General features: G+C 39.7%; 2 long non-coding RNA genes across 2 annotated transcripts; one reads left to right on the top strand and one right to left on the bottom strand.

Moving 5' to 3' along the window:
- Positions 1 to 32,367: 32,367 nt before the first annotated feature.
- LOC134297931 (uncharacterized) lies at positions 32,368 to 37,327 on the top strand. Its single transcript, XR_010004905.1, has 3 exons — positions 32,368 to 32,738; positions 33,381 to 34,034; positions 36,156 to 37,327. It is a non-coding gene; the product is annotated as an uncharacterized LOC134297931 (long non-coding RNA).
- Positions 33,796 to 71,861, bottom strand: LOC134297930 (uncharacterized). The gene is made up of 4 exons (XR_010004903.1): positions 71,743 to 71,861; positions 60,408 to 60,493; positions 37,653 to 37,796; positions 33,796 to 33,934 (listed from the first exon to the last, which is right to left on the bottom strand). It is a non-coding gene; the product is annotated as an uncharacterized LOC134297930 (long non-coding RNA).
- Between the last annotated feature and the right edge of the window lie 228 nt (positions 71,862 to 72,089).

Here is a 72,089-nt window from a genome sequence, read left to right as displayed (position 1 = left end):
ACAGAATGGGGGACTCCTGGCTCGACAGCAGTACGTGTGGACAAGATCTTGGAGTCCTCGTGGACAACAAGTTAAATATGAGCCTACAATGTGATGCGGCTGCTTAAAAAGCCAACAGGATTCTGGCCTGCATAAATAGGGGTATAGCGTCTAGATCCAGGGAAGTCATGCTCCCCCTCTATTCTGCCTTGGTCAGACCACACCTGGAATACTGTGTCCAATTCTCGGCACCGCAATTGAAGAGAGATGTTGACAAGCTGGAAAGCGTCCAGAGGAGGGCAACTAAAATGATCAAAGGTCTGGAGAACAAGCCCTATGAGAAGCAGCTTAAAGAATTGGGCATGTTTAGCCTGCAAAAGAGAAGGCTGAGAGGAGACATGATAGCCATGTACAAATATGTGAAGGGAAGTCATAGGGAGGAGGGAGCAAGCTTGTTTTCTGCTGCCCTGCAAACTAGGAAGCGGAACAATGGTTTCAAACTACAGGAAAGGATATTCCACCTGAACATTAGGAGGAACTTCCTCACTGTGAGAGCTGTTCGGCAATGGAAGTCTCTCCCCCGGAGTGTGGTGGAGGCTCCTTCTTTGGAGGCTTTTAAGCAGAGGCTGGATGGCCATCTGTCGGTGCTTTGAATGCGATTTCCTGCTTCTTGGCAGGGGGTTGGACTGGATGGCCCATGAGGTCTCTTCCAACTCTACTATTCTATGATTCTATGATATGAGAACAGAACAAGTAAGGAGATATCATGAAGGCAGTTCCATGGCTGGACTCCACAAAGTGACACAGTTGTGTGACACTATCATAATTCACCACATAATTGTCTCCACCTCGTAATAGTTGCACCCTCTTTTTTGCCCCTCAAATCAGTATTTTTCCTCTCTCCATGAGCATTAGAGCTGTCTGGATCTGGGTCTCTTCCTTCTGCCTCCTTGGAAGTATGAGAGGGAAAGCATCAGACCCAGCTGACTCCGCACATTTATTTCCACATTATGGTTGCATCCCACATTTTTCCTGAAGGGGAAAAGGATAAAAAGTGTAACCATTATGCAGTGAATTACAACATTACTTTTTAAAGTAAATGCAGTACATGGTATCTTGTACATCTTTCATGTATTTTCAATTGCTAAAATGTGACCACATAGGCTTTAGTGGTGGTGGTGGGGGGTTGCCCAGGCTATGTTTCTACAGACAGCTACACAAAGGGCAAAATTATCTTTGTGACACATCCTCATTTTAAACATATGACAAATGAGGCTTCCTTCCATTCTGTGAAATACCCTCTAGCTACTGCCAAGCCCTGTGTGGGTGCCATTTTGGGACAGATGGAAGGGAGGGGAAGGGAGGGGAAGGGAGGGAGACAACTGAACTGTGGGGACTGGGGTTGCCAGGTCTGTACTATCTTAGCTCTAAGACACCAGGGTCCAGATCTGAGATCAAAGGAACTTCCCTTTATGATGTCATAGAAATTGGTCCTGGTGTTGTCAGTAGTTATGATACATTAAGCAGTATCCATAATTACACAAAGTGCACACACACTTTTCAAGGTGTTACTCTGACATTCATGCCCCCCACCTGAGGACCAGACAAGAGAGATTGTATGTTGTGGAAAGTGACAATGACTTTTGGAATTTTTTCTTCTCCCTATGGCTACTTGTAGCTACCCTCCCCAAATTTTCTTTCAAGGAGTTAACATACCCACAAATCAAGATGCTTTGTGAGTAGTAAGCATCTACAAGAGAATCAGCATAGGCAACATGAAGAGTTATATTAACTTCCCTTTGGTTACTGAATTGTTTGTTGTGCTAACCAAGTAGAATTAAGTGTACTTTTTTCTAAATTGCTCATCTTTTCCACTTTTCACTTTCACAAGAGCCACTACACAAATTTACTAATGTTGTCCTATGTATGTCTGTTCTGAAGTTAAATCTAGCTGAGTTCCATTGGGGTTACATCCAGGTGTGTGCTTAAAAGACAGAAGCAGCCTAAGCACGCGCCCCCTCCCCTTCGCCCCATCTACATGCTGTAAAATCCAGAATAATGTGGCTAGAAAATGTACACTCCTAATGCATTGCACATCCATATGGAAAACAAGTGTTTAAAAAGGTCAGAGAAAAGTGCAACATTGGCGATAAAATGCTCTGCAGCTGATCAGTGTATAGATGCTACAGAGCAGAAATTCAGGAGCCCTCATGTAAACAGCACCATCACTGGAAAATTTGGATAAATGGACTGAGTATGATGCTCTCAGAAAAGTAAACAAACATGGAAAATAAGCTCCATTGTTGATTCTCATCCAATGGGCTGCTGAAGTTAAGAACATTTCTCCAAATAGAGTAAGTTAAAAATCATGTTGTTGGATTGATTCAGCATGAGGGAAGCTTTGTGGACAAATCAGGAGGTTTTTCACAATTCGGGAAGGGGGGGAGTGTAGACTTTCTGTAGTGGAAATTGATTTCTTTAATCCACATTCTGATCTGGATCATGTAGCTGTGTAGAAGCAGCCTAAGACAACAAAATTCAGGGCACAGAAATTTCAGAGATACAATGACAATAATGAGTTGGTGATGGTTGATGTGTGCATTCAAGTATTTACTGACTTATGCTGATTGTAAGATGAACTCATCATGAGCTTTTCTTGGCAGGATTTGTTCATAGGAAAGTTGCCTTTGCCTTCTTCTGAGGATGCATCCAGACAGCACCTAAAGTGTGCACCCTCCCACATTTTCCCCTGGGGTGTCCAAATGACACCTCAGGTAAAAACAAATTCCTTCAGCACAAAGCAGGAAAACCCTACTTTGTGTTGAAGTAATTTGACAACTAGAAAGACCAGGGTTTGTTCAGGTGCTGGTGTAGTGAAATGGGAACTGGGGATTGCACCGCGTGACTTCCGGTGCCTATCCACACAGCTGTCTCTGGTTTCTTAGTCTGCTGGAGACCAACCAACCCAAGACAGCCCCACCCCCTCCCAAAGCCCCCCAGAAAAGGCTTTAAAAATAGGGTTGTTGTATGTCTTTCGGGCTGTGTGGCCATGTTCCAGAAGCATTCTCTCCTGACGTTTCGCCCACATCTATGGCAGGCATCCTCAGAGGTTGTGAGGTATGGAGAAAACTAAGCAAAAATAAAATAACTTATCAGGCTGCTCCTGGCCCCCCTTTCTCCTGGCACATCATTTCTACGCACCAGAAGAGCTCAGCAGAAGGGGGAATGGCGGCAGCATAAGTTGTTTTCTTTTTTTTAAGGCTTTTCTAGGGTGGTTTGTTCTATGTTTGGGTGCCCTGCCGGAAGGCCCAGCAGAGCATCTGGACACACACACCCCTCCCCAGGAAAGTGCAGGTGTTGGTGGGAGGTGTCTGGACTTCAACCCGGGCTCAATCACATTTAAGAAACCTGATTGTGCTCAGGTTAAAGTTCTATTCTATGTGGAGCGTGTGTGACTTGGCCAAGGTCTCTCAGTTAGTTTCCATGACTGAGCTGGGATTTGAACCTTGATCTCCAGAATCATTGTCCAAATGTTTTCAAAACAATATACCATGCCAGCTCTCAATAATGCTATTTGCTCAGCATGCAGGATCATTTTGTATCATCCTTGCTTCCTTACATATTCTGCTCTCTTGTACTACACTGGAATACCTAAGAAGCAAATGCCATTTATTCTTAAGTTTTCCTGTGCTCCATTTTTTCTTATTATTAATGTGTGTCATTTGAAATCCTGATATGTTATTGCCTCCAGAAAACAACAGGTGTCCCATCACATAGCTGATTTCAGTGTTTGGAAACGGAAATTGACAGGCTAATGCATAATCACCTCTTTGGCATTCGGAAAACAGTGAAATGCAAATGTAGTGAACTAAACTAAACGTTCATATTAAATATTTTACTGCTCTAGGGATCCCTTTTAGCTTTTTCCCAGCAAGGTGTGGAATGTGAACTTAAAACTAATCCTGAGAACTGCTTCAGAAAATCTCTCTTCTATTGGTTCATCAACTTGTATTAAAATCAAACCTAATATCTCAGTTACTTTATTCTCAAAAAATACTATTTATACCAAATATAAATGTCTATAAAATTATCAGTACATCATTAAAACTTGTAATAAGTTTATTTGAATTCTGAAGAACCAGTCTGCAGATCTGACCCTACACTGGAAAAAGAGTGGATTTTGAAAAGCTCCATTTAGCCAGCATGATGTGTTATGAGTGTTGGAATATGACTTATCCACTGGGTCACCTTGGGCAAGTCACACATTCGCAGCCCCAGAAAATCAGAAACAACTTGAACGTATGCAACAACAAACAAACAAATCTAATTGGATGAATGTTGTGAGTAAGAGATGCAACTTTCATTCATTCATTCGTTCTCTGATTAATAGAAATACTATATTTACTCAAATCTACAACCTCATCAGATGAGGTACTTTTCAGGAGAATATGCTGGTTCATCTTCCCTTTTGTGATAGAGCCTGCCAGCTCCCACCCCATGACATAGAGCGACTTCTGGCAAAGCCCTGTCACAAAAGGGAAAGTGAACCACGGAATCTCACCACCGTGACAACATGGGAGGCTTCCTGTGTTACATGGAGATCAACGGAGGGAAGCCAGGCAGCAGACGCTTCCTGCCATGAGATGAAGTAGGGGGAAAACTTCAAACTTCCCCATGCCCCATGCTAGGCACCTCCAGGTTCGCCACAATGTGTGGTGATTCCGGTGGCCAGTATGATGAGGTCCTTAATGGTAATCTTTTTTCACTAAATTACATACCCAAAAGTGAGGTGGGCATTAGATTCAATAACACATTAGAATCACACACTTAAACCTGCCTGTGCCCCTCCATCAGCCATGGCCTGACAGAGGGGTGTGGCTTCCCAACTGGTCTCGTTCATGAGACATTAAAAACCTTCCCCTTGGTTTTGAAGGACTTTAGTTGGGAAGCTGCTGCCTGCCTGTCAGGCTGAGGCTGGCGAGTTTGCCAGCCTAGGCCTGATGGAGGGGCATGGCTTCTTCTGGCCTGTTGGCAATTCTGAGGCAGGCAACGGAATAGCTGACAGGCAAGGGGAAACTGCACATTATATTCAACAACAAATATATATATTTGCAATATGAACCTTCAAAATTTAGGTGTGTATTACAATCAATGGCACATTATACTTGAGTAAATCGGATATGTAAATAATTGCAAGCTTTCTTAACTGTTTGCTAGAAATTCATTAAAAACCAGAACAAGCCTGGTGTTTTTTAGGAATGGGGTTTTATCTACACTGCTATATAATCCAGTTTCAGAATCTAAATTATCTGCTTTGAATTGGATTATATGGCAATGTAGACTCATTTAATCCAGTTTAAAGCAGATAATTTGGATTCAAGAACTGAATTTTATGGTAGTGCAGATCCAGCCTGAGTTCCACAAACAAAGTGCTGTTGCAGATAGTTGTTTCATGCATAAACTTACTACTTCAGGTGTTCAGAATGGTAGGATGGACCTCTTCAGAGAATTTCAGATTCTGGACAGGATCACATTTGAGAGGATTGTGAGTAGTCTTTATGGAAAGCCAGCAAAACTGTAGTAACTGGGCTTCATATGTGTCATACAGATTCATTATAATACAGATAGATGTGTGTATGTGTATGCTGATATCTACAGAGTCCAAAGGAAAGCAGATACCAAATAGATTTCCCTAGAGCTAGAATTCCATAATCTAGGACTCATCCCAGAAAAGATTCTGTTCTTAGTGATCATATGCTACCAGCAGCATATAAGAGTTTAGTATGAAGCACAGACACAAACAAATAAGCATTACAGGATGCAATGTTGCCCCAGCGATAGTATGCTAACATTATAGGTTAATCTTCTCATCAAGTACATATGGTATGATCTAATCTACAAGGATAAAAAAAACAGTGCTGGCTCCAAGTTTTGGAACACAGCATCCTCTCCCTCATTGAAGCTATTTTCTCAACAGAGCTGTTGCTTTGTTGCTGTTGCTGCTGCAGCTTCAACTCCTGGCTTTCATTTTACTACCATCTTCAACTTTGCCAGGTAAGGAACCAATGTGAAAACAAACAATAGCATCTACTGATCCTCCTTCACACCACTACTACTGCCTGATCCAAACAGAAAGGTTGATTTAAAAACAGATTGCATTATGATAAAGAAATGCAATATGCACCATGGTACATATATATCAAAGTATTTGGATTGTTGAGTGTCCCCTATTGTAAGAGGTATCCTTTATTTGTGGTCTGGAAAGCTTACATCTTACAGGATTGGTAGATGTCACTTTTTATAAACCCCCTATTTGGGGGTTTGAAAGCTTTTCCTTGTATATAGACAGAACAAAGTGCAAAAATATTATCATATTTGAAAGTGTGGGCCTTTCATAAAGTCAGAAATGTGTGCACAATGCAATTTATGAATGCGAACAATGTGTTGATTTTATAGAGAAATGCTTTACTGTGTTGACAGAAATCAGTGAATTCATTTGGTATTTTGGTAGAACACAAACTTGTTAACAGCTACTTCCTGATTGTCAGCGCTGCATGTCAAAAATTTTGACTGTGCCTATTTTGAAAATTTGGCAGCGCTAAACAGTACAAATAGTGAAACTATACAGTATGTACCAGGTTTATATTCAATATGTATCAAAGTTATATGCTTTAGTTACATCCCATTTAGATTATGACAGTAGACTCTAGATGACCCAAGGGGTTGCGATGAGGTTGTTAACTGGGGCTCATTACAGGCAGCAAACAATTCCCATATCGCAATAGCACAGTTCAAAATGCTGATCATGAGCAATAAAGTTCTATTATGACTCTGATCCAGGCTCTGTGAAGGTCTTTGTCATCCTTATATGAGTCTTCCTAGGTGCTAAGATCTTCATAGGGTTTTCTTGGCAAAATTTATTCAAATCTTTATGCTTTTGCCTTTCTTTGAGGCTGAGAGAGTGTGACTTGAAGAAGGTCATCCAGTAATTTCCTGGCTAAGAGGGAAATCTGGTTTTCAATGTCCAACTCTCAAACCACAGGGTCTAAAGCTATGTACTTGAACCATGTAATTATAAGGAACTAGTTACACAAAATAGAAGCATTGTCTCTTAAGTTACATTTATAATGTAATTGCTCTTTCATTACTGAAAAAGAAAATAAGTACAAAGAGCTAGTTGTCTTCAAATTATTTCCTTAATAATTTGATGTAGTGCCTGTGCATATGCAAGCACATATGCATGCGCCTAAGCGGTCAGCAAAAATAAGGAATTAATTATTCCTGCTGATTATTCCCTCACATCAGGATATTATAAAGTGGGTCAAATCCTTGGGAGCCATGATATAACAAGAAAATCCCAGTTCAGTCCTAAGGTAAATATAGCATTGTTACCCAGTAGAAGACATAATTTATCATAGATATGTAGAATTTATATTATCCACCCAAAATTTGGCACTGATAACTTGGTTCTTTGTGCCTAGGGCAGAACAGCAGTTATAACAACCTTAAAATAAGCACTCACTTTGGTTTGCATAAAATCTGCTTTTTCTAAAGTTACACCAGCTTCAAGCTGTGGGAGGGCGGGTGGGTGGCTTGAGTGACACATTAAGTGGGAAGTCTTCCCCCTCTTTCAGAGAGACATGAAGAAATCAGGAATGTGTCATTTGGGAAAGTGACAGACAGTTCATGTTGCTGTGTTTCTGATGAAAGGGGGAACTCTAGCTGTCAGCGCCCTGAATTCAGAACTGTACTGTCATGGATAAGGTGAGCAGGACTTGGCTAACTTCCTCCAATGCTGTGGCTCCTTTAATTTCAGGTTGGCAATTGAGAGCACCTTTCAAAGCTTGCCTTTCAACTCCTAGCGTCCAATCAAATTAGATCTAACAATAAAGTACTAAGGAGGTACATCCTTCATCTTTATTTAGTATGGGGAATTTGTCCCTCCTCCAACCCTGCACTCAAGGTCTCCCAATTATCTCCTTTACCTGCCAGATGAAAAAGGAAAGTCTCAGAGTTGTCAGGGAGCCTGAGTCTGAGGACATGCCACGGTGGCACTGCCATGACATTAAAACAGATGGAAAACTTCTCAGGAACAAAATGTGCGCACAAAATGGGTCCCGGCTTTGAAGTGTATATTCATGGTGGGTGCTTTCATGTCTTTTGAAAAGCCCTCGCTGCAATCTGACCTACTTAGGCAACATTCTTATTTATGTCTCAGGCTGTGAGGAGCTGTATATTTAGCAAATGAGGGGAAATAGTCTTCCTGTCGTGTTTATAGATGGGAGCAAAGTCTTACTGTTTAATTCTCCAACAGTTTTTTTTTGTCTCTACAAAAGTGAGGAGAAATTTAAACACTGCTTTTCTTAAAATAAAACAATGAATTCTAGGTTAAGCCAAATCGCAATTTCATGTTAAAATTTATGTATGGGTAATAAAATTGGAGTTGTTGACTGGAAACAACAGTTAACATTCATGTTTAAATGATGGAGATGCCCTTTTGCTTAGAGCAAAGGAAGAGTAAAATGATGCACTCTGTGGATGAATCACTGGAACCTGCTTGAGTAGGTCATTCCCAGGACTGGCAGTGAAAATTGGAAAGAGTCGATATCCATGTCCTCCAGGGTTTATTTAAATCACTATTTAAAATGTGCCTTCTGCCTTTCATCATTTTTGATGTTACGATAGTGTGCATCTCCTCCAATGTTTAAAATGATGATGCAATCACCAGGCAGACACAAATAACTGCTTATATCCTTCATCTCTCACTGTCTTCTTGAAACAGCTTTCAAACTTGATATCGTAGAACCATTGAATTAGAAGAAGCCACAAGTACCACTTAGTCCAACCCCGTCATGCAGGGACACATGAACAAAGCATTCCCAGCAGATGGCATTACTACCAGTAGTAGTATTTATATCCCACTTCTCTTCTCCCACAGGAGACCTGTATGACCTTGTCACGTGGCCCAGCTGGGCCATTCCATCTTGCTGGCTTTAGCCGGTGAAAGGGAAGGTACAAGGAGCAACTCATGGCGCCCCGTGCACATACTATTCTGCCATGTGATGGGGTGTGTGAAAGGATGCCAGTGCACCCTTTCCTGCCCTACATGTATGATGAGGGGAGGAAGGAAGGCGCATAGGCCGTCACGAGTTGCCCCATGCACCTTCCTTTTCACCAGCGAAAGCCAGCAAGATGGAACGGCCCAGCTGGGCCATGTTACAAAGTCATAGAGGTCTCCTGTGAAGAGAAGAAGTAGGATATAAATACTACTACTGGTACTAATGCCATCTGTTGGGAATGCTTTATTCATGTGTCTCTGCATGACAAGGGGTTGGACTGAATGGTACTTGTGGCCTCTTCCAATTCGATGGTTCTGTGATATCAAGTTTGATAGCCACCACCCTTTCTGCCATCACATGGGCTTTTGGGGGCAAAAGTGCAGGTAGCTCTATTGGAGCTACTCACATGATGCCTTTCTCCCCATAGTGTTTCAGGAGGAAAGTGGGTGCATGTGTGATGGCGCATGGCAGGCCCCATCAAAGCTGCATATGAAGGCGGCAAAACAGGGCATTTTTGTGAAGGGGCCCCTAAAGCAGCATTCAGCCTTGGCTTAAAAATCTCCAGAAAATGAGATACCACCACACTCCAAGGCAAAATATTCCACTGTCAATAGCCTTTACCTTCAGGAATTTTTTCCTAATGTATAAGTGGAGTCTTTTTTCTTGCAATTTGAATTCTTTGCTCTGTGTCCTGGTCTCTAGAGCTTCCCCTTCCTCAATATGATGTCCTTTCAAACATTTAAACATGGCATTCATTATCTGGTTCTCTTCTCCAGGATAAACATATTCAGTTCCTCATGCTTCCAAATATTTTACCATTTCAGCCATCAGCTTATCCTTGGGGGACCGAAAAATGGCAAAATGGCAAAAACCTACAAGTCACATAACAGCCATGTAGGAACGATGCCAATCACAAAATGGCAGCAAGTGACAGTAGTTGGGCATAATGAGCAAGTATTACTCATGATAATTGATAATGACATCAAATCTTGCTCTGAAATTTTTCAGAATTCATTGCTACAGCAGTTTTCTTGTAGCATATTGTTTATTATTATAAAATTGTAATGGGAAGCTACAGAAACATATTCAAATAGCAAATGAAAACTGGTTTATTTCTGTTTGCATGGTTTTTAAAAAACATAATGTTTCCAGAGAGCTTGAATTGATGTGAGCCTGAGGATTGCTCACTGCCAATATGCAGCTGGTTCTGGAGTGGAATATAGCAGCTGCTAAAGCTTATCAGCCAAAGCTACACCACTGAGTTAAGAAATGAATCTCTTATCCAAAATCAGAAGCAAGGGGATTTTTAATCTGCAGAACTCAGAGAACTAGCCTGAAATGTTGCCAGAACAGGGTTATAGCCACCACTACCTCCTTGCCAATAGTTCTTTGGGACCTCTAATGAAGACTAAGGGGATAGTTATATGAATTTTAATTTTCATCATCAACTGAAAACACCGTTTGGGGAGCTTTTGGGTAAGAAAGACTGATATCTACTGAATGAGCTTCACTAGCCAAAATTCTCACGGTTCAAAGCCTCTCATCAAAACAGGGCTGTAACCTAGCCACTCCAGTTTTATCCCACAAGTTGTTGTCCTTTAACATTCTATCTCCCTCAAAGTGTGGGTTGCAAAACAATGTACCTAAATCTGCAAACAAAGCTAAAATCATTTATAACTGTTTTAAAAAATTAAAAACAAGTCAATAAACAATAATTAAAGACAACATTGAATGGACATATTAAAAGCATAGCACAATCCATTAGAAAGTCTTCCCTAACAAGCAGTTAATAACTACGGCTCTGTCTAAATTTTTTAAAGTCTTTGTCTGACAGAAAAAAAATGGAGAAGGAGCTGGTATAGCATTCTGTAGATGAGATCAGCTACCAAAAACCCTCTCTCGTGCCTTATGAAACATGCATTTGGCAACATGGAACAAAGAGGAAAAACATATCCTGAAGATCTCAAAATATGTGTACATTCACATGAAGAGATACAGATATCAGATATGCTGGACTCAGACAATATAGGACTTTATAGATAATAACAAATATTTATTTATTTATTTATTTATTTAGAGCATTTCTACCCTGCCTTTCTCACCCGAGGGGACTCAAGACAGCTTACAAAATCTGGCAAAATTCAATGCCAATAACACAATACAATAAAATAGAACATAGCACATTTAAAACAATTGGACATTAGTCAATAAAAACAGTATAGAAAGCTTAAAACATATAAAGTGCTTAAATCCATTCATCCAGGAACCTTGCGCAAAATCCTTAGTTTAGACCGTGTCTTTGAACTTTGTCTTCAAAACAGGGCAGTTGGCCAGCAAAACTGTTAGAACATGGAATATTTTTCCATAGGAATTTTCAATTAGATATTGCTTTTACTCTAAGAATAAATTGGATTAATAATTATAAGAGCTATAGCGAATCAATCAAGGGTTATTAAGCAATGTTTGAATAATATCGATAAAATAAGGAAACCCAAACAATATGATCATAATCCATATCTATGCTTCAACTACAGAGAAAAAAGAGGAAGAAATGTAAAGATTTTGTGTTGGCATCCAAGATATTGATCACACACCAAAACAAGACATGTAGATAATCAAAGACAATGAAATAAAAGAAAACTAAACTTTTGTCAGGCAATTTAGCTTATGATCAAAGAAATGAAGTAGAGAAGTGGCTAACTGAATTTTTTTGATGCCATTCACTGCAAACACATGAATGCCACTAGATGGCCAATATATAAATCAAATAGATTACATAATTGAAAGCAGGAGATGAAGAAACTTCATTGTCTTTGAAAAAACAAGATCAGGAGTAGATTACAGAACAGATCATGAATTGATAATTTGACAAGTAGCAGTGTCAAAGAAATACATCAAATTGAACACATTGCCAAAATACAATCTAAAGGGCTTCCCTGTAAAATTTATAAACCATTTAAAGAACAGATTTGTACTATTAAGCATCATCATCAAATGGAGGTTTACCTCCATTTCTACAGACTTCAAAGATGGAATCCCATGGATCCAATCAAAGATGCACAGCCCATTCCATGGGTTGCTTGTGGGATGCTGTCTGCGCAATGTGTAAAAATTGGAGGATTTGAAAGACAAGAAGAGGTTGACTCCCTCCCCTGTCTGCATGTAAAAATGCTTAAAAAATGGTATTTCTCCTTGGGATGGGAATTGGTGGGTTTATCTGTTTACCAGAGCCGGCCCTAGGTATTTTTCAAGTGTAGGCGAACAGAATTTTGGCACCACCCCCCCCCCCCCCAAACCAATAACTGAAAAATAAAGGCATTGGATAAGCGAAAATGCTGGATAATAAAGAGGGATTAAGGAAAAGCCTATTGAACATCAAATTACATTAAGATTTTACAAATTAAGCACCAAAACATCATGTTTTACAAGAAATCAACAGAAAAAGCAGTTCAATACATGGTAATGTTTTGTAGGAATTACTATATTTGCGAATTTAGCACCAAACATTGAACAGGGATATAGGGCAGTGTGGACTTAGATAACCCAGATAGCCCCCGGTATTTAAAAAAACCTCAAAAATCAGGACAATAAATAAAGAACAACACTCTGAAAACAGGAGAAATCCAGACATTCGTTCTCACCAGGAAGGCGTTCGGGGCTTTGGGGAGCAGAGGAGCAGTGCTTCTCTGCTCCCCAAACCGCCAAACGCCTTCCTGGCGAAAACGAAGATGTTTGGGGCTTTGAGGAGCTTCTCTACTCCCCAAAGTGGCGACCTCGGCTCCTTCCTTGTGGAGGGAGGAGTGGAGGCAGAGGCAGGTCACAGGAGACAGGAGTTGCCTCAATGGCGCCCCCAACAAGATGGCGCCACAGGCAACTGCCTAGTTGGCCTGGTGGTTGAACCGCCTCTGCTGTTTACTTTCCATTTTGTGATGTTTCAGTGTGGGGGTTCATGTGCATGGTCTGCTAATGCCCCTCAATTCTCTTTCTGTCACCATTAGTGATTTAAAGACTGTGTGGTCCCATTGAAAGAAGTGGTTGAAACAGTGTTCTGATCTCCTTGAAAGCAGGGGTGTAAAAAGGATGGAATAGATCTCATTGAATAGGTGGTTTAAAAGTGTGCTGATCTGTCTCTTTGAAATGGGAGAAAACAGCACCCACCCGTGTGATGGTAAATGAAGTGGACGGTTGAGCTAGAAATGAAAGGAGGCAGTCCTGTGTGATGGGGGTGAGCAAATTCTCCATCTTCTTTTAAAACCATGTGAAGAAGATGATTCCCCCCTTCTTTGGGTGATGAGGTCCTAAGTCCAATTGATTAGGTGCAAAAATGTTGGAACTCTTCTTCCATATCATCTAATTCATATACTGTAATAATAAACATATTAAATAAAGGCATTATCTAATGGAAAGCATTAAATACAACATAGACTGGATCTACACTGCCATATAATGCAGTTTCAGAATACAGATTAACTACATTGAACTGCATTGTATAGCAGTGTAGACTCACCAGATTAAGATTGTGGAGACCAAGGTGTGCATTCCTTTTCAACCATGGAAGCCCACTTGGAAAAGTCACATTCTCCCTGTAATAGGTTTCCATTAGTTTGAAATGACTTGAAAGTACACAACAACAAGCCTATAACACTTACTTGAGAATAAGACCCACTAAACTCAGTGGGACTTACTTTTGAATAGACATGAATTGCATTGCACAGAAGGAAAACAGTGAAATCTTTTATTCAACATCCAGTGCATATTTGCATAATGTCATGCTGACACAAACTTAAAGGGAAAGGTATTTGGACGGTATCATTCAAGTTGTTTGAATGTTCAGAGCACATCGACACAGAAGCCTGACTCCTTTTTTCCAGGTGGAAAAATAAGTCAAGTTAATTAGCATATAGTAGATACTTATTGTTAAGCGAGAGTGCTTGTCCCCTCCTGCCGGGATTGGAGTTAAACAGGATGATTGATAAATTGTTATATTCACACAGTGTCATTCATTGATATAATCATGCCTTTTGTAAATATTTAGTCAAGAGAGCCATCCAGTTGTTCTCAGCTAGGTTTCATCTTCTGTCAGCCAGCACTGATTTATTTCTTGTGCTTCTTAAGCCTTGAATAAGATCACATTTTTATGAACCTCTAAATAGCTATAATAATAAATAGCATAGTTAGCACAGATAGCTATAGTTGTAGCAGCAGAAGTAATTGCTTGGGCGTATATCCAGAATAAGAGGGTCCAAAAAGGAAGAATATACAACTTAATCAGTTATCATTTGTATAGCAATAGTGTCTAATAGGTATATGGAGGCTTCTTTCACGCTACACAATTATAGCATTTTGGTACTACTTCAGTTGCCAAGGTTGCATCCTAGAGAACCCTGGGGTTTGTAGTGTGGTAAAGCACATTCTGACTGAGAATACTAAATACCCCACAAAACTACAAATTACAGGATTCCATAGGTTGGAACCATAGCACTTAAAAGGCTATGAAAATTATATATTTGCATAGTGTGAAAGGGACCTTTGGATCTTATCAGACACAGTCTTCTCTCCGTTTCTCCACACTGTCAAAATGGAGTCCCACGGAGCCCTCACATGACGTAGGGCAACTTCCAGTGGGACTCTGTGGGGCTCCATTTCAGCAACATGGAGAAACTGAGCCCAAAGTGCCTTTGGAGGAGTCAGCTGTTACCCAACTCCTAATGGCACAAAACAGAAAATGCAGGGGAAAGACGGACCTGAAGGGGGAAAGGATCTGAGATGGCAGCAGATGGACCTCCATGGGAGGGAACAGAGTAAGACGTTTCCCTCCGCTGTCCCCCTGCCTGTCTGATGAGGTCTTTAGACACATTTGTCAGTTAAAGTGGTATGAAAGTGCTATAATTGCATAGTGTGAAAAGGATCTTACATTTGTCACCTAAAAGATTGTCATTCAACTAAGCTGTGACGTATAGCTGCCTGATTTTTCTCTCTCTCTCTCTCCTTATGTTGCACAAGCAGGCAAACTGACTCATCCATTGCATGCTGTAAGGTTATGCACTCATATTTGGCAAATTAATGGGGATAGTGCACTACATAGATGTTGCATTCCTGACAAACACTTTAGAGGAAAAGACACATTTGCCATGTAAGTAGTGAAGTCCAGACCTGAGGGACTGGGGATGCCCAAACATAAATGTGAACTGGCTCTTTGCAAGACAGAGTCTAGGAAATAAAAATCTCTCTGTGGACTATAACTCTCCAGATCCACTAGTAAATTGGTTAAGGACTATAGCTAGAATCCTGTTAGTGCATTACATTGGCATAACTATGCCTGTGTAGACAGTAGAAACAGGAAGAATAAAGTATGGGTATAGCAGCCATGGAAAAATTGAAGCACCAGAGAAATAGTGTTTGGGACCAGCATTTGTGAGCATACTAGAGCAGGCTGTGCTTGCCAACAACTCCCTGAATTCCCTAACAGGCATGGCTTTTTGGTCATGCTCATAGGGAAGGCCTAGGAATGATCACATGCACCCAGAGGCGGTTCAACCACCAGGCCAACTAGGCAGTTGCCTGTGGCGCCACCTTGTTGGGGGCGCCATCGAGGCAACTCCTGTCTCCTGCGGCCTGCCTCCGCAAGGTATTGAAATGCTTTTTTCTGTTGATTTGTTGTAAAACATGATGTTTTAGTGCTTAATTTGTAAAATCTTAATGTAATTTGATGTTTAATAGGCTTTTCCTTAATCCCTCCTTATTATCAAACATTTTCACTTATCCAACACTTTTATTTTTCAGTAATTGGTTTGGGGGGGGGAGGGGTGTCAAAATTCTGTTCGCCTACACTTGAAAAATACCTAGGGCCGGCTCTGCATGCACCCCACCCACCCAAGTAACTATACAAAAATGAACATATTTTGATTTACAAGTTTTTTTTACAGTACTGGCAACCTTAGGGAAATATTGGGGAAAACATAAGAAAGAGCCCCACACCTCAAAAATGCTAGGAAATGGTCAATATCAATTCGCAAAGGTACAAACTTTGGAGGAGATCTTGGGGATCATGTGTACTTTTTGCCATCCTTCAAATAATGAGTTCATTCTCAAAATTCCAGGAGATTTCTCTGTGTTTTAGAAAAGGATACCTTTTCAAATGTGTCTTATTTTCTCATGATAGACAGAAATTCTTCCCTGATGTGGAGGAGGTTAAGAAAGTACGTAAATTTGATTTGCATTGCATTTTATGATTAGCAGTCCTAAGAGAGAGTTGATGACTTCAAATTCTGACTCATTCACAGGAAGGAGTCACCACAGTGACCTAAGCACATAGCTCTCGTTAGATAAAGAAGCAAATTTATCATTTTTCTTCATCTTTAACTTCCCGTTTTCTTTTGTACTCTGGCTAATTTTCATATTTTTGAACTTCTAGTAATCAGCAGCATACAAATATTAGTTTTTATTTTGCCAGGAAGATCAATAATTTGCAGAAAGAATTGGACACCATGAAAGAGCATCAGAAATTGTTGAACAGTTTTTTTCTAGACTGACTCACACTGGCAGTGTCTTCACATTAATTAGTCTAAAGAGAACTGAGTGAGGGATAGTTTAATGTGAATTTATTGACCTTATTCCTTTGTTAAGTATCTTCAAATTCATACCTTTCAGAGAGGACTATGTAGATTCCACTCCCTTTTTGTTACAGTACAATTGACTTAGAGGGTAAATTGTATTGTAAGACTAGTAAGGTGAATTTCAGTGTTACGAGTGAATATTTTTCAGAGATGCATTGAAGTAGATCCTAAAATACCTTTTGCAAGTCTGTATTTTGGGCATGTTTACAGTGCCAAATTTATTTCTCTAAATGGGTCATATCAAAGCGGATGTCAAAATGCATAGGCCCTAAAGTTGCCATATTCTAGTTCTCTAAATCTGGCAGTCTATTTTGCATGCCATGCTGATTATGAACATTAATTGTAGTACTACTATTGCCCCTTAGTTTCTTCCACCTCTAGAGTACTGATATAATAAAAAATTGCTTTGTAACTACCGAAATAATGTGATGAATCGGGAACAAGGAAACATCCGTTCTGATCACTAAGCTTACTTCGGAACCTTTTACCAGACTCTAGTTCTCAGTCAGACCTACATTACAATGTTGGTGTGATGATAAATGAAAGCAAGATAACTGGATACACTGACCATGCATGCTGCTGGTGCAATATACAGTTGCCCTAATTCTGATAGCATATATCACGTTATGCCGGAAATTCGTGCTCTTAAAGATCTTCATTGAACTGTGGAAAGTCTGATATATTTTATAACGGTATTGTATACTATATAACTACACCTGAAAGGTGTTCCTTTGTGCAAGGAAAGAAAATACATATTTCAAACTAAATGCTAGTACAGTGTGACAGACATGATGTTGGCCTCTTATCACCACCTTCACATATTTCCCTTTTTCTTGTAAATCTTTTTTATACCCACCACCCCAATGCTGCTGTTCTAACTGCATTCCCTACTGCCATGTAATGCATGAAAGGGAAGCCACGTAAGTCAGTGAGGAATGGTATTTCTTTACATAAAATATGCACGTGTACACACACACACACACACACACACACACACACACAAATCACACAGTGTTACATAAATAAAAAGGATCATTGAACTTGGTAGGACATATATCTGAGCATGGATTTCTAACCTATGTACTAGGGATGGGAATCACGTTTTGTTGTTGCTGTTGTTATATCTTCAAATAATTTCTGATCTTTTGTCTTTCTCTGAGGCCGAGAGTGTGACTAGCACAAGAGGACTCATGAGTTTCCATAGCCAAGTGGGGATTCAAACCCTGATCTCAGAATACCCTAACATTCAAACCACTACACCAGCCTGGCTCTTGGCAATCATGTGGCAGCTCTGAGCTTTCATCATGATTGGCAGTGCTGGAAAGAGCTGCTAAGAGCTGCAGGGTCTATCTATGCAACTCTCATGAGCTGTATGCTAGCAAAAAGGGAGTGTCATAATGGTAAGGAAGCCAAACTCGATCTTAGGGGGCATTACACTGTAGAATTAATGCAGTGTGACACCTCTTTAACTGCTATGGCACAATGTTTGCCTTAGGTTTGCCAATCAAGAATGACTTAAGGCACAAAAACAACAGCAGCAAACATTTTAAAAAGCTACGTATCTTAAACACACTTGCTGGGAATTCAGACCTATTGAGCCCAAGGAGATTTCTGACTCAACATGCCTAGAGTTTTACTTCAGATGATGCCAAATCATAAACCACCATATAAATTGTTTTAAAGCAGGTGCATCATTGGACAGGCAGGCGGGCGGGCGAGGGGAAGGGTGAGTGAGTCAAGTGGGCGGGTGGGTCTTTGGGCAGGTGGATGAATGGGTGGGTGAGTGAGTGGGCAGCGGATAGATGGATGTCTGAGTGGATGAGTGGGTGAAGTGGGAAGGTGGATCTTTGGGTGGGCAGATGAGTGAGCAGATGGTCATTTAGAGCAGAGAAGCTGCCTACCAGTAAATTAAGGGTGCGACTATTATGCACAGAGTTTGAAAATACTGAAACCAGGATACAAAAATGGGGGTGCGACTATTATGCAATGGCAACTATTATATGATGAAATACAGTCGCTTTCCACGATGACTGAAACTATCAGCATCTTTCACCAGTGGCTACGGCTGAGGGGAGCTACAGTCCAATATATGGAAGACCACACATCTCTAATATACTGGACCACAGGCAGCCCACATTAAACAAAACACAAAGTTTAAAGTTTTTGTATCAATAACTAAATAACATTTCTTCCATTTGTGGATGTTGTTTCCTGGGGGGAGTATTCCAAATGAGAAGGGGAAAATGGGGAGGGAACTTACTGAAGTCTTGTTGCTGTTTGGAATTGCAATTTGCTTAGCATGGTTATTATAAGTGAAATTCCCTCTCTGTTTCCTACATAGTGAGAAGAACCTGCATAATAATTACATTTCAGCTTTTGAATTCCATCGGCGACCAAAGGGTATATTTCACCTTCTTCCTATCGAGTCTTAGAAATCAGTAGGACACAGCAATGGGAGCCCAGAATTCGGACACCCTTCCAGAAGCCCTTGATGACTGAGACAATCCCAGCAAGTGCTCTCTTCAAAATCACAGGGGGGAAAGACATTACGATAAATTTAGTTTCCTTTGAAGTTAATAACCTTCTACAAAGGTTTTTGGTAAAACACAGACACCTTAACATTTTTTCCATTTCAAACACTTTTCCCCCTCTACCTTTTACCTCAGATAGTAGTAAAAGAATCTGAGGAATCCTGACTCTTCAGAAGTGGCTGCTTTGTGAGAATGACATCAGCACATCACGAGGTTACCACTGGCAAGCGGGCACCCTGAGGGGGTAAAATGAGAGCTCTTTATCATTCATGTATCCCTTCGTCTTTCCTGAACTCGGTATCTTTTATAATATGCAAAGCAGAGGGAATGTTTTGCTCACCTTCATTTTTGTACCTTTTCCCTCCAGAGACAGAAAAGAAAGTACATATGACTTTTCCCCTGGGACAATATGAAAGCACATATGACGGGTTTCTCTAAAGTCCTGACACTGCTGGATAGATAAGCTGTTTCTTGCTCTGCTCTGCTCAAAAAAGAAAAGGAAATGAACTCATCATTTACAGGTATATATCTACTCAGATGCCAGTCTCATTAAATTCAGCAGGGCTTATATCCAGACAGTGCATGTGTGTATAGGACCACAACCTAAAAGACTCATTACAAAGCACCCAGTCCCCAAATCTTCCTTTTTCTTGAGGTACAGATTCATATCATCTTAAAAGGTACAAGGCTTGTCTCTACTGGCGGCAGTGGGGGGGGGGGGTGTAAGTGTATGGCTGTGAAAACAAAAAGGTTGGCTTCCTCCAGTGCATCTGCAGCAGTGCTGTGCATCATATTTGCCAACTCAGATAAGTAGTTGTCTTACCTGGTCACCAAGACAGACAGTGTATGTGTTTTACCTTATCAAATCTGGTTTGAGTAGATATTCAAAAAGGACAACTAACACATTGTTGTTTCCATTTCCAGCTAAGTGACAGCCCAAAGAGAAGAGTGGAGGCTCTCCATGTGATTCAGAACCCACATTTTTAATATAATGTGGAGAGACTCTACAGACAGCGGAGTCTTACAATTCTTGCCCTGTATGCTCCCAGGATAATAACATGAGAGATTGGGGGGAGGGGGGGAATAATATGCTCCTCTTCTTTGACTTGGGTTAGATATAAAACCTATTCAGGATTGTCTAACTAACCATAATCAATATGTATGGGGGATGAATGTGGTAGTCTACCCTCTGTACCTGGAATGCAACTCTCAGAAGGACAGAGACTATATCCATATTAGTTATCCATACAATCAGGAATCTTGATGTTAATTCAAAGTTAATTCAAAGTTAATTCAGGAATCTTGATTATAATTCAAAGTCCAGATGAAAGTAATGTGCTTAAATGCTCCTCTCCATTAGTGTTTATTCATGCACATATCCCATATAATCTTGTCAAGATCTGTTCCATAGGCTCTTTTTGAGTGTCTACTATTTGATTGATTAGGTTGGTAAGAGCCAAATTATGGAACTTCATTATTTATAAATTGCTTGACTACTTAATAAAATTAATGAATAAAAATTCTAGCTGGAAAGGAAAGGATTTCTAGCCCAACTCCGCCCATCTACGAACAAGAATTTGTATTTATACGAAAAATTACGAAATAATTTAAGCATATACAGATACCACTTCCCTAGGAGCTAAGCCAACAAATCACTTTGGTAAGCAACTAATGTAAATATGTGAATGAGTATTTGAATATTCACCATCATAGATACAGACTCACACAACCACTAAGAACTACCACAGAGTGTAAGAGCATTGAGCTGCAATATGAAGTGAAGGAGTATAAATGTGTCAAGGAAATCCCTGGTTATCCAAGAGGGAATAGAAATAGATTTGCAAGCAGCAGGAACAAGCAAGAATAATTTTACTTCAAGTTGAAATTATATAGAAGGACTTTTGCTATCATGCCACAAATCAAAACAAATTAAATCAATCCTGACCATTATTACAGCACCCTCACTTGACACATCTTAAGCCTGAGAACCCAAGGAATATCTCATGAAAGCCAGAGCAGCTTAAGACAGAGCAAGCATGACTAGAAATGAGCTCGTGTTTAAGAGCTGAAAATCTTGGCATACTACAGACTGAAAACAGTATCAGAATTCATGTCTGTATAGCAAACAAAAATAAGCCATGATGTGCTACCAAAACTCATATATTTTTATTGTTGTTGTGTGCTTTCAAGTAGTTTCTGACCTGTGGCAGTCATAAAGTGAAGCTATCATGGAGTTTCCTCAGGATAAACATGTATGGCTCATCTAAGGTTTCCATAGCTGAGCAGGGAATCAACCTCTGGTCTCCAGTCATATCCCAAGACTCAAACCACTATAGTGCTAGCTCTTTCTTACATTGTAGAAAAGTCTTACAAGGGAGCTCCCAGACTTCAACAAAGAGAAGATGTTTGGTTCTTTAAAAATTCTTTGATCTTGTCACATAAAGAACAAAGTTAAACCCATGAACTCAGCAATGAAGGATAAGAAGTCTGATCACCTCTTGCTCCACTTCTGCCTCTCAGTTTCCTACACATACACATATAAACATGAGCTATATGGAAGCCATATTTCAGTCACTTTATGAAACATGGCTGTCATACATAGCTCAATCTAACAGCTATGTAAGTTAAGCTAATTACATGGATCTTCTGTTGCTAAATAATAAATGACAAGTAATATGGATGATGATCAGATGGTATCAGATGAAAAAAATGTATATCTATTTATTTAATATTTATATCCTATCCTAGATGTAAAGAACATAGAGCAGTGTACAACAAAATCAACAACACCAAATAGGCTATAAAAGCATATCAAATAATTTGGCAAGTTAAAATGAGGGGATTTAAAACTAGTTGAACCTAGTTATGCAGTATGCGCATGTGAAAGTTTATATAAAACCTCTTAGCTCCCAAAGACTTTATTTTACTTGCATCAAGTACATGATTATTATAATGACAATTATTGTAATGACAGTGATGATGGCGAGGGTCATGAGAATGGTCATGAAAATATGATTATCATTATGTTATCTATAGTCCATCTTTTCCTAACATTGGGACTTACGGTGGCTTAACAAAAAAATAAACTGTTTAGTTCCAGAACCACCACCACTCCATGGATACCAACATTTATGGATACTCAAGTCCTATTAATTGCAATGGCATAGAAAAATGACATTTCTTATATAAAGTGGCAAAATCGAGGTTTGCATTTTGGATTTTTAAAAATAGTTTCAACCATGGATGGTGGAATCTATGGATATAAAATCTGTTAATATGAGAGAAGAGTTTGATGGTACCAGTAAAAGACATATCAGTAAAAGCATACAAGGAGTTAAATGCAATTAAATCATTAATAGAATTAAAAGCAATTTAAACAATTTGGTTTTTCCTACTCCCCATAAACTAACCCCTGTACAGCCAATGTAAAATCAATCCGTTTCAACCATTCTGATGTTTATAGAGGCTGGAACTGCACTATCACATTAAATTCTGCATGTAAATGATGAGGTTTTATTACATCAGACATGCAATAAACAAGTAAAACTTCACCTTAACATTAGAAACTGAATGAAATTTGAAAGAGGGCAAAAAATTAGATTTGTCTCCACTGGGATACAGAAATCTCTTCCAAGTTGTCTAAAACCTTTCCCAGATAATAAGTCACCATTTCCAATTTCATCTCAGTGCTCACATCTGTTAATACTGAAATCATATACACAATACTGCATATAACCATAGACGGGATATTTTTATATTTACATATGATGCAATTACATTTTCAGTATGACTCATTTTTACTATTCTTTGCTTTACTTTATTCTTTACTTACTTTATGTAGAAAAATATATCCAGATATGACAGATATAGAATAAATTATCTTGCAAGGAAGGATAAGAAAGAAAATGTGAAACTCTTAAGCCCAAATTCTTCTTTGGGACAAACCTTTATTATAAGATATGAAATGTGGAGACAAATAATGAAGGAAGCCATGTAGGCATGGCAATGTACCCTGTTGTCCTGTAATGGAAAGACACTTAAAAATGAGAGAATTTGCAGATGGATGCAACTTTAGCAACTCATTGTGATTATAAAAGAATGGAAATGGAAAAGTGACCAAGTTTATTACTTCATTCATTGTGTATTTAAAATTATTAGAAACACGAAACCATTGAATCAGTTATCATTTTGTGGGTGGCATTGCAACATCACTGACTCCTTTTTTATTTCTAAAATTTTGAGGAGGAAGCCAAAATCTGTGCTGCCTATTAATTTCAGTAAAGTATGTCTCTATTAACATGTCTACTGGTACAACATACTTGCATGAAAAACCCCCAAGTAGGCACGCTTTTGAATAATTTCTTTTCATTCATGCCTAACTGTGAAGATGGCTCAAAGTCAAAGCTCCACAGACCTTTTAATTTTAATATGTTACATTTACAGCTGGTACTAAATGCATTTGCTCAGATGTTGGAATTGTCAGCATAAGGAGACTGAACATCAAAGACTAATTTTCCCTTGATTGCCTATTGTTGGCGGGACAATATAGGGGCAATTCGCAACAGAAATCCAGTATGGTCACTGAATAGCCCCCTTAGGCAAATAAGTGTCCAACACCAAGCCAAGGAGTTTAATTGTGTGTGTGTGTATCACTTGTCCTAAAGTGAATTCAAGTGTTGAGTGCCAACAGAAATGGAACCAAAATAACACCAGTAAGAAGAATGATGGCAGTATCACTCAGCTTAAGGAATCCCAAATTTTGAAAAAGTTAAGCGATATTTTGATATTTCGAAAGGATTCACCCTAAAGAAATAACTCAACAAATATACTTAGTGGAATTTTAAGACAAGACACAAAAACAAGACACAAAAAAGGAAACAGAGATGCTCTCTGCTTCACCTGCAAAATGGTGTGTGTGTGTGTAATGTATTACATGTTAAATATATTGTCAGCATTTCATTTCATTCTCCTAACACTTCATCATGACTTCTGATGTTTCTGCATTACAGAAGTGAAGAATTCCAGGGCTCTGGATGATTTGTGCTCAGTTTAAACTTACTTTAGTCAACGCATACCACAGTCAGACAGGTTGAGCAGCCTTAATTTAACCCACCACAGGAGTGTAGATAAAAAACTTCCTGGATATTGTAGTTTCCCAATGATTCTATGACCACCTCACATTAAGAAATACTCTATTTCAATCACTATGCATCCCATAGTTTTTTATGACTGCATGCATACTCTTTTCAGAGAGGATGCATACTGACCCCATCACACCTAACTACTGTGATTCTTACTTTGAGTCATCATACCATGGAAGGCTGGCTCCTCCCAATCTATTTAAATGCCTCCCTATGTCTCTCCATGACCTTTTAAGAAAAGATTATAAGATTGTTTAATGACGTAGTCTCGAGGTCCCAAAGTACCACCTTATGTGAGATTTGAAAAGGATCTTGCATCTGCGCAGTAATAGATTTGTCTGATCCTGATGTTGCTTCATTTAGTAATTTGATTTTATGAGGCCAAACTTGAGATGATTCAAAGGCAACAGCAGCTTCTATCAAGGCTGCTTATCCTTTTGAGAATGTTACTTTAAAGTGTTCATTGGTTATGTGGCTGATGCTAACAGTGCCCTTACATGGGAAAGGACCACCCCAGAGTCAAGGAAATGCTAGCTGAGGAAGAACTTTAGAAAGTTTTTGTAGCAGTATAGTGAATTAAGAAAAGGAAGCAATGAAATCTGTATCAAAACATTTTATTACATTGCCAAGATTTTCTGTGATATAAAAAGACAAGTGAAGTACACCTGAAGTACTCTTTTACTACTTTTGATTAAATTTATTTTACACATTAACATTCCATTATACATACGGACACAATGGAGGGAAGAACTTGTTCAGGTCAATACTGTGGGACTTTTGAATCCTGACTGACAAAGTTTTGGAACACAACACACCAGACCTAATAGTAATAGTAATGAGGTAATGTAGTAATTACCAATTTCAGTAATCCTAGAGATCTTTCCCCTTCAATGTCCAAAACAGAAATGTCAGCTACTCCCATCACAAACAGTCTGGGTCATTAAAAGATCAGAATTTGATTCATAGGGGTTGGTTTTAATTAAATATATTTTAGAGAGTGACAAGGGAAAACAATCCAACTTTGTTGGTCAGGAATTTTGGATGTGACATTTGTTTACTGGTTGACTCATACATTTATGGCAAAGGAAATGATACTTGTTCAGGTCTTAGTGATGGGGTTATGTGTTTGTAAAATGTTCATTATTTTGTATTCAGTTTACATTATATATTGTTAATGTATGTAAATACCAATTTAAATATCTATCTATATATATATATATATATATACAGTAGAGTCTCACTTATCCAACTTAAACGGGCCGGCAGAATGTTAGATAAGTGAATATGTTGGATAATAAGGAGAGATTAAGGAGAAGCCTATTAAACATCAAATTAGGTTATGATTTTACAAATTAAGCACCAAAACATCATGTTATACAACAAATTTGACAGAAAAAGTAGTTCAATATGCAGTAATGCTATGTAGTAATTACTGTATTTATGAATTTAGCACCAAAATATCACGATGTATTGAAAACATTCACTACAAAAATGTGTTGGATAATCCAGAACGTTGGATAAGTGAGTGTTGGATAAGTGAAACTCTACTGTATGTAGATATATATATATATATATATATATATATATATATATATATATATATATAAATATAAAAACAATCTGGGTAATGAGACTCCGCCCCTTGACCCACCCTTGAATGACCCATCATATAGTTCCTGACAGGATGCATACAGATTTTCCAATCACATGCAAAAACAACACCTCAGCAATGGAAAAATTTATAGTATTTTAAAAAAACATGATTAGAATTAGGTGCTTGGAGAGGCGAGGGCCACTACCTGTATCCTAGACCCCTGCCCATCCTGGCTGGTGAGAGAAGCCAGAGGGGGATTAGCCGAGTGGGTGAAGGTGGTGGTGAATGCCTCCCTTAGGGACGGCATTTTTCCAGCGAGCTTCAAATTGGCTGTGATAAAACCGCTGTTGAAAAAGCCATCACTGGACCCCACTCAATTGGATAACTATCGGCCGTTTTCCAATCTCCCCTTTTTGGGCAAGCTCGTGGAACGGGTGGTGGCAGCACAACTCCAGGCATTCTTGGTAGATGCTGATATTCTAGATCCGGCACAGTTTGGCTTCAGGCTGGGGCATGGCACCGAGACAGCCTTGGTCGCCTTAGTCGATGATCTTCGCCGGGAACTGGACAAGGGGAGTGTGTCCTTGCTGGTTCTGCTGGACCTCTCAGCGGCCTTCGATACCGTTGACCACGGTATCCTTCTGGGACGACTCGCCGGGTTGGGCATTGGAGGCACTGTTCTGCAGTGGATCCGGTTCTTCCTGGAGGGACGATCCCAGATGGTGTCACTGGGGGACACCTGCTCGGCTCCACAGCCATTGTCCTGTGAGGTCCCGCAGGGGTTGATATTGTCCCCCATGTTGTTTAACATCTACATGAAGCCGCTGGGAGAGTTTCGGGGTAAGATGTCATCTGTACGCAGATGATGTCCAGCTCTGTCACTCCTTTCCACCTGTCACTAAGGAGGCTGTCCAGGTCCTGAACCGGTGTCTGGCCGCTATGTCGGACTGGATGAGGGCCAATAAATTGAAATTGAATCCAGACAAGACGGAGGTCCTCCTGGTTAGTCGCAAGGCTGAACAGGGAATAGGGTTACAGCCTGTGTTGGACGGGGTCGCACTCCCCCTAAAGACGCAAGTTCGCAGTCTGGGGGTGATCCTGGACTCATCGCTGAGCCTGGAGCCTCAGGTTTCAGCGGTGGCCGGGAGAGCCTTCGCACAACTCCGCCTCGTGCGCCAGCTGCGCCTGTTCCTTGGGAGGTCTGACTTGGCCATGGTGGTCCACGCTCTGGTCACATCCCGGCTGGATTACTGCAACGCACTCTACGTGGGCCTGCCTTTGAAGACGGCCCGGAAGCTCCAGCTGGTGCAGCGGGCGGCAGCCAGGTTAATAACGGGAGCGGCTTACAGGGAGCGTACAACCCCCCTGGTAAGCCAGCTCCACTGGTTGCCGATATGCTACCGAGCCCAATTCAAAGTGCTGGTTTTGACCTACAAAGCCCTAAACGGTTCTGGTCCTGCCTATCTATCCGAACGTATCTCCTCCTATGAGCCCGTTAGAACCTTAAGATCTTCCGGGGAGGCCCTGCTCTCGATCTCACCTGCCTCGCAGGGCGGCTGGTGGGGAGGAGGGACAGGGCCTTCTCGGTGGTGGCTCCCTGGCTGTGGAACTCCCTCCCCAGCGATATCCGGCAAACCCCTTCCCTCCTGGGATTTAGAAGAAAACTAAAAACTTGGCTCTGCGCCCAGGCATTCAGTGAATAAGCTCATTGGCTGTTGTAATCGGGTCGCAAATCTGTAATTGTAGCAGTATTGAATGACTGAGGATGGTGCAATATTGCTGCTTTGCAGCGTTTTAATTTTTGTATACTTTTTATCATGTTTTTATCATGTTTTTATGTTTTAATTGTTTTGTTTTTATAGTATATTTGTTGCTGGCCCTCGTGGCAGAATGTAAGCCGCTCTGAGTCTCCTCGGGGAGAAGGGCGGGGTATAAATGCATGTAATAAATAAATAATAAATCCCGTGTGCCAATAATCTGTTTCTGCCAGACATCTTCACAGGAACACCTGGTGGAATACAGGAACTTCTTGGTGGCTGTTCTTAAGGTACATCAGCATTGTAGAGTTAATGCAGTTTGACAGCACTTTAACTGCCATGGCTCAATGCTATGGAATACTGGGAGTTGTAGTTTGATACAATTTTTAGCCTTCTTTGGCAAACTGCTAGTAGTGTGCCACCAAGCTACAACTACCATGATTCTGTAGCATTTAGTGGTGTGAAACCACATTAATCCTTCAGAACCGCTAGAATGCTCTCTCCTCCTCTGTCAGCAAGTGATGATTTCAGCGGGCCTTTGAGAACCAAACTTTTTAAAAGAATGTTTTGAGGAGGATGCTCCATTGCCTTCAATTATACTGCTGAAAATGCTTTCAAGCATTTTAATTTTCTGTTTTATGTTGTTTTAAGACTATTGACTGTTTAATTATATTTGAATGTTAACCTTTAGTGTGTTTTAGTAATTAAAAAAATAATAATTGTAAGGACCTTGCATCTTAATTTTGAGGGAAAAGATATGTTTAGTTACCCTTATTTATGCATTCCTAAAGGTGGTCCCTGAAGAATTAAGAAACAAAGTAAGTATTAGATTCCAGCCTTTAAGGCACTGGACCTTTCCATGTTTTTGTGCAGTGCTGCAGAACACCATTTTCATACTCACAGTTCTCTTTTGCTATGGCTATTTACAGCCTGCTTGTATCCATCACGTTGACAGTGCTGTCTTCTTCTTTTTTAGATGGGTTAGATAGTATCCTTCATCACATGTAGTTCTCTGCATATTTTTATTTCAAATGTGATATGCTTAAATATTCATCACTTGAATGCTTGAGAGCATCTCACTGTCTAATGTTTCAAATGACAACCCAAAGCAAGCATGTCAAAGTTTGCAGCTAAGATCAGGCTCAAATGAACTGATTCAACACAGCCTAAATTGTACCACCATTTTTATGGACCCATTTCAAATCAGACCTCCATGTAGCCAAGAAACAGAACCCAAAATAGGAGACAGAAATAGAATTAATTCTAAATAACTGGGTCACCAGAAGCAGTCGTGCAGTACCTGCCAATTGATTAACATCTGCATGAGCAAAGCAGCATGAAACTGTGAAGAATAAATAAGGTGAATAAATATAAAGTATATAAAAATAAAATTTATAAATTAAAATTAAAATAAATGCCTTCATATTCATACATCATGGTTACTCACACCTCACTGGTGAGAACATGGGAAAGGACTTTGTCAGCATCTGCTACCAGACCCTGGAAATCCCTTCCCAGAGAAAGACTGACACATCCTCCTTACTACTATAGTTTTCTACTGGCAGGTGAAGACCTATTTGTTCCAACAGATCATTGAGAATTGATATTTAGGGAAAACACTCTTGTATAATGTGCTAGTTCTTGGATTTGTTGTAGTTTTGTAATGGTTATGTTTTAAATTAAAATTATGGATAGTTTAATTACTTTTAAACTTTTATACTCTGTGAATTTGGGAACAAAGTGTGGGAAGAAAGGAGGAGTGAGAAAGGAAGGGTAAATGACTTCTTAGCTTTCCCACCAGTGAAATCACGAGACAACACAACATTGTGGGTTACCTATAGGCAACTTTATTATATGTTACCAATCAATCTCTATGTGATCTGCCAACCAAATTTAAGAGCATGAACTGAACTTGAACTTGCCTGTGAACTTGAACTTATACTTGAATTTGATATGTAATAAAATGAGGTACTGGCCCTCCAATACCAACTCACCCCCTAACAATGACGAGACACCATGGTCCCCCAATGCTCCCAAGGGGACCCACCAGGTAAATCAGTGGAGAATTTTAGCCTCAACTTATGAAGGTCCATTTTACCGCCACCTATTAGGGACAAGCATCTGCTTAGTCGCTATCTCCCACTAAGCTCCTCAAAGCCTCCCAAATACCTGCCTGAAGATCACACAGAATCTGGTTGTTACCGGCGTCCAACAGGTGAATGCCATTTGCTCGGTAGAAATCATGTTTGGTGCGAGTGATTCCGGGGTGCCTAATGAAAAATCAAAGCCCACTGCTGAAAGCCTTCAGCATCGATCGGTTGACCCTTCTTTGAGCTCCCTCAATTTGTTTAACAGTACCACCTCCCAGCCATGTATGACAGGGTACGATTGTGGGCCAAATCAGTCTTGTCCGAGGCTATGCCTCTCTTATTTTCCAGAAATCAACCAGCACTTGCTCACTGAGCGCTTTTCCTTTCAATAGTCCAAGGTCGGGAGCAAAGTGTTTCCCCGCCCTCATGCTGAGGGCTGGAAAGGAATTCTCTCTTTCTCTCTGCTTCCAACCCCCAAAAATGTAACTATAACAAGGTATACACAAATCATATTTTTCATTTTCTATTGCTTTATACATAAGGCCATCATTTAAAACATCATAAAATAATATATTATTGCTTTCATTTATAATGTTTGCCAGACATAAACTAGCTATTGATTTCCGTTTCAGAGGGTACCTTTGGAAAGTGCTAGGCTTTTATACTGATGCCACTACCATGAAAGCAGGGAGATGGCATTATAATCTTATCAAGCTGATTTTTCCCCCAGCAGCCATGCATCATAGAACTTGTTTCCCATCTCGATTCTAGCATTTGGCCTTAATATGAGCAACTAATCTGCACATTGAAGCATACAGATGTGGTGAATTTCTGAATAACTACAAAGCTAATTTCCACTAATTACCAGGGTAAGCTCAACTGGAGGGAGAACAAAAGAATAGTACTCTAGACATGCAATTCCAACAATAAATATTACCTAGGCTTTGTCCTCAGGCATATGACCAAAATGTCCCTGGCATTCTTGCTTTAAAATCTCAGCCTTAACCAGAATAAAATGCTTATGAATTGAAGAGTTTATCTTTTCTACCTCTTTGGTTTTATAAGTGACCAGAATTTAAATGTTATCAATGATCTATGCGTAGAGTCTGATGCAAATAAAATGGTTGCTATGTGTGCATACACTTCCAGCTGTGCCCTTCGCCTTGCGCTGAGTATTTCATGTGCAGTAGCTTACCAGGCAGGTCAGAGGGTTGGAAGATATTCCCCAGTTCACCTGATGAGCCACCACACATGAATGGCTTGCCATCGCAGGGGACATATAAAGCAGCCTTCCATGTGGCAGTCCTTTCATGAGCGCTGACTCTAAAAAGCCACTAAGTAAGGCATCAATAGCTCGGCATTTCTAGTCTCCACTGTTCTCTGCAGCCAACCTTTTATCATTATTAAGGATTATCCCAGTGACAGACAATACTTGGAACGCTGGTGATAAAAGCTTCTTGCCCTGATTTAGGCAGTAAATGGCAGACCTGTAGAGTCCAGATTTGCTGGAGAAATGATGAGCAATCTAAACCAGACCAATAGCTAAGCAGGGCTATGTGCAGGAAGCAGAACTGCATAGAAAATATATAGAGCATATCAAAAGTAATAATATGCAACAGCCACTGTTAATAATCAGCATTTTTATCCAGGTCATGTGGCCCTTTTTCAAAGGGATTTAAAAGAAAATTTCCATGTGTTGTCTATGGATCCTTCTACACTTACCATATAATAAGATTTGAAGATGATACAAGGTTACGATGGCCACAAAATACACACCAGCAACACTTGTTGCAGTGTGCATCTAAAAATATTAGGGTAAAGGTAAAGGTTTTCCCCTGACATTAAGTTTAGTAGTGTCTGACTCTGGGGGTTGGTGCTCATCTCCACTTCTAAGCCAAAGAGACAACGTTATCCTTACACACATCCAAGGTCATGTGGCCAGCATGACTGCATGGAGAGCCGTTACCTTCCCAACAGAGTGGTACCTATTGATCTACTCACATTTGAATGTTTTCGAACTATTAGGTTGGCAGAAGCTGGGGTTAACAGCGGAAGCTCCCCCTGCTCCCCAGATTTGAACCACCGTCCTTTCGGTCAGCATGTTCAGCAGCTCAGTAGGGGCTCCCTGTATCTAAAAGTATACAATGCATTAAAAATGTCTCAGAAAAGTCTGAGTTCAGCCAAAAAATGCACTACAGTAGATGCCTCTGTATTCCAGATACAAGGCAAAATCAATTCTGCAAAATGCGGAGCACATTGGAGGTATCCTCTCCTGCTGAAGTGCAATACAGAATTCTTAAAGGAGGCTGCCAAAAACCACCAAAAAGGCATGGCTAGGGATCAAGGGATTGAACAATTATCTCCACAACTAACTACCCTATTTCCCTGAAAATAAGCTCTAGCATGATTTATCAGAATTTTTCAGGATGCTCCAAGTATTAACCCTACTTCAAAAAAAAAGCCCTCATTAGAGTTAAATTCAATTTAAATAGTGTCCAGGCAGCTATAGATGTAAAAAAGTAAAATTAATTGGCAATAAAATGTAGCAGGACATATAAACCCTTTGCCAAGGAAAGCAAACACCCCTAAAAGAATTGCACTCAAAAGACCTCAAGTAACCCAAAACAATAAGGGTTGGCAAGTGCCAGACTCTCTCACTCAGATCAGGTAGTTCCACTGGTGTCACTCATGTCACAGGTGTTATGCACTGTGAGGTCCCTTGGCATTCCAGCAATTCTGTTCCGTATTCCACTGCAGCCAAGTGTAGTGGTTGGCTCCCCCAGTAACCAGACCCAGCCACAACGCTCTAATATCATGGACTCAGGAGCGGAGTGACACCAGCGGGACTACCCAATCGTCACTTGCCAACCCATATCATTTTAGTTTTTTTGCCATCTTTTGAGTGTGATTGTTTGGGGTGTCTGCTCTCCTTAGTAAAGGGTTTATCCACCATTTACCACAGTACAGCAATGTATGTAAACAGATGAACAAGAAACGCGATGATATGACTATATTTGTTGTTCATGGAAAAAATAAGACATCCTCTGAAAATAAGCTCCATCTGTTGTCGAAGGCTTTCATGGCCAGAATCACTGGGTTGCTATGAGTTTTCTGGGCTGTATGGTCATGTTCCAGAAGTATTATCTCCTGACGTTTCACCTACATCTATAGTAAACATCCTCAGAGGTTGTGAGGATTGTTGGAAACTAGGCAAGGGAGGTTTATATATCTGTGGAATGTCCAGGGTGGGAGAAAGAACTCTTGTCTATTTGAGGCAAGTGTGAATGTTGCAATTGGCCAGCTTGATTAGCATTGAATAGCCTTGCAGCTTCAAAGCTAGGCTGTTCCTGCTCGGAGTAATCCTTTGTTGGGAGAAGAGTAGCTGGCCCTGATTGTTTCTTGTCTGGAATTCCCCAGTTTTTGAGTGTTGTTCTTTATTTACTGTCCTGGCATGGAGGTCACATTGACCTTCCCTTCCAAGGAATGGTTCACAAATTATTTGGAAAGGACTGATACAGGATGCAGCTGTGATTACCTGAATAAAAGAGCTCTGCAAGAGACTGCTTTTTGGGATCATTGTCTTTACTCTTGTAGCTTGTTCTTGGTCTTGCAGCTCTTCTAATGTCTGTGCAGCTGTTCTTCAAGCAGGAATAATCAGCGGCAATCCAAACAGAGGGTCAAAACAAAAGAATAGTCCAAATATCCATTCTACGAGGTCAAATAACAAAGAGGCTCACCAAATTTCCAAATCTAGATGCACAACACGTGGTCCAAAGCATGAAGATCAAGAAGTTATTGGCTGTAGCTCCAATACACAATGATTGTTGCTAACAAAAGGCTACTGCCGACATCAGTTATTTATGCTGCCACCGAAAACCCTTACAACTGTGAAGCCCTCTTCTGTGCCAGTCGATTAGACCTTTGCAGCTAAATGTCATCCACTCTCATCTGAAGCAGGGAAGGGCGAGTCAGCTCCTGTTCTTTAGCCTGATCCTGCCCTGACTCAGAAATTTCTATATTAGAAAGGCCTGGCTCCTGTTAGCAGTAGTGGATTCCAAGGTGTCAGGCTGCTCAGGTAACTCCTCAGCATTGGTCCTGAATTCAGCAGCTGGAAGAAAGCCCTCTTCTTCATAATCCTCATTCAAGACCAGAATCCTGACAAAAGCCCTGGAACACAACAGAACCATCAGAAAGCAAGGCTGTCACTATCTCAGCCACGCATGTGAATTATTTGGATTGTGGAGTATTTAGAATTTCAAAATTCCAGGTAGGTGATATTCAACCTGCATTTCTGTCTGAAAAAACATGGGGAGCATTCTAGGAGGGTAGCAAATTTTTTCACTATGGCTCCAACATAAAAGTTGTACAAAGGACCCATGCCTAGCTACTCCAAGATTTTAACTAAGAAATTCCAAGAAACTGAGCAAGAAACCACAAAAAAATGTTTTGCCTACATCATTAAGAGGTAGCAACATAGTACATGATTCATTTTTATTGTTGTGCATTAAAAGGTACTCCAGAGTGCAATAACTTATGTGATTGAAATGGAGTTCCCTATACACACGTTGATAGAGTTAATTGCATCCAAAAACCTGAGGTGCCCAACAACTGCCCAGCAATTAAAATTACTGTTGCTACTGCTTAAAACAAAGCAATGAATTTGATCTGTGATTTAAAGAAGGAGGCCAAGACTTGGGAAGGAGAGAATTTTGCCCTTAAGAGAGTTCTGTCAGAGTTCAAAATGGCTCCATGTTGTTTTTTAAAAAACTCTAGAAAAGAGTGTGTAGTTGACTCCTTTGATATCACCAGCAGGTGTCGTTTCTGCCAGAAGGAAAGCCACAGCAGTCTGAAGTCTTTCGAATACTGTAATACCGATGGCAAGCCAGTTACCAACATACATAAAAATTTCTTCTTGCACCACCATTTACTTAAGGGACATTTGCACAACCAAACCAAAATAATGGATTTTCAAATCGGCTGATTTAATTTTTTTAGAACTGGCATTCTGAGTGAATGACTGTGAGCCTATAGACTAACAGAAAGCAAAATTTCAGACTAGAGCTGTCCCTGTATTTCAGTTAATTTGGGGAAAATGTGCAGAGAATCTAATAGGCAGCAAGAAGAGTTTCTATAATACTAGCTAAATTTTCTCAGAACATTCTAGTTTTTCCTACCTATTCATAATACTGCCTACTAACCAGGCTTTGTTGTGTCTATTATCTGCTTACCGTCATCTCCAGATGTCTGATGAAAGTCAAACGCTATTGAAGAGACTCTTTACCAAGAAGATAAGACTTCTGCCTAATCCAAATTTTAAAGAAAATTCAAAAGACTAATCATAGGAATTCCCTGAGAAGTAAAACAAGCTTTGTAAAGACCAGTGAAATCTCATCAGGAGATTACATCCTGCCTCAAAACAAAGTGTGTTTGCCTTTTTTTCAAAGGATTTCTATCTTTTTTCAGCAATACTAATTCACCCACATTTGGCGATAACAAAGCTGGAAAGCCACCATATCAGTGACAGAGAGAAGCTTCTCAGTTGGGGTGGGGGGACAAATGCAACCCACAGAACCAAGTAGTTGTCTGTATTTTACTTTAAAGCTTGATATAAATGCAAAAGATAGTTGGAATCTGGTGAAATGTGTCCCTGAATGATCACATATTTTGCATTGATAATATTGTATGACATGAAATTCCATTATATTATACTTATTATTGTTGTTGTTTTTGTTGTTGTTTTTGTTGTTCCGCCTTATCTCCTTTTAGATTTTCAAGTCTGCAGACTAGGGTAAAAAGATAACATAGGCCAAAATACTATGAATGCTTAACTAAGATCTCCATGATCATGAGTGCTTCATACTCGCACCTCATCATTCACGGGCAATGAACAATGAAAATCCCCCAGTCCCCACTTACTGCTCAGGATCCACTGCAATTCAATGTGAACTGACCCCTGCCAACCAGAAGAAGTTGACTGATATTCTCCCCTCCACTAGCATTCCATTGATAGTGACAGAGATCCTGATTCTGCCTGTTGCAATAGAGATCACTATGTAAAGGGGTGGAAATGGCAGTGAGCTACCTCCGAAATGACAACCAAAAAATCCACATCCTCAGTAGCTGCTAACCAGTAAGTGGGGGTGGGTGTCAGATTGTGATTCATTGCATATATATATATAACTACCATGGCAAATGAATCCATAGAGGATTCTAGCTGTTTGTTTGCTTTTTAATTGAGTGCGTGTGAACCTTCAAGTCTCCTGCCAACATGGTGACCCCATAAATTCAAAAAGCGTTTGTTTTTTTTAAGGAAAGGAGTATTCAGAGGTGGTTTTGTCTTTTCAATTAAGGTTCCTGAAATCATTTATTCTATGTGTTTGGTTTTCAGGTATTTCTTGTAATAGCTCTCCCTCTTCATTCAATTACTGGGGATTATGCCTCGCACTCCAGCAATGCTTCCTTCAAACACCTGTGTCCTCCTGTCAAATAAATGGTGAGATTGCCCTGCTTTTGTGTGGGAGTTCCAATTTTCCGTTTGCCTTGAGACCAACAAGAAAAAAGGAAGCTTTGTAGTATGAAATGTAATAAACAGTTGTTTGTGATTTGTGGCTTGTTAAAAATGTTTTTGAGGCAAGGTCTCTATAAAAACGCTTTGAGATGTGGTTGTCCTATTATCACCAATACTGCGTTATTTACAAATGCTGATCCCTCTTTGGGAAAAAAATGCAATTACAGCCATCTGTGTTTGTTTTCTACACGTTCCCATTAAAGTGTTCTCAGCATACAGTAGAATTCCTAAATTGAAATCTTTAAAAGGGCACGAGGAAACTATTCTTCAGGGCAACACGCCGCCACTCAACATGTTGTCAAACTGTGTTGCTGCTGAAGCTGCCAAATTGTTTTGAGATATCTTGAGATTCCTGAACTATAAAGGAGTTGGAAGGGGAGGGAGGAAAAAGCAAGCTCAGTCCTTTTGCAGTGGAGAAGAATCTAATCCCTCACCACACTCCTTTATATTGCAACAAAAGCAACTAATATGTTCCATTGTTATCTTTTTTTTTTGCTCCACACTTCAGCGGAAACTGCTTTAGCACAATTAACAACTTTCCAAGCACTGTTTTAAAGGGCAAGCACTTTGTAGTCTCTCCTACCGACAGTGATTCTTTAATTGCTCTGGAATATCTGCATAGAAAATGTAAGCTTAGTTATGTCTTATTTATAGGCAAATGTACACCTAAATTTAGATAGATATATAGCTTTGACAGATTTCAAGGCTGAAACAATCTGGGCTTAAAAGTTTAAAATGCACATAGGAGTATTTCTTGTAATTTAAATAAATTATATTTTAACATTTGAAAAAATAGAATTATTAGCTACAGTGCATCCCAACCATGTTTTGAAATGTTGAACAACAATAACAATTTTTTGTTCTGAATACACACAAAGTCCTTGAAGTAGTCAACATTTTCTAAACTGGATTTGTTAAGTATGATTACAAAGGAGGAAGAAGAAAAAACTCAAAAGAGAAAAGAAGAAAAGTGGGAAGAGAAATACATTAAACAAGGGTAGTCATATACATTAATATGTGCACTAACCATATTTTCAAAAATACATTTTCTTGAAACTATAAAATCCATAACAAAAGCAGCAAGGTCTTCTGATGACTGAACAATGGAAAGTGAATCTTTATCTTTTCAGCCTTGGAGTATAAATCTTTTTGCAGTTGGATCCAAGAACGTTGACCCTCAGTTAAATTCCACACCACAGGAATGTAATTTGAAAGAACATGTCCACCTACAAAGATTCTCCTGATACAAAATGAATACACTGCAACACATCCAAATTCAAAGGGATAATTATAGGACAATCCCATTATACAACCAACCTTTTGTTGAAGTAGACAGTTTCTCTCTTTAAAAGACGTAATGGTTTCTAATGGACCAGAAACATCCAATTTTTTTGATAGAGAGGAACAAAACATAACTTAGAGCTATAGACATTTCTGATATTGAAGCCGCTTTGAGTCTGCCTGTGGAGAGAAAAGGCGGATTATTATTATTATTATTATTATTATTATTATTATTATTATTATTATTAATGCAGTTTTCATTTTTTAATATACATAGGACAATCTATTCCATTTAACCCTAATTTAATTAACATGAACATTCTAACAAATGTTTACCACGTAGACTTAATTGTTTCAACTTCTCTGAAGATATGATTAATGTTTCCAACAAAACAGGGATAACTGAGGCACTCAGAGCTGCTGGTCCATATACAGCAGGGGTCCCCAAACTAAAGCCCGTGGGCCAGATGCGGCCCTCCAAGGTTATTTACCCAGCCTGGCCCTAAACTTTACACATAGGGTTGCCCTAAGTCTTAGGCCCCTTCTACACTGCCATATGATCCAAATTATCAAAGCAGATAATCCACATTATCTGCTTTGAAGTGAAATATATGAGTCTAATTGCCATATAATCCAATTCAAAGAATATAATCTAGATTTTATATGGCAGTGTAGAAAAAAATCTAAAACAGCTTGAACAAGAACAACAATTCTAATTAACTTGACTATCTCATCTGCTAAAAACAGGCCCACACTTCCCATTTAAATACTGGTAAGGTTATGTTGGTTAAAATTATTCCTCACTTTAAATAGTGTGTTGTTCTTTCATTCATTGAATTTTAGTTGCACTACAAATAAAATATGTTCAGTGTGCTTAGGAATTCGTTCATTTAAAAAAACCCCAAAGTCTGGGCCCCCAACAGTCTGAGGGATTGTGAACTGGCCCGTTTGAGGACCCCAGATACATAGCATATGAGTCAAACTCAGGGTCTGCAGGCCAAATCCAGACTACCATGTTATTTTATGTGGCCCTCCAGATGCTGAAATGCAACTCCTGTATTTCTTATCATTAGACATAGAATCATAGAATAGAGTTAGAAGAGGCCACATGGACCATCTAGTCCAACCCCCTGACTAGAACTGATGGAAATTGTGATACAGTAACATCTGCAAGACTGCAGATTCTCTTTAGTCAGGATAGTGAGGTTTCGATTTAGATACAAGGCTTGTGGATAGGATGTATGACTTTAAAACCCCAGAGCCACAACTGCTATTGGGGCACAATTCCCATTATCCCCAGTCCTCATGGCAGGTAATCAGAAGTGATGGAAATTGTTGTTCAATAACATCTGAGGACCCACATGGACCACTGTGTAAAAAAGTATAGTTGGCCCTCTGTATCCATGGATTCTCTGACCATGGATTCGGGAAAGACAGCCCTTTGAAGGCAAAAACAAGGCTGATGTTGTTGTATCCCAGCCACAGGCTGGCCACGTTCAAGATGATGACACTGAAGGGGACTTTGGTTTCCAAGATGGAACAGAAGAGGATTCTGGTCTTGGGATTTTGCAGCAGTCTGAGTCTCCTGTTAGAGACATGCAGTTTCACTTTGAGCAGGATGACCTGCTGGCCCCAGAAGAGTCAGATAACGATCAAGCTGACATTCTTCCTTTGGGAGTTTTTGAGGAGGATTCGACAGTTGTGAGAAATAATGAGGGGGGAACTGGAGAACTGAGAAATAATGAAGGAGCCGGGGCAACTGAAGACCAGGTGCGAGATAACAGTGGCTCTGAGCTGTCCAGGCAAGACCGTTTGTCTTGGCGGGGCTCTGAGCTTCGCAAAAGTGACCGTTTGGCACGCAAAAGAGAACTTTCGAAAGAATCAAGCTGTGGAAAAAGAAACGCCTTCCTGGATTGCTATTAAAAGAACCCTGTGCAGACCATGCCCTTTGTCAGAGCAATTCATCACTTCATCTTTGTGCATGTTTCCCTTGCCAGCGTTTGGAACCTAGCGCCTTGTTTTGTGCTTTCTAAGGACTACACTTTGCCTCTGGGATTACTTTGCATTCTTGGACCCTGTTTCCTGCTTCCTATGGATTAATACCTTGTTTGGTGAATTACTTATATTTCTGGACCTTGTGTTTTTGGATCCTATGGACTAAGACTTTGTGCTCTGAACTTCATGCTTTGGATTCTATGGACTAAGACCTTGTGCTTTGAACTTCATGGACTAACTCTGTGCTTTATGGATTATTGCTATTACTTTGCCTTTTGAACCAATGGACCTTGCCTTTTAATCTAATTTATGCATTATTGATTCCTTTTACCTTTGGACACTTTTTCTACAACATTGAATTATCTTTTGATTGCTTGCTTTATCTATATTCTGCTTTGCTTTAATAAAGACTTTAAAAGACTATATGTGTGTTGACTGGGTATTCTAGCAAGGTGAACTTAGCCTGAGGTGCGACAGATGAGGCCCTAGATGAAAATGGGTTTGACACCCTTGATATATAGACACAAGAAAGATGTTGCTGTCAGCCCCCTACATTTGCTGCAGCTAGAGGTGGAGGACAGCCAAAAGTGAGAAAATGCAAATTTGTATTTTAATCATGAAAGAACACCTCTCTAGGAATATTTAGATCAGAACTTTCCAAACTATATGTCACAACTCATTAGTGTGTCAGCTGCAATGTGTAGGGGTGTGTGTGTGCATTAGTTCATTATTATAATCCTTGCAAGTTAATTCATTTTATTTACATTGATTGAGTACTTTCTAGTTTGTTGTGTTTCTGCACATGTTCTTACAGTTCATGTGTGTTTCCATATCTTTTATAAGGGGTTGGTTTAATCTCCAGTTTGCTAGTAAAACTGAATCACAGTTTTGCAAAATGATGAATGTCTAAAAAGTGTGTTGCCAACATAAATTGTTTGGAAAGCTCTGATCTAGATCCTACAACATGATTGCATAGAATCTCGCTGGAGGACATAGAGATGATTCCTAGAGAGAATCTTTTAATCAAATCAATGAATAATCAAATTCACAAAAGTCAAATCTGCAAATGTGGAGGGCCAACTGTGTTTCCAGAGTGCATTTGAAGGTAACTGACAAATAGCTTACAATATTGTGAAGAGTGAAAATTCTTGGTCTGGACTCTGGACTATCAATTAATCCAGATCAATCTAGGCATCTAGTTAAAGAAACCTCTGAAAATAAAAGTTCTGTTTAAAAATGTTTTGGTTCACATATAGCTACAAATTAGGCAATACATTAATTATCTGGGCTGCTAACAAAGATAATATTAAACTAAACATACATATTTAATATATTTATCATATTTACAAGGAGAGAGGAAGGGTCAAGGAGAAATACAAAGAGAAAAGTGGCCTCAAGGGATTCCCAAAACCTCTTCCCAGTTCAGTAGGTTATAGGTTAACTGCTTGTGCTTAGGTTTAGTGTCTCAGTCAGAGTCCTTCTCTCTTTTTTTCATAAAGTTACAAGCTTAGTAGATGAAGGGAAAGCTGTGGATGTAGCATACCTTGATTTCAGTAAGGTCTTTGACAAGGTCCCCCATGATATTCTTGCAAATAAACTAGTAATATGTGAGCTAGATAATGCTACTGTTAGGTGGATTGGTAACAGGTTGACCAGCCAAACTCAATCAATTTCTTCCTTTGAAAGGTTAAAGGCAAATGTCCTCTTGCCAAGAAATAGGAACATCATAAATGGATGTTCACTTGAAGGCACATAACAACAGCATATTAAAAATGTGCGCGCACACGCCTTGTAGCATGAAATGGCACTGTCCAGTCCATAATATGAGGACAGGAAGAAATAGGCCTGGAGAGAAAACAGCCAGTCATGTTATAAAAAGAGAACAATTCTGAAGGACATGTGTACACTAGTTGATTTTCCTGCAAGCAAGATGTGTTCAAATCTAATGTTATGCATTACAGCATGGAAAACTCAGCAATGTGTATGATTGACTCACAATACGACATCGTATCACCTTCTCTGCAATACCTGAACCAGTTCTAAAATTTCAGATTAAGGACATATGCTACAGTGTTCAGAAGAAATGTCTCACTGAGTTTTGTATTTACAGTAAAGATTAAATGCCAGAAACAAAACAAAAGAAACATTTTGTTGGGTTGGGAAAGAAGATAGAAATTCCTTTACATGGTCTAAGTTATTTCTCTTCTTATATACTTGTACAAACCAAAGCAAAATGTCTTGTAAATCTGATCTAATGGGTACATAATGGGTACATCTAGAGAGTATAAGTTTCCAATTAGAATTTGATAAAAGGAGTTTTAGCCTATGAGACATTATTTTAAGTAGTGGCGAAGAAATATATGTACTTTTTTTGAATGGAATAAGTCATTTACTGTGTGTACAATATGCAAATCTGGAATTGGTAAAGGATGAGGAGATCTAGATTAATATTCCTTTGATTCAACACAGTACAAATGAAAATGACAATAAGCGTTGTTAAACTGTCTCTGATTTAAATGACAGCCTTTCACCTTAGTTACTTCATAAATCAACAATTTTCGTTCATCATACTTCAGTCAGTATGCCGATTTCTAACTAATGTTAGCATTTGGTGATTGGTAACAGGAAACAATTATAACTAACGGATGGTAATAAATAATGTATTCACAAACATATAAAGATAAAAAGAAAATTAATGTGGTCCAGCAAACAGCATGTGTAGTTTGGCCTGAATTCAGAATCTTATCCACCAATATGCTATGGAAAACACATACATTGAGCCTTTGGTATCCACAGGGCTTTAACAAATATGGACACCAGTATTTGTTTACTAGTTTAGTGATATGCTTACAGACACCCAAGTATCTTTGAGGAGATGAGGTGGGTTATAAAAATAAATAAAATTAATATTTTTATTAATTTTATTACTTAATTACTGATTAATTAATTAATTTTATTACTTAATTATTTTATTACTGAGACAGCCTTGGTCGCCTTAGTCGATGATCTACGCCGGGAACTGGACAGGGGGAGTGTGTCCCTGCTGGTTCTGCTGGACCTCTCAGCCGCCTTCGATACCATCGATCACGGTATCCTTCTGGGACGCCTCGCGGGAATGGGACTTGGAGGTACTGTTTTGCAGTGGCTCCACTCATTCCTGGAGGGTCGGTCCCAGATGGTGTCATTTGGGGATGCCTGCTCGGCCCCACAACCGTTGACTTGTGGGGTCCCGCAGGGCTCTGTGTTATCTCCCATGTTGTTTAACATCTACATGAAGCCGCTGGGAGAGATCATCAGGAGTTTCGGGGTGCGGTGTCATCTGTACGCAGATGATGTCCAGCTCTGTCACTCCTTCCCACCTGTCACTAAGGAAGCTGTTCAGGTCCTGAACCGGTGCTTGGCCGCTGTGTCGGACTGGATGAGGGCCAACAAATTGAAATTGAATCCAGACAAGACAGAGGTCCTCCTGGTCAGTCGGAAGGCCGAACAGGGTACTGGGTTACAGCCTGTGCTGGATGGGGTCACACTCCCCCTGAAGGCGCAGGTGCGCCGTCTGGGGGTGATCCTGGACTCATCGTTGAGCCTGGAGCCCCAGGTCTCAGCGGTGGCTAGGGGAGCCTTCGCACAATTAAAACTTGTGCGCCAGCTGCAACCGTACCTTGGGAAGCCGGACTTGGCCACGGTGGTACACGCCCTTGTTACATCTCGTTTAGACTATTGCAATGCACTCTACGTGGGGCTGCCTTTGAAGATTGTTCGGAAGCTTCAATTAGTCCAACGGGAGGCTGCCAGGTTAATAACTGGGGCGGCGTACAGGGAGCGTACTACTCCTCTGTTACGCCAGCTCCACTGGCTGCCAATTAGCTACCGAGCACAATGCAAGGTGCTGGCTTTAGCCTATAAAGCTCTAAACGGTTCCGGCCCAGCTTATCTGTCCGAACGTGTCTCCTGCTACGACCCACCTCGAAGCTTAAGATCGTCAGATGAGGCCCTGCTCACGGTCCCGTCAGCCTCACAGGTGCGGCTGGCGGGGACGAGAGACAGGGCCTTTTCAGTGGTGGCTCCCCGCCTATGGAACGCCCTCCCCATTGAAGTCAGGCAGGCTCCCTCCCTCCTGTCTTTCCGAAAGAGGACAAAAACGTCGTTATGGGACCAGGCATTTGAGCATGAGTAGCAGCAAAAATGAGATAAGAATATATGACCTACTGACAGACCCCACATGAACATGGAAAGCGCCTTAAATGTATATTTAAATGTATAATTATGTATATTTTAATGGATATTCTTAATTTTATTGTAATTTTTAATCTTGATGGATTTTTAAATTTGATGACAACTGTTTTTAATGTGTATGGTTATACTGTAAGCCGCCCTGAGTCCCCTGATGGGTGAGAAGGGCGGGGTAGAAGTGATGTAATAAATAAATAAATAAATAAATAAATATAACTTTTGATTGTGTAAAGGAGACAAATTGAACATGAGCCAACAATGTAATGCAGCAACTTTAAAAGCCAATAGAATTTTGGGTTGCATCAAAAGGAGTCTAGTGCAGGGGTCCCCAAACTAAGGCCCGGGGGCTGGATGCGGCCCTCCAATGTCATTTACCTGGCCCCCGCCCTCAGTTTTATAATATAATATTTTATATCAGTTTTAATAATATAATATATTGTATATACATATAATATTGATAATAATCTTATGTTATACAATATAATACTAATAGTAATACCATATAATAATATTAATTATATGTTATATATTACATATTATATAATAGTATAGTGGTATAGTTCAATATAGTAATATATAATGCTAATATTGTGTTATGCTAATAATATAATATATTGTATGTACATACAGCTGCTCTGAGTCCCCTTCTGGGTGAGAAGGGTGGGATATAAATGTAGTAAATAAATGCAGTAAATAAATAATGAATTTGAGACTTAGGCTCGGCCAAAGTCTGACATGACTTGAAAGCACACAACAACAACAACATCAATCCTAATTAACTTGACTATCTCATTGGCCAGTAGCAGGCCCACACTTTCCATTGAAATCCTAATAGGTTTATGTTGGTTAAAATTGTTTTCATTTTTAAATATTGTATTGTTCTTTCATTGTTGTTGTTGTTGTTGTACTACAAATAAGACATGTGCAGTATGCATAGGAATTTGTTTGTATTTTTTTTCAAATGATAATTCGGCCCCTCAACAGTCTGAAGGATTGTGGACTGGCCCTCTGCTTAAAAAGTTTGGGGACTCCTGGTCTAGTGTCTAGATCAGGGGTCCTCAAATCTTTGCACACTGCACATATCTTATTTATAGTGCTAAAAACATGAAAGAAAAATACAATATTTAAAATGAAGAACAATTTTAACCAACATAAATTTAGCCGTATTTCACTGGGTTATGTGGGCCAGCTTTTGACTGATGAGATAGTCAAGTTAATTAGGACTGTTGCTTTTGTGAGCCTTCAAGTTGTTTCAGACTTAAGTTTAGGGCGGGGTGGGTAAATGACCTTGAAGGGTTGCCCGTTTGGAGACCCCTGATCTAGGTTAAGGGAAGTAATAGTGCCCCTCTATTCTGTTTTGGACAGACTTCACCTGGAATACTGTGTCCAGTTCTTGGCACCATAATTTAAGAGTGATATTGACAAGATAGAAGGTGTCCAAAAGAGGGCAACTAAAATGATCACAGGTCTGGAAACCATGCCCTATGAAGAGCGACTTAAAGAGCTTGGTATGTTTATCCTTCAGAAGAGATGTTGAAAGCAGACATGATATCTATATTTAAATATTTAAAGTCATAAGGAAGCCAAAGTGAATGGGCCACTTCTGGTAGGAATTCTTCCCTCTTAACAACCAGTTCTGCCCACCACTCCTCCCTCCAATGACACATTGAAGTGATACTGCTTAAGAGGATAGCCACACACCTAAACGTCTGTATTTTTTGTAAAACCTTCAGGTTTTATTTGTATCAGAAGCGACTTGAGAAACTGCAAGTCGCTTCTTGTGTGAGAGAATTGGCTGTCTGCAAGGACGTTGCCCAAGAGATGCACGGATGTTGGTTTTTTGGGGAGTTTTTTGTTTTTACCATTCTTGTGGGAGACTTCTCTCATGTCCCTGCATGGAGCTGGAACTGATAAAGGGAGCTCATCCATGCTTTCCCTGGGCTGGATTCGAACCAGCAACCTTCAGGTCAGCAACCCAACCTTTAAGTCATCGGTCCTGCCAACAGAGGGTTTAACCCACTACGCCACAGGAGGCTCCTGAAACCTTGGGGTAAAAGGCAAGGTTTTCTTAAACAGTTTGAAGTCCAAAGAAACACATTTCAAATGAATCATCATGGACATTGAGTGTCAGTATCAGAGCCCCTATGAGGTAAGTACAGGGGGTTTTTTGCCCATGTAAATAAGACCTGGGTCATAAGCTTCCCATGGATGAAAAGAGACATATATTAGGGAGGCTTTTGCTGCATCTATCTCTCTCCAAGTCAAGTCTGATCCAAATGAAAAAAACCACACAACTAATGCAGGATGATTTGTCTTTATTAAGGAAACATTCCTATTTCTAAGGAAACTGGCAGAGAGCCTTCCTAGAATTTTCCGTCTTTATTGTTTCTTACTGAAGCCTGTGATCTATTACTCAATAACCTATGGACCTGCAGTCTGAAAGTTATATTGTTCTGTTCCAAAGCCTCATTGACAAATGAAATCACTTGATATTTGACAAATGGAATACTCTATAGATATTACCATCAATGAGCATTTTACTTGATGAGAACAACTCCATCCTGAGACCTTTACTCAACATAAGTAGTTCTGCTGATTTTAGCGGAACTGCTTTTCTGAATAAGGAGCGCTCCGCTGATAGGAAAAGGTTGCAAGCATTAGATCTGGCTGCACAGTTCTGAAGAACTAAAATTGACTATTCTTTTTCTCAGTTCGTCTTCTAAATACAAATTACTGGCAAATAACCATGTAGAACAGCCTGAGATGGAGAAAATTCTCTAGACCTTACAAGGTGTCAAGTGCAGTTCACAAAGAGTGAGACTAATGTTCTGAAAGACAGCCAAAGATCATTTATGAACAGCTCTCAAAGGGGCAATTTGTGCCTTCATTTTTCTTTTACAAGCCTTGAGGTGCATAGGTAACAAGATTACCAAGAGATAGCAATGGGTACTCAGTTTTCTTTAGTCTGCATTAAGCACCCAGTTTTATATATATATATATATATGTTTTCTGGGGTGCATGAAATTGCCAGTACTTTAGATGTGGTTAATGTTCTTTAAGTTCCCAGAGAAATTGATCTTACATGAAAGAAAACTTTACCATAATGTTACCATTTTATCTCCACCAGTGGATATGAAGCTACAACTGAGAAATAAGTGCATTTTCCACAGCCTAGTAACTTGTACATATGCATGTTAGCTTCTGGTGATATCTTTCTGGATCTTATTTTTCAATAGCTACAAAGTCTCGTTTATTACAAGTGTACATGCATGACCAACGCTATAAACTGAAATTCCAAAACATACTTACTTGGGAGTCTGACATATTCAGCACACAGAGATCAATATACTTGTAAGTAAATCTACAGAAGGTTCTGCTGTTAAGACATTGGTTCCCAACCTTTGGGCCTCCAAGTGTTTGGACTTCAGCTCCCACAGTTCCTAACAGCTGGTAAGCTGGCTGGTATTCCTGGGAGTTGAAGTCCAAAACACCTCGGGGCGGCTTACATGGGGCCTTGTCCAATAAAACAATCAAATATCAAAACACAGCAATAAAACAGTTATCCAATAAAAACATCAATTACAGTAAAAACAATCGTTAAAATCAACATCAAACATACAATATTAACACTGGAGACTAATTCATAGAACCCAGGCAACGTGCAACATGTGCCGAAATGGGCCGAAATGGGGAAGGCAATTTCACAGTTAAAATGGACAAAGTGCAATATAGCATTGGCAACACCTCAAGAATGGGGCTATTATAAAATGGGCAGATCAATCAGTCCAACACCAGATTAAGTATCAAAGGCCTTTTGAAAGAGCCAGGTTTTTAAGCTCCTACGGAAGGAGAGGAGGGTGGGGGCCTGCCTGATCTCTCTAGGAAGCGAGTTCCAAAGCCGGGGGGCCACGACGGAAAAGGCCCTCTCTCCCGTCCCCACCAACCGCGACTGCTAAAACATACATTTTCTTTCTCTGAAACATAGCCTACAACACCTGGTATTCTTTAGTAGTTTATTATCCAAATAATAGCCAGAATTGACCCTGCTTGGCTTCCAAGATCAGATGGGATCTAATGCCTTTATGGCAGAAATTCCCAAACTGATTGCCCCCCTCCCCCAGCCATCTTTCTCCCTTAAGTAAGTTAACAGAAAGCTGCAGTGATGAATTTGTATTCATTTATATATCCATATTTCCGTCTCCATCCTACAACATGTTAAAGAAAAATGTTGTTGTAAATATGATAGCTAGAAGCTTGAAAATATAAAATTATTTATTAAAATCAACCATAGTAACCTTCACATTACGCATAGAAAATTAAGATAACAAAGAATAATATTAAAATAAAAATTATGAATAACATTAAATGTAATCCTAAAAGAAAAAGATGAGCCTTGTGCACTGATATCAATTTATTGATGTTCAGCTCTGTTTTGGTCAGCAGTATGCATTAAAATATTAATACTTATCACATTTGCACTATTATTCACAGCTTGCTGCACAATTCAGAAACAATCTAAATTAGATTTCATACATGTTACCTATTTCTGGTATTGTATTGTAAAAAAAAAAAAAACAACTCCCAGGAATCCCAGCCAGTTTACCAGCTGTTAGGATTTCTGGGAGTTGAAGGCCAAAAACATCTGGGGACCCCAGGTTGAGAACCACTGATCTAGACTGACATATAATCCAGCTTCAGCATGTAGATTAACTGCACTGAATTGGATTATATGAGTTTACACTGCCATATAACCCAGTTCAATGCAATTAATCTGCATTTTGAAACTGGATTATATGGCAATGTAGATCCCATCTGGGTTACATAATAGGTGAAATACAGTAGAGTCTCACTTATCCAACACTCGCTTATCCAACATTCTGGATTATCCAACGTATTTTTGTAGTCAATGTTTTCAATATATCGTGATATTTTGGTGCTAAATTCATAAATATAGTAATTACTACATAGCATTACTGCGTATTGAACTACTTTTTCTGCCAAATTTGTTGTCTAACATGATGTTTTGGGGCTTCATTTGTAAAATCATAACTTAATTTGATGTTTAATAGGCTTTTCCTTAATGCCTCCTTATTATGTTGGATAAGTGAGACTCTACTGTACATACAAACTGCTTTTTATCAAAATTGTCTTCTCTGTTTATGTTTCCACTGCACCTCCCCCCCCTCCCCGGATCATTACAGTGTTCCCTTTCGGAAGCACTGCTTTAGGGTTTTAGAACTAAACCCTATTAAATTCAAAGGGACTTTTCAGTGGACATATAGAGCAGTGAGCTATTAATGTTGTCTAAATAAATTGGACTAAAAACAGGAAGAATCATGCAGGCCTTCTGGGAGCTACAGTCCATACTCATTTGAAGGGTCACACAATTCCCACCTCTGGTTGAATGTGCTAAAATCAAAGTTGGATTGTAGCTTTATTAATTTTTGTCATTGCTGCAGATAGTTAATTTATATGTCAGAATGTTTTTAAGCTACAGTAGAGTCTCACTTATCCAAGCCTCGCTTATCCAAGCCTCTGGATAATCCAAGCCATTTTTGTAGTCAATGTTTTCAATATATCATGATATTTTGGTGCTAAATTCGTAAATACAGTAATTACTATGTGGTGTTACTGCGTACTGAACTACTTTTTCTGTCAAATTTGTTGTATAACATGAAGTTTTGGTGCTTAATTTGTAAAATCATGACCTAATTTGATGTTTAATAGGCTTTTCCTTAATCCCTCATTATCCAAGATATTCACTTATCCAAGCTTCTGCCGGCCCGTTTAGCTTGGATAAGTGAGACTCTACTGTAATTTTAGGGCCGTGCTCTCAAAAGCTGGTTTACATCATATAAACATGAAATGAACAATGAAAATCACTACATTTAATTTTACTTGGCAATCACAAGATGCCACAAAAATATGGCAAAAATGACTCAGCAAATTTTGTTTGCAGTTCCTTAACCCCAAGCCCACAGCTCTTATGCATGGGGGGGGGGGGGGATGAATCAATTATTAAAGCTAAGAATATAGCTGCACAGGTGAAAATTAGGAAGGTACATAAGTGAACATTAAAAATATATGAGTAATTGGTTTTTAAAGTGAAATTTACATTTACAAAAGACAAAATTAGCAATGTTTCCTTAACCTAGTAAAGTACATATTCCAGGTTCCGCTAAAATAGCTGAGTGCTGTTTCACTACTCTCTTAACATATTATCTTTCTCACACACCCCATTACCAGTTACTTTCCTTTATGTATCAAAGCTGGGGTCATAATAATGCTTTGATATTTATAACTAACTAGCTTGGGAACCCGGCGATGCCCGGGTTATTTGAAAAAGGTATTATTTGTCTTTGATTGTTATGTATTCTCAGTTTGGAGTGGGTAAACTACAATTCCCAGAATCGTGGGTCAATCCTCCCCAAACCCTGCCAGTATTCAAAGTTAGCCATTTTGGGTCTGTGTATGAAGTGTGGACCAGATCTGTCGTTGGCTGGTCGCCTGGCTACAACTCCCAGATTCCCGGAGGAAGTGTCCTGAAACATCTGTCAGTATCCACAGCAGGCTATGTTGAGTCTGTGTGCCATGTTTAGTCCAGATCTGTCATTGGCTGGGTTCAGTGCTCTTTGGATGCAGGTGAACTACAACTCCCAAAATCAAGACCCATTCACACAAACCCCTGCAGTATGTTCAGTTGGTCATGAGGCTTCTCTGTGCAAAGTTTGGTCCCGGTCCATTGTCGGTGGGGGCCACTGTTTCTCTTGATGCAAGTGAACTATAACTCCCTTTTCCCCAAGCTTGTCCAATATGTTCTGTGGGTTATGGGGGCTCTGTGTGATAAGTTTGGTCCTGGTCCATCATCGGAGGGGTTCGGAGTGCTCATTCATTGCAGGTGAACTATAAATCCCAGTACTTACTACTCCCAAATGTCCAGGCCAATTCCCCTCAAAACCCACCAGTATTCAAATCTGGGTATATCGGGGATGCATGGCAAGTTTGGCCCAGAGCAGGCTGGGCCAAATGGGTTCATAGCATTCTGGGTGTAGGTGAACTACAACTCCTCTAAATTCCTCAGTAGGGGTCACAGACTTGATGCAGGGTGAACTACAACTTCTACCATGTGGAGTCAATCCCCCAAACTCCTCCAGGAAATGTAGTTGCTGCTCAGTTCTGCTGTGTTTGTTCTGCAGCCAGATTTGAAAGGGAAGGGCAGTAGGTGGGGTCATGCAAATTCCACAGCAATGGAGAACCCTGGGATGCCTACCTGTGGTGGAGGAAAATGCAAAATCTAGGGTGAAATGGTCCCCAAATGAAAGCATTCCTTGGGTGGTGGGCCGTAGCGTTTGGAGAGGACATTGGCAGGGTTTGGGCTGTATGTTCATGGAGCTCGCTGTAACCGCAATCTCAGTGGAAAAGAGTGACTTGGTGGCTCCTCAGCACTGGGAACTGTAGCCTGTTTGTGGAGGCCGGAGGCTGTCTGTGTGAGTAGACACCCGTGCCACATACACACATATGGGTTTTCACTTTTATTTTGGATATAGATAGATAGATATAGATTGATGTTTCTTTTTCCCCCATAATATTTCCACATTCTCTAAAATCACACTACTACAAAAATTAAAAGCATTGTTTTCTTTAATATTTGATAACCCAACAAAAGTTTGACACCAGAACTACACTTTATTGCACGGCATCAACTCTAGCTGGATCTACATGGCCATAAAAAGCAGTTAGGAATTGTGAGAGTTGAAGTTCATAACACCCGGAGGGGCCAAGTTTGCCCATGCCTTGTCTAGACTGACCATATGGTGCAGTTCCAAATTGCATTGTATGGCAGTGTAAATGGGATCCCATGTCATCTTCTACTCTCTCTGCCACATGTGTTAAAAGCATAGAAATAAAGGCCACCCATTTTCAGTATCATCATAATATGTATGTGGGTTATCAGAGCCTGGAAAAGTTCCTTTTGAGAGTTCATTTCTCAGAATCCACCATATGTCATGGCTTGAGTGTAAATGTTTTAGTTAAAAAAATATAAACTTTTATAAGCTCATCTCCTGGCAGATGAGGTATGGTAATTCCATATGGGTAGAATATGGGTAGAATGCATCTACACTGTAGAAATAATGCAGTTTGAAAGCACTTTAACTGTCAGGGCTCAATGTTATGGAATCATGGGAGTTTTTAAAAGCTCTTTAGCCTTCTATGTTAAATAGTGCTGGTTCCTCACCAAACTACAAATCCAAAGATTTCATAGCATTGAGCTATGACAGTTAGGCCCCATCTATGCTGCCATATAGTCCAGTTTCTGAATCGAGATTATCTGCTTTGAACTGGATTATATGGCAGTGTAGATCCATCCTTAATAGTGTCAGGTTGCATTCATTATACAGTATAAAAGTACCTGTGGTTTGCAAAGACTTTATGGCTCTTCTACTAAGTGGATGTTTCTGCTGAATCAAGGCAGAGCTTCCTTCCAACCGTTAAGATCTGTTCTAAGCAAACCATTAAAGAGCCTAAATAGCAAATAGCATTTGTGTGTACATGCACACACAGAGACACACACACACAACTTGTGCAGTATATTAAGCACAGGTCCATTAAGTTCCATCCAGTCCAAACTTCACTGTTTATACACAGCTTTGGCATGATAAATGACCAGTTATGGTCTATTGATTAAATATTACCTGTAACCGAATTGCTTAAATACAAATTTGCAAGATAAACTGGAAGTGCTCAGACAGAATCATTACAGATTTTGTAGTAATTAATAGGAATGTTATGTAAATACACATTTAAGTGATTTATATAATGGAACTCCAAATGAGCTGTTATAATCTATCATGCTGCAATAAATTAGCTTTCTTGTAGGTATCTGACCTCTACTGGAGTATAAAAGACCTGCATATGTATCTCACTGAGTATTTTCCTCCTCAGCTTGATTTGAAATGGCAACCCCTCCTCCTCTAAGTAAAAAAAAAAAAGTATTGCTATCAGCAAGTCTGGTTAAAAAAAAATTAATTTGAAGACTTGTGACACAAAAGGGGTGAGAAAGCAAATGAATGTTAGCACCAAGGGCAGAGGCTGAAGAAGGCTGAAGATTAAATGGCAAGGCGAGCTATATTGAGGCTGCAATCTTAACTCTCTATATAAGGAGTAAATCCTATTGGACTTAGCAGTACTTGCTTTTGAGTAGATAACATTTTTGCATTGCACACCAGCATTTCCATTTAAGATGGGGAAGGAGGGCTTCAGCATCATGAATTTTACAAACAGAAAGAAGTCCTCCTTGCAAATAGTGATGTCTCTTCTCTCTTTGATTGCATCCGAGGGTCAAAGATAAAGGGCTTGCTGGCCAGGAGATGCTGACACTTCTAGACAATGATTGATGTTTTCCTTAGCAATTGTTTGCCTCTCTTTGGGGAGGACCACTTTACTTTCAAACAACCACATGTCTATGAGATAAATCTCTGATCTTTGATTAAGGGTCAGAGGTAATGATATATTAGTGTTTGTGAGAATGCTCCCTCAAGTGGCAGATGATACATGTGTGTCAGAGTACATGTCTCTTCTCGCCCTGCAGAAGTACATGGGATCCGAATGAGAACAAGACCTCGCAAATTTTCACCCTCCCACCCGAGTGAAATTTTCCCAAATCCCCAAATTTCAAGCATTGTGGTAATAGTACATGTGAAAGGATCTAGGAGTCTTAGCAGACCACGAGCTAAGAATGAACCAACAATGTGATAAAGCAGCTTAAAAAATCCAATGCAATTCTAGGCTGCATCAACAGGAATATAGTGTCGAGATCGAGGAGTCAAAGTCCCACTCAATTCTGTTTTGGTCAGACCTTACTTGGAATAGCAACGTATCAAGGGTTGAGCACCACAATTCAAAGATACTGTATTGACAAGATGGAACGTGTCCAGAGAAGGGTGAATAAAATGGTCAAAGTTTTGGAAACCAAGCCTTATGAACGCTGCTCTGAGTCCCCTTGGGGAGATAGGGCGGGATACAAATAAAGTATTATTATTATGAGTGGCTTAGTGAGTTCAGTATGTTTAGCTTGGAGAAAAGAAAGCTGAGAGGGACATGATAGCCATATTTAAATAATTGAAAGCAGGGCCATAGCCAGAAAAAAAAATTGAGAGGGGTTTGAAACTTTTTTTTAGCAAATCATGAAGAGTAGTTCCATAACACGAAATAATTTAGAAATCAGGCTCCACTGATAAACTTCAGTGGACACTCAAGACAGATAAACTTCAGTGGACACTCATGGGGATTTGGTTAACCAGTTAAAATTCATGAGTAAACCAGTTTTTTTAATCTGAAAAATTTCGGGGGGGGGGGGCGTGAACCCCTAAACCCTCTTCCTTGGCTACATCCCTGTTTGAAAGGATGTGACATTGAGGACACGCAGTTTTCTGCTGCTCTGGAGAGTACAACACAGAGAAATTGATTCAAATTGCAAGAAAAAAGTTTCCACCTAAACATTAGGAAGAACTACCTGATGGTAAGAACTCTACGGTCCATTTTATTTTACTTTATTTTAACTGTTTTTATTTTTAACTGATTTATATGTTGAGTTTTTATGATTTACTGTATTGTTTTGGTTAAGGTAACTGTTTATATAACTGCTGGTTTTAACTGTCTTTGTATTTTAATGTGTTTTAACTGATTTATTGTTTTTTATTTCGGGCTTCTGACCCGTGTAGCTGCCCCGAGTCCCTGCCAGGAGATGGTGGCGGGGTAGAAAAATAAATTATTATTATTATTATTATTATTATTATTATTATTATTATTATTATTATGGCAGTGAGATATGTTGCTTTAGAGCACGGTGGAGTCCCCTTCTCCAGAGATTTCTAAGTAGAGGCTGGATGGCCATCTGTCAGGAATGCTTTGATTGTGTGCTCCTACATGGCAGGCAGTTGGACTGGATGATCCTTGTGGTCTCTTCCAATTCTATGATTCTATGTAACCAATTAAAACTTGTGGTGCAGCTGCGACCATACCTCGAGAAGTCTGATCTGACCATGGTGGTCCATGCCTTAGTTACCTCTAGACTGGACTATTGCAATGCGCTCTACGTGGGGCTGCCTTTGAAGACGGCTTGGAAATTGCAACTAGTACAACGCTCGGCAGCCAGGTTTCTAACTGGAGCAAATTACAGGGCACGTTCAACGCCTCTGTTTAAGGAGCTCCACTGGCTGCCATTTACCTTCCGAGCCCAATTCAAGGTGCAGGTTCTTACCTACAAGGCCCTAAATGGTTTGGGACCCGCCTACCTTAGAGACCGCATTTCCCCCTACGAACCCGCATGATCTCTTCGCTCGTCGGGGGAGGCCCTTCTCTCGCTTCCACCACCCTCGCAGGCACGGTTGGTGGGGACGAGAGAGAGGGCCTTCTCTGTTGTGGCCCCCCAGCTTTGGAACTTGCTCCCTAGGGAGATTAGGCTGGCCCCCACCCTCCTCTCCTTCCGGAAGTACCTGAAAACCTGGCTTTTCCGGAAAGCCTTTAATGAGTGAATTCTGTTGGTTCAAGTTGTCTGCCTACATAATAATAGACCCACTGATTCGCCTTCTTATAGTCATTATTGTCATTTCTAGTACTTTAATGACTATGTCAATTACGTAACTACCTCCCCCCGATTTGACACATGGCCTAGACTTGTGTTTTATATCTGTTTTTAACGCTTTTTCCTGCAATATTGTTTTTGTGATGGTTTTACTGATATTGTTGATTTATTGTTGTAAATTTATGTGTTTTGATTTGTTTTTATATTGTGGTGTTGGGCAAGGCCCCATGTGAGCCGCCCTGAGTCCCTACGGGGAGATGGGGCGGGATACAAGAATAAAATTATTATTATTATTATTATTATTATTATTATTATTATTATTATTATTATTATGGAATGCAGACAGCCGTGAAAACATGGCTGTGTGCACACGCTTTTAACGAGTAATACGATAACGTCAACATGGTCCGATTTAAGGATGAAGCATGAGGTTTTTAGACAAATTGATCTAATTTACATATGTTTTAAATGTTATAATGTATTTTAGTGATGTATTTTATAGTTTTAATTGATGATATGTACTGTTTTTGTTTTATTATTATGTTCTTGGCATTAAATGTTGCCAACTGTTGTAAGCCGCCCTGAATCCCCCTGGGTGAGAAGGGCGGGGTATAAATGCTAGAAATAAATAAATAATAAATAAACTCTAAATGTAAGAAATCATTGTCCAAGTTTCACTCATCGCAATGTCAGCAATTTGCTAATTGAAATAAAATTTGGGGGGGGGGGCAGTATTCTTATTTGGAAGGACACGAATCCCACAGCAACCTGTGAAAATACACAGCATTTGAAACCTAGTTGCTGCAGCACTTAAGTTTGAAGGAAGCCCATCATGCGAGGGAAAACCAATTACCTGTAGGGTATCTAGTCTGATACTACCATATAATATAATTTAACTGCATTGAACTGTGTTATATGGCAGTGTAGATGGGGGCCTTACTTTTGAGGATCAAGCATGAAATAACATATTAAATAAAATCACCTGATGGAATCAAGTGCAGATGAAAAATTTCATATTAAACATGTTCCATTGTGTTTAAAAAGTATGGAATGTAACTAAGCAGCAGATCAGAATGGGAGGTATCTTGCAGATATGCTATGCAAGGGTTTTTTCACATGAGAAAGCATGCAAAAATGTGATATCTTGTGTATAGATACACATCCCAGAAGAATATCCCTATTTTGCTGAATGTGTGCTTCTACTTACTGAATAGGCGACAACCCAAAACTGATATCAACTATATGTATTTCAGAAATCAATACTGTATATTTGTGTGTGTTTCTGTTATTTTACTAGTGGGGTTAATAAAACTAAATTGTTTCATACACAGATGAAATTTCTTTGTAATGTATGTGTTTGCATGTGTGTGTGTGTGTACCTGGTGTTACCTGAGTTTGCATTTTGTTTATGGCTTTTTCTTTTCTTCCCCCTCATTTACCTTGTCACCTTTTCTTCTTTCCCTCCCTTTTCCCCCTGTTTTATCTCATACACCTTCCCCTGTTCCTTCTTTCTTTCTTTCTTTCTTTCTTTCTTTCTTTCTTTCTTTCTTTCTTTCTTTCTTTCTTTCTTTCTTTCTTAAGCTTCTATCCACCCTAAATGAAGTGTCCTTAAGTTTGCTCCTTTAAAAAACTAAATTGAATGCTTATTTTGTTACCATATAGTCCCTTAAATAGAGCTTGTATAGCAAGAGAAATTTCAATTTCTAAAGCCACAAAATAGTGCCAGAGATGTGTTTTTATATACAAGGAAGGAAAGTATTAGCTTCTGCAGTGAGAAGGATACGGTTTTTATCTCTGTAAATTCTTGCAAACCTATTGGCACTATCTGATAACCTCTGCAATAAAAAAGAGCTGGACAAGATTTCTGATTGCGATTTGAGTTCAGCACCTGGGATAGTTCCTTCTTTGGTCCCTAGTTCACTCACCATGCAAACACATACCAAGCTGACCAGTTTGCTTTTTAACAGAAAATAACTGGCGCATACAGTTCTGCAAAATGTTCCCTTAGTATTGAAAATTATTTTCCCAAAAATTTCATTTCAAAAATGTAAATTTAAACCTAGATTTAAAAATAGAAGGGGGATCTGCCCATACAGAAACACTGATTTCTTTATTCTTGTGCTATTTCATATTTCATATTCATTTCCTGCTAGAAATTACCATCTCTTCACATATATAATAATAATAATAATAATAATAATAATAATAATAATAATAATAACTTATTTATACTCCGCCACCATCTCCCCAAGGGGACTCGGGGCGGCTTACATGGGGCAGAGCCCGAACAGCATAATCAGATAAAAACAACATACATACAATTCACAAGATAACTAGATAAAAACAAAACACAATATAAAACAAAGGTATTATAATAGTTGATAATATCATACTTTCCTTATTTGCATTTCTAAGTCCTTGTATTCAAAAATCTGGACCTTGAAAAGGGTGATCTGATTTAACTACTCTAGCACTGTCAAATTAAACTGAACCTCAGCTTAGAGATTTAAGTGAAAAGAGAAAGAACTCTGGATAGCTAGAGAAACTGTGGTCCTCCAGGAAGAAATTTGGCTTCCAGTTCTTACCACACATTTGTGTGTGAGGGTAAATGTGTGTGTTTATGAAATTGCTTTGACAATATACCCTAAGGAGCGAGAATGATTTTCTGGGAAATTTTCTAGTGAAAATGTGTAACCAGAACCTGTTTTTGAAAGAATGTGGCTCACAAGGTATGTCAAGAATTATGATTTAATTGTATTAGACTTTTCATAAAACCTTTGGATCCCATGTCAGGAGAATGCAGCATTTAAATAAATGAAATTATTGAAATACTGAACACCTTCAGGCTTTCTCTCCCAGCATGTCATCCTACAGTGTAAAAACTATGTGCTATGGACAGCAAATGGCATTGATAATGGCAAGAAAAATTACCTTTTGTGTAAGGATGATCAGCTCCATATTTGTCTTTGTCCATCAAAATATTATCATTACCTCTTTTATTAGCCAAGTGAGTGAAGCCCAATGGTCTGTGATGCCTCTTGCAGGAGGGCATTTATTTGAGGTGTTACTGTTTTTGTTAACTAAATACTGTTTGAAGTGTTAAGTAAATACTGAGTAATTGCTCTTGATAAGTCTGAATGGAGGACTTATTTAGAGGAAATTCTAGACCTCAAGAATATTTTTCCACCTTCCCTACAAATGATCCTAAATTCAAAAGGTAGTTTGTTCTGGATATAGGGCCTACAATCAAGAACTATGTCCATCATTTTCTGGATACCTCTGCTGAAATCACTGCCTAACAAGAGCATGTTTTTTGCAATTGAAATCACTCTTTCAGATTCTCCCAGAACCCAGGATTATGGCCAAAGAATCTCATAATCTTATTCTCTTCCCAAAGGCCCTGGTCTAATTTAGAAAACAACTTCTCCATACTGCTCCAAAAAAGACTAGCACACTCTCCAGTTTCTGACTAGGAAGGCCCACTGAGACCAAGAATTAGTAACTTTTGTCATCTCTAAACTCTATCTTTCAGGGACTACTTTCCCTGCACATTTGCTCCTTCCAGTCTGTGGTGGAGAGCGTTGTATTAGGTACCACTTACCTCTTGAACCTTTTTCTTTTTTTTCTTCTCCACCACCTCATAAATTTCAGATTGCTTTGCCCAAACTGACCTAGTCTTGCATGTCAGCTTATGTGGATTAGTATGTCCACATTCTGAAATAACTCTGATCTTTTAGTTAGATAGTTATTTGCATTTCACCATTTGTCAATCATGAATTCTACCATAATATTTACAATTCCCGAATGCAACTAGTGGGATGGGCATATTTTGAGCCTTGTGTGATCAATAACATTTCTCTTTAGATCTGTGTGGATGCTACTGCCAAGGCCATATGAACCCTTACATACATGTGTCCTCACAACATGTATGGGTTTATGCAGAGGAATGGTACTTTATCAACATCCTATAGATAGAAAACATGCCCATCTAACAGGACTCAGCTATTCAGGTTCTGTTAACAACAACAACAACAACTTTATTTTTTATATCCTTTCCCATCTCCCTGAGGGGACTCGGGGCGGCTCACATGGGGCCAAACCCAACAACATACAATAAAATACAGTGGTATAAAAGACACAATATAAAATACATGGCAATCACAGCAGAGTAATATATCAATTCTACAATACAACTTCACAGAATAAAGAGCATGGCCATGAAAAAAGGCAATGTTGGCACTAAAACACGGTTTCATTATAGCAGGCAAACACAACCAGTCCCCCCAAAAGTGTTCAACTACAACTCCCACTATCCCCATCAACATAATGGCCATATTGACTGGGATGCTAGCAAAGCTAAAATGATTATGATGGCAATCTATTAAATTAACAATTAAAGGAAGGGCTGTTCCACCAAACTTCTTACCTCTTCTATCACACAGACAGATTAGGCTTGTTTGCCCTCATGGAGTCAGAGAGAACCACATGAGTCTTTGAGGAAGGAAAAGTATATTGACTTTGTAAAAACAAAATCCCTTATGTTTCACACTCAGGCAGATACAGTTAAAACAGGCACCACAATTGTGTGTTTTTTTCTGCTACTAAATAGAAAGAAAGGAAGAGGAAGAAAGGGAAAAGCAAGGAAGGGAGGTACTTGTTAAGGGGGTCAATGGTAATGACACCTTTTGTCTAAAAGCAGCAAGTGAAGCTGCAAACAAGCCTTAAAGGGCCATTGCCCAGACGTGAAGATATCCTGATGGCAGCAGGGCAGAAGAGCCTTAGACTCCTGACTGACTGACTGATTAGACTTCTGAGCCAGAAGGAGCTGAGTTCAGACAGGAATGTGAGGCTACAAGGGCAAGCGGGCCATGAGAGTCTGCTGTGCGTGTCATGGGAATGAAAAAGGCATCCCTATGGGAGAAGACAGCACAGCCTGCATCTCTTCTGAAGCCATCGCTCCTGGGTGAAATGCAGACTCTTACCAGCATGGGTCCTCCATAAAAGAACAATTCTCCTGCCTTTTCCTTGCTGGGGGTTTGGTGCAGTGACTGGCCCAATAGGTCAATTCCTGCAAGAGAAAATGAACAGAAGCGTAAAGAGGGAAAGATGAAGTTATTATCTCTGCAGTTCTGCCCAATGGGGTCTAGTTGTCTAAGATCCATACCTAAAGAATGGTGGTAAAGGTTAGATCCCTGTAGCTACTGGTTTTCTATCAGTGTTTTTCAACGTGGTGCCTTAAAATCCTGATAAATATATTTTAGATTTGGAACCATAGCAGCTTGCTTGTCTTATGATTTTTCCACCCACTTGAAAGCAGTTTTACAGACACTTTTTGCTGATATTTTGACACTGTCAAAAGGTAGCATCTAGGGGTTTTTCTGTTGTTATTGTTCTTGTGCCACATCTCCTTGCTCACTTAAACTCATCAAGTTGTTTGGGAAAACGAAAAATGTTATTTGTTCCTTGATTTCTTTCTTTTATAAGGAAAAACAAATAAAAAACCTGTGTAGACTTTTTATGAAAAACCATGGAAATTTTCACCTACCTACATCTGACAAATTTGGCAAATTTGTGGTTTGATGAGGTATCAGCATTCTTTGGCAGAAAAAGCTAAAACTGCATATCCTATTATTCTATAACATTGACTCAGGTTGTGATGTCACCCTTAAAACCCTACAAAGTTCATGGAATCACCATAAGTGGCAAAGAAGCCAGAATGGATGTCCAAAGAACTTCTAACTGAGCTAAAGCTCAAAAGTGACATGCACAAGAAGTGGAAAAGGGGAGAAATCACCAAAGAAGAATTCAAACGTATAGCCAACACCTGTAGGGAAAAGGTTCGCAAGGCTAAAGCGCAAAATGAGCTCAGGCTTGCCAGGGACATAAAAAACAACAAAAAAGGCTTTTTTGCTTATGTTGGTAGAAAAAGGAAGAAAAAGGAGGTGATAGGGCCATTGCAAGGAGAAGATGGGGTGATGGCGACAGGGGACAGGGAAAAGGCAGAATTACTTAATGCCTTCTTTGCCTCGGTCTTCTCAGAAAAAGAAAGCCATCTTCAACCTCAGCAACACGGAATGGACGAAGGATTGGGGGAAATCCAACCCCAAATAGGGAAACAAGTTGTCCAGGAACACTTGGCCTCTCTAAACGAATTCAAGTCCCCAGGGCCAGATCAGCTACACCCAAGAGTACTGAAGGAACTAGCGGAAGTTATTTCAGAACCACTGGCAATTATCTTCGAGAGTTCTTGGAGAACGGGAGAAGTCCCAGCAGATTGGGGGAGGGCGAATGTGGTCCCTATCTTCAAGAAGGGAAAAAAGAACGACCCAAACAATTACCGTCCGGTCAGCCTCACATCAATACCAGGCAAAATTCTGGAAAAGATCATTAAGGAAGTGGTCTGCGAACACTTAGAAACAAATGCGGTCATTGCTAATAGTCAACACGGATTTACCAAAAACAAGTCATGCCAGACTAATCTGATCTCTTTTTTCGATAGAGTTACGAGTTGGGTCGATACAGGGAATGCTGTGGATGTAGCGTACCTGGATTTCAGTAAGGCCTTCGACAAAGTCCCCCACGACCTGCTGGCAAACAAACTAGTAAAATGTGGGCTAGACAAAACTACGGTTAGGTGGATCTGTAATTGGCTAAGCGAACGAACCCAAAGGGTGCTCACCAATGCGTCGTCTTCATCATGGAAAGAAGTGACAAGTGGAGTGCCGCAGGGCTCCGTCCTGGGCCCGGTTCTGTTCAACATCTTTATTAACGACTTAGACGAAGGGTTAGAAGGCACGATCATCAAGTTTGCAGACGACACAAAACTGGGAGGGATAGCTAACACTCCAGAAGACAGGAGCAGAATTCAAAACGATCTTGACAGACTAGAGAGATGGGCCAAAACTAACAAAATGAAGTTCAACAGGGACAAATGCAAGATACTTCACTTCGGCAGAAAAAATGGAAATCAAAGATACAGAATGGGGGACGCCTGGCTTGACAGCAGTGTGTGCGAAAAAGACCTTGGAGTCCTCGTGGACAACAAGTTAAACATGAGCCAACAATGTGATGCGGCTGCTAAAAAAGCCAATGGGATTCTGGCCTGCATCAATAGGGGAATAGCGTCTAGATCCAGGGAAGTTATGCTCCCCCTCTATTCTGCCTTGGTCAGACCACACCTGGAATACTGTGTCCAATTTTGGGCACCACAGTTGAAGGGAGATGTTGACAAGCTGGAAAGCGTCCAGAGGAGGGCGACTAAAATGATTAAGGGTCTGGAGAACAAGCCCTATGAGGAGCGGCTTAAAGAGCTGGGCATGTTTAGCCTGCAGAAGAGAAGGCTGAGAGGAGACATGATAGCCATGTACAAATATGTGAAGGGAAGTCATAGGGAAGAGGGAGCAAGCTTGTTTTCTGCTGCCCTGCAGACTAGGACACGGAACAATGGCTTCAAACTACAGGAAAGGAGATTCCACCTGAACATCAGGAAGAACTTCCTCACTGTGAGAGCTGTTCGACAGTGGAACTCTCTCCCCGGGGCCGTGGTGGAGGCTCCTTCCTTGGAGGCTTTTAAGCAGAGGCTGGATGGCCATCTGTCGGGGGTGCTTTGAATGCGATTTCCTGCTTCTTAGCAGGGGGTTGGACTAGATGGCCCATGTGGTCTCTTCCAACTCTACTATTCTATGATTCTATGATTCTATGATTCTATGATTCTAAGTCAACTTGATAGTGCATTTTGAGGCTTTTAGAAAATGTCAGTAGCTTCATCAAGCTAGCCAGGATCATCATCACAGTGTATTTCTGTAAGTCCTGCTATTCTCATTAAGCTTCTCAGCATGCTGACGTCTGATTTTTAATCTAAACTCTTGCAAACATGTCTCAAAATTGAAAAGAAATTGTGCTGCACTGTAATGTTTTTTTCAGTAGCTCCATTACAGGAACTTTCAGACCCATTTTGCATCCCAGAACAGGTTTCAACCAAGGCAAGTAAGTGTTGCATGTCAACCCAGTTTATTCTTTGCTGTTAGATATTAGACTCAGAAAATACAGTCGAAATAGAAATGACAAGAGTGCCTTGAAGCATATGCAGAAAGGGGATGAAAATAATATTTTTCTAAAAGGTCACATGTCAAGAAACCCTGAAGTGAAGACTCCTGGATTGATGAGAATCTTGGCAATTTGGGATTGATTCTATAGAAAATTCACACATGGCTGCTTTATGCAGAAAATAGCCTTTTCTTCCCAGAAACAGCACTTTCTGTCTAAAGAACAATATTTCTGTGCAGAAAATATTATTTCCTAAGCTTCAGCACCCTCTTTTTTATTTCTGCTATATGTACTAAGCCTAATATCTACTAGCAAATAATATACTGGGTTGAGATGCAACAGTTGAAGTCTAGACTGGGAAAATTAGCAAGATGCAAGAGTTATGTGTATTAAACAAGTATGTGAAATTTTTAAACAAAATAAAGCACAGTAAGTCCTGAATTGTGGGGTTTTTTTTCTTAAACCAAGGAGAAAATGAAGAACTATATTTGTTGAAATTAGCCAAGAATTGCAGAAAACATTTATCTCAGCAAAACTTAACAATTCTAGGCCCCTTCCACACACCTGAATAAAATCCCACATTATATGTTTTGAACTGGAATATATGGCAGTGTGAACTCAGATAACCCAGTTCAAAACAGATATTGTGGGATTTTCTGCCTTGATATTCTGGGTTATATGGCTGTGTGGAAGGGCCCCTAGTGACAGTAGAAGTGGGCAACACGGGGGCATATCCTAGGTCAGTCTTTCTCAGCCTTTTAACCTTGGGAGAACCCTTGAAATAATTTTAAGATCCCAGGGATCCCTGCCTAAAATATTGCAGAGGGTCCTTAGTATTTTTTTCCAGAAAATTAGAAACATCGGAGGTAAATTTCAGACAAAAATAGGCATGATCAAAAACAAAGATGGCAAGGAATTAACAGAAGCTGAAGAGATCACGAAAAAAAGTGGCGAGACTATACAGAAGATCTCTATAGGAAAAATAATAATATAGAGGATAGCTTTGACAGTGTAGTGAGTGAATTAGAACCAGACATCATGAGGAGTGAGGTTGAATGGGCCTTAAGAAGCATTGCTAATAACAACGCAGCAGGGGATGACAAGATCCCAGTTGAACTGTTTAAAATCTTGAAAAATGATGCTGTCAAGATGATGCATGCCATATGTCAGCAAATATGGAAAACACAAGAATGGCCATCATATTGGAAAAAATCAATTTATATCCTCATACCAAAAAAAGGGGAAAGCTCAAACTTTCTTACAATTGCACTTATTTCACATGCCAGTAAGGTAATGCTCAAGATCCTGAAAGGCAGACTCCAGCAATACATGGAGTGAGAGTTGCCAGATGTACAAGCTGGGTTTTAAAAAGGCAGAGGAACGAGAGGCCAAATTGCCAATATTCGCCGGATAATGGAGGAAGGTAGGGAATTTCAGAAAAACATCTATTTCTGTTTTATTGGTTATGCTTAAAGCCTTTGACTGTGTGGATCATAATAAACTGTGGCAAGTTCTTGGTGGTATGGGGTCACCTTGTCTGTCTCCTGAGAAATCTGTATAACAACCAAGTAGCAACAGTAAGAACAGGAACAATGGACTGGTTCAAGATTGGAAAAGGAGTACGGCAGAGCTGTATACTCTCACCCTACCTATTCAACTTGTACGCAGAACACATCATGCGACGTGCGGGGCTTGATCAATCCAAGGCTGGAGTTAAAATTGCTGGAAGAAACATTAACAACTTTAGATAAGCAGATGATACCACTCTGATGGCTGAAAGTGAGGAGGAGCTGAGGAGCTGAGGAGCTTTATAACCAAGGTGAAAGAAGAAAGTGCAAAAACTTGGTTGCAGTTAAACATCAAGAAAACTAAGATTATGGCAACTGGACTTATTGATAACTGGCAAATAGAGGGAGAAAACATGGAAGCAGTGACAGACTTTGTATTTCTAGGCACAAAGATTACTGCAGACACAGATTGCAGCCAGGAAATCAGAAGACGTTTACTTCTTGGGAGGAGAGCAATGACCAATCTTGATAAAATAGTGAAGAGTAGAGACATCACACTGGCAGAAAAGGTCCAAGGTCTGTACAGTTAAAGCAATGGTATTCCCATAGTAACATATGAATGCGAGAGCTGGACCATAAAGAAGACTGAGTGAAGGAAGATAGGCGCTTTTGAACTGTGGTGTTGGAGAAAAAGTCTGAGAGTACCTTGGACCGCAAGAAGTTCCAACTAGTCAATACCCCAGAAAATAATGCCCGGCTGCTCACTGGAGGGAAGGATATTAGCAGCAAAGATTAAGTACTTTGGCCACATAATGAGAAGACAGGAAAACTTGGAGAAGAAAATGATGCTGGGGAAAATGGAAGGAAAAAGGAAGAGGGGCTGACTAAGGGCAAGATGGATGGATGGTATCCTTGAAGTGACTGGCTTGTCCTTGAAGGAGCTGGGGGTGGCAACAGCCGACAGGGAGCTCTGGCATGGGCTGGTCCATGAAGTCACAAAGGGTCAGAAGCGACTGAACGGATAAACAATAACAAATCTTAGTATTGTATGCGGGTTGGTTCCAGGACCCATACATTCCATGGATGCTCAAATCCCATTATAAACAATGCCATAGAAAAATTGAGTCCCTTATATTAAATGGCAAAATCAACTTTTTCTTTTTGGAGTATTTTTTCATATTTTCAAGCCATCTATGATTTAATTATGGATGCCGAATCTATGGATACATTTATTTATTTATTTATTTATTTATTTACAGTATTTATATTCCGCCCTTCTCACCCCGAAGGGGACTCAGGGCGGATCACATTATAACACACATAGGGCAAACATTCAATGCCCATAAACACATCAAACAGAGACTGAGAGACACACGCAGAGGCAGTTAACCTTCTTCTGAGGGGATGTTCGATTCTGGCCACAGGGGGGAGCAGCTGCTTCATCATCCACACTGACGGCACTTCCTCATTCCAGGTCGTAAATTAGTTAATCTTGCCTCCCCACTTTATAAGTGGTACCTTATTTCCTACTTGATAGATGCAACTATCTTTCGGGTTGCTAGGTCAGCAACGAGCAGGGGCTATTTTTTATTTTTAATTGACGGGTGCTCACCCTGCCACGGGCTGGCCTCGAACTCATGACCTCATGGTCAGAGTGATTTAAGGCAGCTGCTCAACAGCTGCACCACAGCCCGGCCCCTTTGGACTTACTGAATCTATCAATTTTTAAAACATTTTTTTTAAATCACAATCTTTTGTGAATTCCTACTAATTGCTCCTGGAATTCTAGGGCCATAGAGAATTTAAATTGAGAAACCCTGCCTTGAATAATATGCTTCCATGCAGACTCAAGCCATTTCTCCCTTTGATCTAGAAATTAAAGCATATTTTTCTTCTTTTCCAGCTCTCCTACGCACCATGCTAGTTTCCTATTGTTGGTGTTGTTGTTCCTGCTGCTGTTGCCCCTTCACCATTTGCCGCTAACAACAGTCCATGGCTGGCTAATAGGCTCTATTTGTTTGCTTTCAGCCTCCCTTGGGCTTTCCATACAGCAAAGCCTACATGCAACCCTTAGAGTAATATCAAGCAAGGACCTTAGCTCTATGATTTTGACAAGTTGCCTGCCCTTGCTCAAGCCCTGTATCTCTGCATGTACAAGGCCTATCGGTACTATGGATGCTGACACAAACTTCCCCTGGGCAATCATCTGTACAATCACTAGGCACGCTTGCTGTTCCCATTATTGCAACATTCATGATACAGGCAGTCACTATCTAACTGTGGGTACAAAAAAAAAGTGAAGCAAAGTGAAAACAAAGCCAAAAAAACCCCTCTGAAGTTAACAAACAACATTGCAAGAGATTCCTTCTGAGACATCTGGAACTACAGTTCAAAACCACCCATTCCTCTGAAAACATGAAAAAAAAATAAAACAAAGTACAGTAGAATACCATCAGCAAAATATTTCCTGAAATCATGCTACTAGATCCTCCTAAAACATGGCAAAATTCTAAATTCTAAATAAAAACAGTAATGTATCTAAGTTCTGAAACATTCCTACTTAGTAAACGGGACATATCGTTATGTCTTTCTTTTTTTTAGCCACGAAAGGGTTAAGGTTTGGAAAAAAATAACTACTTTTTATACTATTACTGTTTCTCTGCTTGTCCCCTTATACATTTTCTTTTAAACTTGCCATTTTGCTGCTTTAGCCGGCTTGTCAGTTTTCAGCACTAATGGGTTGTGATATGGTGTCAAGGGAAGTCAACAATCAATGCTGGAAAAAAGGGCTATCACTGCTGACACAGCCAAGGATGGAAACACAATGGGCTTCCGTTTGTACAGAAATAAAAGGAAAATTCTGTTTTGTGTCTTGCTTTCAGATTAGCGGAGATGTAGCCTTTGATAAGTGGGTTGACCACATCCTCTTTCTCTTTTTCTCTCTTTCTTTCTCTCCAAGGCTGCTCACCTAATCTTACACCTCATCCAGACACAGAGAGATTAAATGCAAATGTGCTAAAAGGAGCAGGCATAGAATTTGTATTTAGAGTTTAGGGTCCACAGAATGAATAATTGAAAGAACTGGCAGGCTGTGGTTATTCACATACACAAATACCCTAAATGTGGCTCTGTGTGTCACTATTTGGTAGAGAATGTCTGAACGAGCTGACAGGTGAAAGCCCACTGAAGGAATCTGTGGGTTCCTGCCACACCAGAATTTGCATGTATATTAATGTATAGGCAAAATATTATCCTATATACTCATGTATAAATCTAGAAATGTTAGTCAAAAATCAACCCAACAACCCATGTTGAGTTGCTGTGAGTTTTCCAGGCTGTATGGCCATGTTCCAGAAGCATTCTCTCCTGATGTTTTGCCCACATTTAGGAAAAGTATCCTCAGAGATTGTGAGGTATATTGGAAACTAAGCAGAGGGAGGTTTATATATCTGTGAAAGGCCCAGAGTGGGAGAAAGACCCCGTGATGACTTATCCATGAATGAATGTGAGTAATATATATTAATTTTTTCTAATAAAAAGGAATCATCCTCTTCTCTAAGTACAGTGGTGAAAGGCAAGAGCTTAGTCCATCCCAAGATAACCTAGAAATAGCATTGACTGCTTCTATTCTCTCTACCATGGTGCTTCCTTTGGACAATTTGAACACATGGACAGAGAAGTAGCAATGAACGCCCTCTCTCCTCTTTCCCTCTCTCCATGGAATGGTCCTCAACTTATCCACAAGTAATATCAAAATCCATAATTTCAGTCCCAAACCTCTCAGTTTATACATGAGGTCAAATATATACAGTGTATGAAAAGTGAGAGATGGGAGCAAGTCATTACATTGGTGGGGAGCAGACATCAAAATTACCTGCCATTCTGATGGCTGAATTCCCAAAATGCTTTTGGCAACTTAGGGCAGGCCTTGTAAAGCTACTATACATCCATCTTCCAAACATAATCAATGGGAGTTACCAATGGGAGTTACCACCTGAGGTCTAATAGACCAATGTGGGCAACTACAGAGGGGACTAAGGGCATCCTTCCTTGCCCCCTGCCACTGGACTATAGCCTCTACCCTTTCCGGCCAAACCATCATTCTTACTTGACTAGAAGTAATAGTGTGTTACCTCCAGTTCAACTAATCAGCAAATATATGGTAGATTATTTATTATTTTTTCCAAGGTCGAGGAGTAGGGAGGGCAAAAGAACCCAAAGTGTCTTCACAGAAGAAACATTAAGACTATTCTAATGGCACGAAGAGGTACTGATGTTCTTAACTTGGTAATATTTTTCCCAATATTTATTTACATTAAAATTAACTTTTTATATGGTGATGATTCACACATTGATAAGACAGTTGGCAGATCTGTGTCCAAACTTGCACACAGCCTGAGATTCATATATATTAAATGATCTTTGGCAATAGCATGTCTTTGCAGATTGTCTCAGTTATTAACACTCACATCAAATCTATTCCACAGGAAATTGCTTATTTATCATTAAAAAATAAACAAAATGTGCACAATTATCACTTTGGGCATTAGATAGTTGGCAATAAGCACTCACAAATATTTTATATAATTCTAGAAAGGAATTAATTAGTTCAAATGCAAGAAACATTTCCATGCATATTACACAAAAAGCAGAAAATTAAATGGACACAATAAAAATCCATGTGCCAGGTTCAAGTATGAATAATTTAGCTTGAAAAGCACAATCATTGTCTAGACTCAGATTGGACCTGGGACACCAACGGATGATTTGGTTAGGCAAATTGAAGTTTCCTGCAGATGCTAGACATTATCTGTTAAAATTATTTATTACTTCTGATTCATTTAATTGTATAACTAAAGTTTTTTTTAATTTGTTTCTTGAATAAACAACAGTGACATTAATGTGTTACTTTTGAAGAGTAATTTGGAGGTCTGATAAAATGAACAATTTTAAATAATTTTCATTTTTTTAAAAAATTAAAAGCAACATGCTGCTAATAAAGAACACAATGAATTGATCTTTTGATTTCACAAAAACATTGATTTCCACCAGTTGATTTATGGTTTAATTTTAACAGTATTACATCAGTTCTAATAATAATATTTCCAAGTTCTGGCTCTACAAATATGTGGAAGAAGAGCATGGATTCTACGTGCGCCTGCACAATACTTTATTTACCATTGTATCTTTCATTTATTAAAATATTTATACCCCAACTCTTATCCAAAGAGCTCCGGGTAGCTAACAATATAGTCAATTTAAACAGTAAATAATTAGAAAAGTTTGAAAGATTCTGAGTGAAGAGTAGGGGCTTGTCAGCATTAATTATTATTAATTTCATTTGTCATGTGCCTCTTCTTCTCCCTGTCTCTGCACAACTACTTAATATAGGAATCAGGGAGAGGGATTCAAAATCCATCTTCAACTATGATTTCAATAAATGCCTCAAGAAATCCATGATCTTCTAGTTTTAGGTGCCTATCAATAAGACTGGAATGACAGTGACAAGGGGAACTTATGGAAATAAGGAAGATGTTTTTAGCTCACCATGAAAATTATGAACATGGCTGGTGTAAATGTTGTATAGTTCTCCATAAAAAAAATTGAAACATTCAGTTTAACAATCTGGCAAGGAGAACTGAGAAGAAAACTGTGCAGATGATTTATGATTTAACCAGTAAAGAGCCGATGTTAACTCCAAAAACCTACACCAGAAAATTACTGTGACAATCAGTAGAGGCTGATGTCTCCAAAGTAATTAGAGCAGATAATATGCTTCAGATTTTAGTCTAAACTTTAAATAAGATATCTGAGATACTGAGCTTCTTCTCCAAAAGAAATCCAGCACATTGGATAGATTTTGATGCTCTCACTAAAGCCTAGAGTGGATTCACCACCCCACCAGTCCCCAGTGGTGACATTTCCATCCTGGATTGTGTTGATCTGAACCTTGCCCATAGATATGAAGTGCATTCTAGGAAATAAATAGTTGGTTTTGTGAGTTAAGCTCATATGATCAAAGAGATGAGGAATTATCTTTCAACAACCCAATATTCTAGGAGAAAGTCTTATCAGATGTTCTATCAAATACCTGATGAGAATCCACAAAGCAAATATCTGTCCAGATAGACACATCTGGCTAGGTTTCAATAATATAATCATCAGTTATTCGCACAACGAATAACTGATGCATATATCATATTTTAAGAACAGCTGGAATCTAAGGTAGCAAATGGAGTACTGTTTTCTTCATCCTAATAAGTCTCCAGATATGTTGACTTATAACTTCCCTGCTCACCTGTCCTTTGAAAGTTTGTAGTTCAACACATCTGAAGCACAGATGTTGATGAATCATTGCCCAGTGTTTCTAATAGTGTTTCTAATATGTCCAACAGAAACAATGACATTGGGTACAATGTTATCTAAGGGGGAGTAGATTCTTGGTGCAATTCCAAACCCTGAAATAGTAGGGTTCTAAATCACAGGGATGACTAGGTTGTGCTCTTCAGAATGTCATCCTCCAAACACAGGTAACAGAAATGATGAAGAAAGCAGCAAGGTGAGAAGGTTCCTGTTTTCATGCATTTAATCCACATGAAAGCAGAATGCTTGAAGAGAGCTTTGAAGTGACTTAATGGTGCTCCTTCAGGAATCTGTATGTCCAGGCATACTGGGGGTGGATGTACACTGACCCAATAAAATAGGGCCAATCCAGTGTGGCATATGTTGGATCAGCACAATACAGCACTCTTCCAACTGTTACCTGTCTGCTGTCACTTGCTATGAAATTGGCTGGGGTAACAGGAAGGGAAAGGGGAAAAAAGGAATTCCCTTTCCTCCCGCTACCATCCTTGATCACACCATCATTCTGGTCAACGTCACTGCAGGCAACAGCAGACAGGTAGGACTTGTGTCATGGCCAGAGCCTGCCATGACATCATAGAGGGTGGGAAGGGAGATACATGCCAACCTGTGTCCCAAGCCCAGGAAACACGAGATGTTCAGATGGGCCCAAAGTCTGAGATACTATGAATTCTGGGCCAGAATTTGGATTTCCCCCCAGTTCTGGTTAATGCAAGGCAAAGCAACCTAAGGCCCCTTCTACACTGC

The sequence above is a fragment of the Anolis carolinensis genome, chromosome 1, assembly GCF_035594765.1.
Source record: "Anolis carolinensis isolate JA03-04 chromosome 1, rAnoCar3.1.pri, whole genome shotgun sequence".
In the NCBI taxonomy this organism is placed as follows: domain Eukaryota; kingdom Metazoa; phylum Chordata; class Lepidosauria; order Squamata; family Dactyloidae; genus Anolis; species Anolis carolinensis.
The sequence above is the reverse complement of the archived record's forward strand: the minus strand, read 5'-3'. Positions and strand labels throughout refer to the sequence as shown.